At 34.1% G+C, this 72089-nt stretch overlaps 2 protein-coding genes across 10 annotated transcripts; both read right to left on the reverse strand.

Annotated features, from left to right (window-relative positions):
- Positions 1-36682: 36682 nt before the first annotated feature.
- On the reverse strand, positions 36683-42553 carry LOC110652867 (methylenetetrahydrofolate reductase (NADH) 2). Its single transcript, XM_058136134.1, has 11 exons — positions 41786-42553; positions 41628-41688; positions 41448-41530; positions 41169-41342; positions 39829-40002; positions 39623-39723; positions 39398-39509; positions 38440-38520; positions 38157-38334; positions 37179-37513; positions 36683-37050 (listed from the first exon to the last, which is right to left on the reverse strand). Exons 1-11 carry the CDS (start codon positions 42233-42235, stop codon positions 36967-36969), a joined length of 1833 nt encoding a protein of 610 aa, XP_057992117.1. The 5' UTR covers positions 42236-42553; the 3' UTR covers positions 36683-36966.
- Positions 42554-45286: 2733 nt separating this feature from the next.
- On the reverse strand, positions 45287-56203 carry LOC110652877 (histone-lysine N-methyltransferase ASHH3). 9 transcript variants are annotated; one of them, XM_058136163.1, is made up of 14 exons: positions 56102-56203; positions 55686-55753; positions 54599-54734; positions 54225-54336; positions 51684-51783; positions 51118-51196; positions 50837-51008; positions 50648-50728; positions 50284-50458; positions 50138-50165; positions 49950-50040; positions 49349-49397; positions 49175-49270; positions 45287-45639 (listed from the first exon to the last, which is right to left on the reverse strand). In XM_058136163.1, exons 2-13 carry the CDS (start codon positions 55713-55715, stop codon positions 49199-49201), a joined length of 1125 nt encoding a protein of 374 aa, XP_057992146.1. In that variant the 5' UTR covers positions 55716-55753; positions 56102-56203; the 3' UTR covers positions 45287-45639; positions 49175-49198. The 9 variants fall into 9 exon arrangements, with proteins under 9 accessions (XP_057992146.1, XP_021664223.2, XP_021664210.2 ...); XM_021808531.2 differs by having other exon boundaries at positions 45287-45658; XM_021808518.2 differs by having other exon boundaries at positions 45287-45658; positions 49168-49270.
- Between the last annotated feature and the right edge of the window lie 15886 nt (positions 56204-72089).

Here is a 72089-nt window from a genome sequence, read left to right on the forward strand (position 1 = left end):
AAAGGGAAGGAAACACTGAGTCCAGACCAGGAGACAAATATTAGAGTTTTGTGCACAATGGCTATTTCTTTTGAATTTTTCAATTGAAATGAATTATGACTATTGTACATTATTGTTTTAAATTGTGATTGTGCACAACTAGTTTTCAACTGATTTTGTTCTGAATAATATTTCATATGATAAATTGTATGTTATTGTTTTAAATTGTGTTTGTGCACAATATTTATTTCTTTTGAATTATTTTCAATTGAAATAAATTATGACTACTTGTATGTTATTGTTTTAAATTGTGGAAATGTACTTGAATGGATATTTATTGCTTGAAAAGCATTATAAATGATTTGAAACTGTGAGAAACCGTTTGAATGGTATTTGATGGATACTTATTGATTGAAAAGCACTGTAAATGGTTTTTGTGGAAATTGAAGTGAATTACGAATTGTGTTGCCATTTTGTGAATGAAATTATAACTTTGGAAATTTATTGGATTCTTCGGATCATTTGAATAAAATGTTTGGAATTGTTTTGATTCACAATTGGCATGACACTGTTACTATGTTCCTCCTCCATTAATGGGGTGAGTGTGATTATTCCTCCCTCTTTGACTTATCGATGCAGGGTGAGTATGATTATGTTCCTCCTCTTTGACTTCCCACCGAGGTGAGTATGGATGAGTACTCATTATTCACCTAGCTTCCTCCCTCATTGATTTCGATTATTGGGGTGAGTGTGTCTTGTCGTGGTGTACAACACGGCATGTGTGGAAAAAATTGTGTCTGGCTTAAATTGTGATATTGATCGGCAACACTGTGTTATTAAGTATTTTGATCAAATTGTGTATGAATTGGCAATACGGTATTCTTAAATTATTTGACTAAATTGTGTTATTATGAATTTTGATAAATTGTGAATTGGAGTTTAAATTCCTTATGACATTCATTGTCTTCAATTTAACTATGGTTTTATGTATCCACTATTTATATAGTTTATGAATTGTGATTTAAAGTTGTATTTGGTTAATGTTGTGCACCACTGAGACATTGTCTCGTGATAGCTTTTATTCTTTGTCGCAGTGAGCAGACAGAGCGTGACTATGCTGCTAGTACCTCCAGCTAGAGATTTTTCAGGTATAACGAGTATATCGCTTTTTGCATTTTGTACTGTAATGTATGACCACTGTATGTACATATTGTTTTGGTTTGAGCAGTTGTAAATTCAAATTGTAACTTGAGGTTGTAAAATAATTATGAGTTATTTTGACTTGTAAAAATTGTATTATATTTCCTATATCTCAGCTTTTGAAAAATTACTGTGGATTTGAGTTGAGAAATATGTTGTATTGAGAAAAATGTTGGAGTTGAGATTTGGAAAATAATTGAAGTGCTTTTTACAGGTTTTACAAGAAGCTGTTTTATCCAAAATACAGATGGCATTACGCAAAATTTTCTGAAATTCCAAATAATTCAAATGTGTTAGTTCTATCACTTCAGATCAAAAAGGTTTTTAACACCTGTAAATAGTGCTCACCACTGTAAAAGAAGTAAGAAAAGTTTTTAAAATCCCTTGTAGTATATTTAATGGGTTATCGATGAAGCGGAGTTGGTAATTCATTAGGTATACTACGGGATCATGTTATGCCTTACAGAGGGGTAGGGTGTGACATGTTTTAGTGGTATCAGAGCAAAGTTTTTAAATTCTGTTTTCACATATTATTTGAATATTCTTTCTTCATAGTACAATTGCTCAATATCATTGTTTGATACATACAGTACATTACAGTATAAATATGCACTAACGGGAGGAAATCTCCGTGTGTTATTTGTTCAGGAGATCTAGAATCCTCGTATTGATTATGGAAGAGGGTGATCGTTCAGTCGATCAATCTATTGAGGCTGAGTTGCAAGGGGATGCCCCAGTCCTACATAATGTCAGTGGTTCAAGAAAGACCACTTGATCTGCATGATTCCTGCTCGATTCGTTCGTGAGATGGTCGCAAAGTTCCAACAAATGGTGGTAATGTGCCTACTCAAGTCCCAATACTGAGACACGATGGTACAACCACGATCTTACGCAAGGCGATATGATAAATTGATGAAATATGGGGCTCTGAGTTCAAGGGGCGATAGATCCTCTAGAAGGTGAGCAGTGGTTAGAGAGGATGGATAGAGTATTCAAGAAACGCATTTCTGAGAGGAGCTCGATTTGAATACTCGGTGTCTTTGTTCTGAGGGGATGCTTATGATTGGTGGAAAACCATTCCCCACGATGCAGTAGAACTGCAGTCTTGACTGGAATGACTTTCTCAGGGAATTCAGACAAAAATATGTCATTGATGCTTATGTAGACTAGAAGCTACAAGAGTTCTTAAGTCTGAAACAGGGGAGTAGATCAGTGGCTGAATATGAAAGGGAATTTTTCCGCCTGAGCCATTATGCAGTAAGTCTACTTTCTACCAGTAGGGAGAGATGTAAGAGGTTTGAAACCGGCTTGAAGCCTAGTATCAGATTACAAGTGGTTGGGTTCAAACATAATAACTTCTTTGAACTTATTTCTCAAGCACTAGAATTAGAAAGAATTGAATCTGAAGTGGCTCCTAAGAAAAAGAAATCAGAGAAGACAGAAAAAGAGGGAAAGTCGGTGAAACGAGTTCTAGTGGTTTCTGGAAGAGGAAAAACTTTGGGGGACACAACAGAGATGGTAAGAAGTCCGGTAGAGATAGATCTTCTAGACAGAAACCACCTCGATCCGATCAGCAAACTCAGCAGAAACCCAGAAATGCGCTGTCAGATCAACTTTGTGAAACTTGTGGTAAACCACATAGTGGGGTATGTTATAGAGCCGTAGGAGCATGTTTTAATTGTGGAGAGACTAGTCATTTTGCTAGGGATTGTGTAAATCCAGGTCGTTCTGGATCATTTACTACACCAAAGGGATCAACCTAAGTTTCTACCCCAAAGAGTTCACCATCAGTTAGTAGAGGTAGAGGTAGAGGTAGGGGCAGTACACTTAGAAGTCAAAGTACTGTGAATCAGCCAGAACAAGGTGATGCTTCAGCTGGAGTATACGCTATACGGCAGAGAGAAGAGGCTTAGACTTTTGGACATTATTGCTGGTACTTTCTCAATTAGTAACTAAGATATATATATGTGTTGTTTGACCTAGAGTTTGCATACTTTTATGTTAGTGTTAGAACTACATGTTCATTGTTATTCCTTCTGAGGAATAAATTTTGATGCAATAGTGATTGGTCCTTTAAGATAAGGATTGTGATAATAAGTGAAATTAGTTTTGAAAGAGTTTATCGGCGAAAAGTATTTTCTAACACACCATAAATTACAAAGCTAATTGGCGAGCCTACTTAATATAAGGCAAGCGGACGTAAAAGTAAGTTGTGGTAGTAGACTTGCTCTAGATGAGGGCAAAGATGTTACAGTTATTAATTGTTAATGGATATTGTAATCATAATAAGTTTCAGATATCAGTGAATTCAAAAAGGATAAAAGATAGGAAAATTTGATCTATTGGGATGTATCGTAGTAACTATGCAATGTTCTTGATGTTTATACTGTAAGCTGCAGATTACAGTACTGACTTGAGATTATTGTATAGAGCTACGTACTACCCGATAGTACACCTAGATAAGAATAGTTGCCAATGGCATCTGTTTTGGTATAGTTATGCCATGACAGAATTTAATTGTTAGAAATAAGTTTGAAAATCCTACTTAGGGATCTAAAACTCAAAAGTTAGAATATCGAAAGGTTATAGTTCAGTACAAAAGGAAGTAAGTTATAGAATATTGACAGATAAAAAGAGTTATGGAAGTAGAGATTTAAACAGTTGATTCATATATAACAAAGAAATATTACGAATGAGGAAGACTATTGACTAGAATGGTCAGAGGACTAATGACTAGATAAATCATTCTAACATGACCTCAAGGGTCATTCAAGAAGGAACATGAACTGAAATATTAGACAGCACAATAGTAAGAGGAGATTGGTGTTATACAAATAAATTAAACGTTGTATTAGATTGTTAAAAGTCTTATACAAATTTGAGGAAAAGAAGATTATACAATCGTATAGAAAGGAGAGAATAAACATATGACTATTGTAAGATGGCTATTGAGTAAAATTTCATGGATGAAATTTATTTTAAGGGGGGGAGAATTGTAACACCCCTAAGTTCGGTAGTGCATTCTCTTATTAGGTTACAGTCTTTGTCCGGACAGCTAGGATGCCTAGAACTACACTTCGATATGTGTGAGGAGACATAAAATAATGAAATACAAGAAAAGAAAATACAAGAAAAACAAAGGAAAAATAATAGTAAAGAAATGTAACCAAGTTAAGCGTAGAAAACCCTAGCGATGGGTGGCATCAGGGAAGTCACGGCGTGTACCGTTGACTAGCTACGATTTGCGGGGAACCACGGAAAATATTTTAGGACTCTAATAAATATTTATTGAAGTATAAATATCATTAGAAATATCAAAGAAAAATTAAATAATTAGTACAAAGAAAAGTGAGAAATCGAAAAACGGACAAAACCCGGTGTTACCGAAAAATAGGGAATGCAACCCGAAAGGGGCATTATGGTCATTTGACATCCCGAAGTGTCTTTTGACCTAAATGGCCATTAAAAATAAATAATATTACACTTAGAAAATAAAATGAAAAATTCATTTGGGGGTACCTAATATAAATAGCCAAAAGTGGAGTGAAAATTGTGTAATTAGCACTTAAATCTTATTAAATCATTTTTCTTAAGTAAGTGGTCCACTAATGAATAAACTAAACATGAAGTGGGGCAGGTGTAAGTCCATAATGCAGCTGAATTCTTCATCTTCTCCAATTCTCTCAACATTGCCGAATTGAAGAAGAAGAAAACCTCCATTAACGTTTTTCATTCAAGCTTGATCCACCCTTCCATTTCACCTTCAATCACTTAGGTTCCTTCATGAAAGTTTGTCTACACATCATAAGGAAGAGCTTGATACCAAATTTAAGAAGTTTAATCAAGGTTTGGCAAGTTCTAACCATAAGGTAAGTTTACATTTTTGAAGATTTCTTTGTTAAACTTTGTGTACATGTTATGGGTGTTGGTTTTGTGAAGGAAATTTTTAAGTTTGAAGAGTTATTGAGATATCCATTTTTGGGCAGCCATGTAGTCATGTATTGATGAAGTATTTGTACATTTATTTGATGAGAATTATGTTGGTTATGGTGATGTAATATCCTAGTAAATTATTCCATATATATATGGTGATTTTTGCATTTGGATGGAAATTGATGAATTGTGGAATACTTTGGTGTTGAGGAAGTTTGCGGTAGCCTTGAGATTCTTGAATAAATGTATATGTTCATGAAAGTATTGGCAGAATATTGACCTTGAGAATTGATGGAGATGTGTATAGATTGATTGTGTAAGTATATGTAAAAATTTGTAATGTTTAGGTGTATATGTGATTGTACTTAGAACTTGTAAATGTGAGTTTTAATTGGTGTATTGAGGATAATTGCAATCTGCCCAAAGTGAAATTTAAGTGAAATGGAATATGGTTTTAATAATGAACCAAAACAGAAATGGTAAGGGGAAGTGGACATGTAGTAATGTAAGTATGTAATTGATGTGTGTTAAGCAAGGCAACTAAGGGCAGTGTACATTTTAGCCTATAACTTTAAATGTGTAACCTCAATTGGTATGAGACCAATTGGAGGTGGAACTAGGCACAAAATGTGCCAACTTTCATTGAGAAAGCATACCAAAATTCTGCTTGCAAGGTGACCCAAGAAAATGACCAATTCGGATTAGGTACAATTAGGACCTGAAAAATGACCAATTGGGCAGCAGTGAGTGTTTAGGCCATAATTCACTCAAAACAGGTCCAATTGACCTAAAATTTTAACCATGAATAGTTAAGACCCATACCTACAAGTCTTATGAAGATACCAAAACCCAGAAATGACCATAAGCAAGTCAAACAACTTGCACACGTTTGGGTCCAAAAACTGGCTAAACCAGAGTTGACCAAATTGACCAAAAATTGACCTAATTTGATACCATTTGACCAGCAATAGTATAATGACCATAACTCGGTCTACTTAACTCTGAATGACCTGAAATTTTGCACCGCGGTCCATAAGACATAGATCTACAAGTTTGTAGTTTTGACTGAAGCCCGAAAACCGAGGGAACTAGGCCGTCCGGCTAGGTCAAACTAGTATCCCGGAATCCAGCAAGTTGCATTAAAATGCACTAAACGAGGAAATGAGTTTGGTAAAACGTACCAACCTAAAACCCTATCGAATGTGACATATTAATGACACTAAAACCTAATTTACCTAGAACGCATCGAGGGTCGGTATATTAGGTGATTAAGCAAATAATAGCTTTCAGTGAATTACTTATCGAACATTATCGTTAGAGACAAATTAATTTAGCACTTAAACACTTCAAATTGTGTTTCTCAGTTACCAAAGACTCAGGAAAAAGGGAAGGAAACACTGAGTCCAGACCAGGAGACAAATATTAGAGGTTTGTGCACAACGGCTATTTCTTTTGAATTTTTCAATTGAAATGAATTATGACTACTGTACATTATTGTTTTAAATTGTGATTGTGCACAACTAGTTTTCAACTGATTTTGTTCTGAATAATATTTCATATGATAAATTGTATGTTATTGTTTTAAATTGTGTTTGTGCACAATATTTATTTCTTTTGAATTATTTTCAATTGAAATAAATTATGACTACTTGTATGTTATTGTTTTAAATTGTGGAAATGTACTTGAATGGATATTTATTGCTTGAAAAGCATTATAAATGATTTGAAACTGTGAGAAACCGTTTGAATGGTATTTGATGGATACTTATTGATTGAAAAGCACTGTAAATGGTTTTTGTGGAAATTGAAGTGAATTACGAATTGTGTTGCCATTTTGTGAATGAAATTATAACTTTGGAAATTTTTTGGATTCTTCGGATCATTTGAATAAAATGTTTGAAATTGTTTTGATTCACAATTGGCATGACACTGTTACTATGTTCCTCCTCCATTAATGGGGTGAGTGTGATTATTCCTCCCTCTTTGACTTATCAGTCTGGGGTGAGTATGATTATGTTCCTCCCTCTTTGACTTCCCAGTCTGAGGTGAGTATGGATGAGTACTCATTATTCAGCTAGCTTCCTCCCTCATTGATTTCGATTATTGGGGTGAGTGTGTCTTGTCGTGGTGTACAACACGGCATGTGTGGAAAAATTGTGTCCTGGCTTAAATTGTGATATTGATCGGCAACACTGTGTTATTAAGTATTTTGATCAAATTGTGTATGAATTGGCAATACGGTATTCTTAAATTATTTGACTAAATTGTGTTATTATGAATTTTGATAAATTGTGAATTGGAGTTTAAATTCCTTATGACATTCATTGTCTTCAATTTAACTATGGTTTTATGTATCCACTATTTATATAGTTTATGAATTGTGATTTAAAGTTGTATTTGGTTAATGTTGTGCACCACTGAGACATTGTCTCAGCGATAGCTTTATTCTTTGTCGCAGTAGGCAGACAGAACAGACTAGGCTGCTAGTACCTCCAGCTAGAGATTTTTCGGGTATAACGAGTATATCGCTTTTTGCATTTTGTACTGTAATGTATGACCATTGTATGTACATATTGTTTTGGTTTGAGCAGTTGTAAATTCAAATTGTAACTTGAGGTTGTAAAATAATTATGAGTTATTTTGACTTGTAAAAATTGTATTATATTTCCTATATCTCAGCTTTTGAAAAATTACTGTGGATTTGAGTTGAGAAATATGTTGTATTGAGAAAAATGTTGGAGTTGAGATTTGGAAAATAATTGAAGTGCTTTTACTGAGTTTTCAAGAACTGTTTTATCCAAAATACAGATGGCATTCTGCCAAAATTTTTACAGAAATTCCAAATAATTCAAATGTGTTAGTTCTATCACTTCAGATCAAAAAGGTTTTTAACACCTGTAAATAGTGCTCACCACTGTAAAAGAAGTAAGAAAAGTTTTTTTAAAATCCCTTGTAGTATATTTAATGGGTTATCAGTAGACGGAGTTGGTAATTCATTAGGTATACTACGGGATCATGTTATGCCTTACAGAGGGGTAACCTTTACAACGTCTTTGCTTCCCACAAAAGACCACAAGCTTCACAAGGTGCTTGAAAACCTCCCACAAGCTTCACAAGGTGCTTGAAAACCTTCCACAAGTGTGTCCTCACACTTACATAACCTTAAATAGGTTTTGGTGTAGAAGAAATCACTCTCAATAACTCTCAGATATAGAATTTAATGCTAGAAGATTGAGAGAGAAGATTTGCCACTTAAGCTCAAGAGTAATTGAATGAAAGCTTTAAAAATACCACAATAAATTCACTATGAATAAGAGCACTTTCATTAGTTAGAATTGTAGTAAATGATGCCTTTTATAAGTGCTTTTCATTGCCAAAAACGTCTGCTAAAGAGTCTGTCTAATGGCTCTTTAATTTTCAAAAAACTAGCCATTACTACTTAGAAAGTTGTGCAGCAGAGTTGAGTCAGGTCAGATCATAAAAATAGTTAACTAAAATTTTCACCGGTTAACTAGCTTTGTAAGACAGAGAATTTTAGACATCAAAACTAGTTAACTAATTTTTGCAACGGGTTATGTGACACCCCTTACCCGTGTACAGTATACCCGAGTAAGTAATGCCACACGGTGTACCGGCACACTCTATATACCTTAATTAATTTATATCATGCTTTGAATATAATTTATGAAACATACTTTATTTAAGTCATTTATCAACAATATTATTTATTTGAGGTTCCGAAAATTTTAAAGAAAATCCGGCGGAGTACCGGCTAAAAAGGGAGAAAACAGTTCTTCGGAACCTGTGAAAAACACTTCCAGTAAACAAATTCATTCATTCTCAACTCCAATATCATCACAAAACTCAATATCAAGATCTCAACATTTCAATTTCAATTCTCAATCATTCATCACATGTGATGATCACATATAAATCATAAATAACCATTTACTTTTCCATTCACAAATACGATTTTCATAATTTACATAAACCTCAATATACATTACACAAGTTTAATTACATATGAGAAAATCAAAATTAAGTTACAAAATGGCAAAATGACACCTAGTGTCCTACTAATGCACTGCAGAAGTTGAGGTGACACGGACACTGTGCAGAGCTAAAGGATGGACTCATCCAGTCTGTGGTCTACTGGGCTCACGATCTGTATCTCCAGTACCTACACGTGGCAAAAGCAATGCGCTAAGCAATAATGCTTAGTGGTGCAATAATATAATAAAAGAAAATAGCAAGAATTTAAATGTGTAGTGAATGTATATGTTGTATTTGTTTGGTATTTGTATATCATTTACTTTGTCCACTTTTATTCATTTGGTTGCCCCAAGTAACCTACACTAGACGACTGGACTGGATAACGGGTAAACTGGCACTGGGTATCTAGTACCTCGGGCCGTCACACCATCGGTCACATATGCATCTCCCGGTGTGCATGAGCGACAACCAAGCTGTAAATAATCTCAGGCACAAGGCCAAATCTCAATGCAAGGTCAGAATGGCTAAAAGCCATGAAATCACAGAATGGCATATTGCCATGTGCAGTACTGCTAACTGAACCCTATTGGCATGCCAAACTATCCAAACCAATCATGATAGGTACACTAGGGCATTTGAAACTTTTAAATTCTTCAATTTGTGCATTTCAAGTTTTGGTGTCACTATTCATCTCTTTGGTCAATAAAAATGTTGAATTTTGGATAGAAAATATGTACATTGACTTTGGCACTCCCAACATACCACATTTTACATTTAAAACTTGTTAGAATTGGTCACCATTACCATTTTTAACTTAAAACCAAGAGGGCTGAAAATTTCAGTTTTTGAAGCATATGTTTACTGTTCCATTAAGCACTGTTGCAGTGAGAATTTGAAGAAATGACAAACATGAAAGTTGTTCCTTATTTTGTCTAGTTGAATTTACTTTTTTGAATCACTCCATTTGGAGTTTTGTAGCTCTAGAAATGGTCCAAAAACCACAGCTGGCCGGATTGCCAATCTGCAGAATTGACCATATCTACAGTAACATGAACAGTAACTGCCACTGCCATTTGGGTTAGGTTCTGGCCATAATTTGGGGTAGGTTTCTTCTTGAAAGTTGTTTTTCTATGTCTTAACTTGTTTCTGTAAAAATTTCAGGTCAATTGACCAAATCTACAGTGAGTTATGGCCAAATGAACAGTTACTGTTCATTTAGTCATTCTACAAAATCAGTTGCAGGGTATTCGGATTGGGGCCAAGTTTTGGTCCTCTTGCTTTGGTCTTTTGGGCATGGTTTCTTCAGAAAAAAATGTGCCATTATAAGCCTAGTTTCATGTCCAATTGGCCAAACACCAATTGAACAAACACAGCCCAAGTTATGGCAGTGCAAGTGGACTGAATTTTCAGTCCCTCTGTTGCTGTCCTAGGGCAGCCTGCAACTTCACTTTGCAATCCTATTTTTCAGTCCATTTTATGGTCAAATTACCTAAAATGGTCACTAATTGACCATTAAAATGTTCTCTAATAATTTCCTAAACCAAGTTTACATTTTGCTCACAAAACCCTAATTCAAATTCATGTTTTATACAATTTACCTTAGTTAGCTTTTAATTCATTATTCTTGTGTTTATAAACTTCCAACATGATTCTAGTTCACTTCAAACTCATCAAAAACACTCCCTCCTATTCCATAGCTAGGGCAGCCGAAATTCATGTACTCATATACATGAGTTTTTGTTCATTTAAATTACAATTCTTACTAAGTTTCAAGTCCCAAATCATGAAAATAAAGAGTTTTGGGGATATAGATGCACTAACCTCTTGTAGGCAGATTTTTCCCAAGTTAAATCTTCACTTTCCTTCACTTTCTAGGCTGCCAAACACTTCCCCAAGAGGTGTGGTTAAGTTTTAATGAAGGGGTTTAGGGTTTAGTGGTGGAAACAAAGGAGAAAGGAAGCTTTTGGTTGCACATCAATGAAGGGAGAAGAAGAAGAAATTTCGGCTGGAATGGGAAGAGGTGGCTGCTGGTTTTTCTTTTATTTTTTTAGTCTCAATTATCTCTTTTATTTGTTAGTCAAATGGTTACTTAATTGTGATTGGTCATAGTGTTCTTAATGACATCTCCATGATGTCATAAATAAGCTTTTTCCTCACTTTCTTTTCTTTCCTCCACTACTCATCTTCAATTTAATTTCTAGTAATGTTTATTCATATTTTATGTCATATTAATTATTTACTTAACTGGACAAGTCGGGCAAAAATCACCTCTGAAGGCGAAATGACCAAAATGCCCTCCGTTTGGCTTAACGGGTCAAAATTGTCTGTACCGATTGAAAAATTTTTCTAAATATTTTCTTGGAATTCTAATGCCATAGGAACCTCAATGACCCTTCTCTGGAGTCCCAAAAATTATTTTATGAATTTTTCCCCTGGTCTAGGGCTCCTCGTTGCGAGAACCGCAACTTCCCTTTGGTTACCCATCGCTTGGGCACCGGCTCATTTGACTTGGTTGTATTTTATTTCTAAAATTTTTACTAAATTTTTCTTATTAATATTTGAGTTAATTATGGTTTCTGATTTTAGTTTAAATATTTTTCCGGACGTTCTGTTGTCAGGACCGACCGATCACGGAACAGTAGAATGTACGGAGTTGCTACCGGGAGGGTGTTACAACTCTTCCCCTCTAATTTAAATTTCTTCCTCGAAATTTACCTGATGCAAACAGTTGAGGGAACTGTTGCCTCATCGTTTCTTCACTTTCCCAAGTTGCCTCCTCGGTGTTGTGGTGCCTCCAAAGCACTTTCACCAGTGGAATCTGCTTGTTCCTCAACTCTTTTACTTCCCGATCTAGGATTCGTAGAGGTCCTTCTTCATATGTCAAATCCGGTTGTATTTCAATTTCTTCTCTGGAGATGACATGTGAAGGGTCTGAGCGGTATCTTCTGAGCATGGATACGTGGAACACATTGTGGATCTTGTCCAGCTCTGGTGGTAAAGCTAGCCTATAGGCCACTGGACCCACACTTTCAATGACTTCATATGGGCCAATGAACCTAGGGCTTAACTTACCTTTCCTTCCAAACCTCAATACTTTCTTCCATGGTGACACCTTGAGGAACACCTTGTCGCCAACCACATATTCTATTTCTTTTCTCTTCAGGTCGGCATAGGATTTACATGCATGCGAGGCAACCTTGAGATTTGCTTTGATTAGTTTTACCTTTTCCTTAGTCTGTTTCACCAGGTCTGGCCCCACCAATTTGTCTTCGCCCAATTCAGTCCAGCACACTGGAGTTCTACATTTTCTCCCATACAGCGCTTCATACGGGACCATTTGGATACTAGCTTGGTAGCTATTGTTGTATGCAAATTCTGCTAGTGGGAGGTATCTATCCCAACTTCCCTCAAACTCAATGACACAACTCCTCAGCATATCCTCAAGGACCTGACAAGTATTTCACGTTATTGTTATCATTTCAATTCAATATTTGTATCAATTTCATTGGTTTCAATTATTTACCTGGATTACTCTTTCAGATTGCCCATCCGTCTGAGGATGGAAAGCTGTGCTGAAATGGAGTTGTGTACCCAAGGATTCATGCAACTTCTTCCAGAATCTCGATGTAAACCTTGGGTCTCGATCAGATATGATGGAAAGTGGAATTCCATGCAGTCTAACTATCTCATTGATATACAATTCTGCTAACCTCTCTAGTGAGTAGTCAGTCCTAACTGGCAGAAAGAGTGCTGACTTTGTCAATCTATCAACTATCACCCATGCTGCATCATGTCTCTTCTGGGTGAGAGGTAGACCACTTACAAAATCCATGGTGACCCGATCCCATTTCCATTTAGGTATGCGTATAGGCTGTAGCAACCCTAATGGAACTTGATGTTCTGCTTTGACTTGCTGACATGTCAAGCATTTAGTCACATAGTCAGCTATGTCCTTCTTCATACCAGGCCACCAATACTGAAGCTTCAGATCATGATACATCTTTGTACTTCCTGGGTGCATAGCATATACACTGGTGTGTGCCTCTTTTAGAATACTGGTCTTCAATTCCCCATCATCTGGTACACATAGTCTTCCTTTGTAGTACAGGCACCCATCTGCTTTCATCCCATAATCAGTTGCTTTTCCCCCTGAGGTCTTGCTCATAATGGCCATTAACTTTTCATTTGCCTTTTGCCCATCTAAAATCTGTTGTAGCAGGTTTGGCCTCACTTGCAACTCAGCCAAAATAGCTCCATCTCGAACCAAAGATAGACGGGCATTCAATGATCTCAAAGCTGTCATGGATTTTCTGCTCAAAGCATCAGCAACAACATTTGCCTTCCCAGGATGGTAGTCAATTACACAGTCATAATCCTTCAGGAACTCAATCCATCGCCTCTGTCTAAGGTTGAGCTCCTTCTGGGTTGGCAAGTATTTCAGGCTCTTGTGGTCTGTGTAAATATAGCACTTTTCACCATACAAGTAATGCCTCCATATCTTCAGTGCGAAGATAATTGCTGCAAGCTCTAGATCATGGGTAGGGTAGTTCTGTTCATGTGGCCTTAGCTGTCTGGAAGCATAGGCGATCACTTTCCCCTCTTGCATCAATACACACCCTAACCCATTATGAGAGGCATCACTGTAGACCACAAAGTCCTTTCCTGACACTGGCTGTGTTAACACTGGTGCCTCTGTCAACATAGCTTTCAACTTCTCAAAACTGGTCTGACACTTGTCATTCCAGTCAAATCTGACATTCTTGTGTAACAACTTGGTCATTGGAGCAGCTATTAAGGAAAATCCCTTCACAAATCTTACAGTAATACCCAGCTAGCCCCAAGAAGCTTGACCTCGGTTGTATTCTGGGAGGCTTCCATTCCATCATCGCTTCTATTTTCTTGGGATCCACCTAATCCCATCACCGACACTATGTGTCCAAGGAATGCAATCTCATTCACCAAAAGTCACACTTGGACAACTTAGCATACGCCTTCTTTTCTCTCGTGGTTTGCGGAAAAATCCTCAAATGCTCATCATGTTCTTCCCTGGTCTTGGAATACACCAAAATATCATCAATAAAGACCACTACGAACCGATCTAAGTGTGGATGGAAGATACGGTTCATAAGGTCCATGAATGCTGCTGGTGCATTTGTTAGGCCAAAGGGCATCACTAGGAACTCATAATGCCCATACCGGGTCTGAATGCGATCTTTAGCACATCCGCATCCTTCACCTCAATCGATGATACCGATCCGAGATCAATCTTGGAAAACACTCTGCTTCCCTTCAACTGATCAAACAGATCATCAATTCTAGGCAACGGATATTTGTTCTTCACAGTCACTTTATTCAACTGCCGGTAATCAATGCATAGTCTCAAAGTCCCATCCTTCTTTTTCACAAACAGCACTGGAGCTCCCCATGGTGACACACTGGGGCATATGAACCCCTTATCAAGCAACTCTTGCAACTGAGTTTTCAACTCCCTCAATTCAGTGGGTGCCATCCTATAAGGAGCAATGGAAATGGGTGCTGTACCCGGCAGTGTCTCAATAGCAAATTCAACTTCCCTTTCTGGTGGCAAACTAGGCAATTCTTCAGGAAATACCTCTGGGAAGTCTCTTACTGTGGGTATGTCACTCAGGTTTGGCTTAGCCTGCCTAGTATCCACCACATGTGCTAGGTAGGCTTCACAGCCTTTTCTCATCATTCTTCTTGCAACTGTGGCTGAGATAACATTGGACAAGAAATCTGTCCTTTCCCCCACAACTGTAATTTCATTACCCTCAGGAGTTTTCAAAGAAATCCTCTTCAGTTTGCAATCAACTATTGCCTGATGACGTGACAACCAGTCCATTCCCAAAATCACGTCAAACTCGTGGAAGGGCAACTCAATCAAGTCTGCCAAGAATTCATACCCCTGAATCCTTAAAGGGCAACCCTTGTACACTTTGTTCACTACCACACTGTGACCCAATGGATTAGTGACCAGAATGTCTTGGTCACTTTCCCCTACTAGTATCCCCCTTTCTACGGGTAGGTTGATGCAGATGTATGAGTGAGTGGATCTTGGATCCACCAAGGCATGCACAGGAGTATTGTAGAGAGAGAACGTACCCCTGATGACGTCCGGGGCATCTTGCTCCTCCTGAGCTCTTAGGGCATAATTTCTGGCAGGTGGTCTGTTATCTGGCCTCTGTGATGGTCCAACAGCCTCAGATTTACCAGATTTTCTACCTCTCTGTGGTGCAGAGTGTCATCGCTTGTGTTGGAGCAAATTGTAGTAGTTCTGCGTGGGAGTTTCTCGGTGATGCTCTGTCGACCCACATCTTAGCGAGCACCGTTATTCTCTAACATTCCCCTTGTGCCATTTCGTGCAATGCGGACATGCAGAAGATGTTGGGGCTGGTCCTCGAACCCCATCCTCGGAGAGCTGCCCACCGATGGTGTGGACCGACTCTCCTAGGGGTGAATCGTGGCCTGACCCCGAGACCGACTCGACTGTGGTTGACCCGAACTCTGTGCAGGAGGACCCTTGAACTTCTTCCCAAATGCAAGAGCTGAACTAGACTGACCCGGGCCCCTCTTCTGCTGTCTATCCCTTCTGGTCTGCTCACTGATTCTTACTTTTTCCACCTTTATTGTAGCTTCCACTAACTTGGTAAATTCTGTGATTCCCAAGGCAGTGAGCTGGATCTTGATGTTGTCATTTAGTCCCTCTTCAAATCTCTTGCACCTTTCAGCTTCATTAGGGACTATCTCCCTTCCATAGCGGCTCAATCTTACGAATTCCTTCTCATATTCGGCCCGACGGTATCTGCCTCGAGTTAATAAACTCTCTTCTTCTCTCTTCCGTATACAAGACCACATATTTCTTCTTGAATTCAGAGAGGAAGAAATCCCAAGTTACAGCTTCTGGCTGCACTTCACTGGACACAGTGTCCCACCACTCATAAGCATCATCTTGCAACAAAGATATGGCAGCTTCTAGGTTTTGCTATGGAGTGCAGTGGAGTTGTTTTAGTACTCTGCCTGTTCTGTTCAACCAATTCTACCGCAATGCAGTCATCTTCTCTCTTGCCATAGAAGTCCACACTCCAAACTTTCTTAGCCTTTTCAGTGTGATTTACTGGAGCCGGTGGTGGTGGTGGTAGTCTTGGCATTACCCGGCCATTTGTCTAAAGAAATTGGCCATTTGTCAAACATGGCTGTGGAGGCCGAGCAGCTCGCTGAGCTGTGAGTAGATTCTCTCATGCCCCCAGTCTCAGCTGCTGCAGGTGGAGCATGACTCTCCACTTCCTCCTCAACGGCTCTCTGAGATGAAGGGTCCATATCCTATTCAAAATAAGAAAGATAAACAGATCTGCGTTAGTGTTACCTCGACTCTTACAAATGCAATGCATGGCATGGACTCAATCTAGGCCCAGAAACGCCTAAACCGTGCTCTGATACCACTAAATGTGACACTCCTTACCCGTGTACAGTATACCCGAGTAAGTAATGCCACACGGTGTACCGGCACACTCTATATACCTTAATTAATTTATATCATGCTTTGAATATAATTTATGAAACATACTTTATTTAAGTCATTTATCAACAATATTATTTATTTGAGGTTCCAAAAATTTTAAAGAAAATCCGGCAGAGTACCGGCTAAAAATGGAGAAAACAGTTCTTCGGAACCTGTGAAAAACACTTCCAATAAACAAATTCATTCATTCTCAACTCCAATATCATCACAAAACTCAATATCAAGATCTCAACATTTCAATTTCAATTCTCAATCATTCATCACATGTGATGATCACATATAAATCATAAATAACCATTTACTTTTCCATTCACAAATACGATTTTCATAATTTACATAAACCTCAATATACATTACACAAGTTTAATTACATATGAGAAAATCAAAATTAAGTTACAAAATGGCAAAATGACACCTAGTGTCCTACCAATGCACTGCAAAAGTTGAGGTGACACGGACACTGTGCAGAGCTGAAGGATGGACTCACCCAGTCTGTGGTCTACTGGGCTCACGATCTGTATCTCCAGTACCTACGCGTGGCAAAAGCAACGCGCTAGGCAATAATGCTTAGTGGTGCAATAATATAATAAAAGAAAATAGCAAGAATTTAAATGTGTAGTGAATGTATATGTTGTATTTGTTTGGTATTTGTATATCATTTACTTTGTCCACTTTTATTCATTTGGTTGCCCCAAGTAACCTACACTAGACAACTGGACTGGATAACGGGTAAACTGGCACTGGGTATCTAGTACCTCGGGCCATCACACCATCGGTCACATATGCATCTCCAGTGCAAATGCAGCACTACCAAGTCAGAATAATCTCAGGCACAAGGCCAAATCTCAATGCAAGGTCAGAATGGCTATGAAATCACAGAATGGCATATTGCCATGTGCAGTACTGCTAACTGAACCCTATTGGCATGCCAAACTATCCAAACCAATCATGATAGGTATACTAGGGCATTTGAAACTTTTAAATTCTTCAATTTGTGCATTTCAAGTTTTGGTGTCACTATTCATCTCTTTGGTCAACAAAAATGTTGACTTTTGGATAGAAAATATGTACATTGACTTTGGCACTCCCAACATACCACATTTTTCATTTAAAACTTGTTAGAATTGGTCACCATTACCATTTCTAACTTAAAACCAAGAGGGCTGAAAATTTCAGTTTTTGAAACATATGTTTACTGTTCCATTAAGCACTGTTACAGTGAGAATTTGAAGAAATGACAAACATGAAAGTTGTTCCTTATTTTGTCTAGTTGAATTTACTTTTTTGAATCACTCCATTTGGAGTTTTGTAGCTCTAGAAATGGTCCAAAAACCACAGCTGGCCGGATTGCCAATCTACAGAATTGACCATATCTACAGTAACATGAACAGTAACTGCCACTGCCATTTGGGTTAGGTTCTGGCCATAATTTGGGGTAGGTTTCTTCATGAAATTTGTTTTTCTATGTCTTAACTTGTTTCTGTAAAAATTTCAGGTCAATTGACCAAATCTACAGTGAGTTATGGCCAAATGAACAGTTACTGTTCATTTGGTCATTCTGCAGAATCAGTTGCAGGGTATCCGGATTGGGGCCAAGTTTTGGTCCTCTTGCTTTGGTCTTTTGGGCATGGTTTCTTCAGTAAAAATGTGCCATTATAAGCCTAGTTTCATGTCCAATTGGCCAAACACCAATTGAACCAACACAGGCCAAGTTATGGCAGTGCAAGTGGACTGAATTTTCAGTCCCTCTGCTGCTGTCCTAGGGCAGCCTGCAACTTCACTTTGCAATCCTATTTTTCAGTCCATTTTATGGTCAACTTACCTAAAATGGTCACTAATTGACCATTAAAATGTTCTCTAATAATTTCCTAAACCAAGTTTACATTTTGCTCACAAAACCCTAATTCAAATTCATGTTTTATACAATTTACCTTAGTTAGCTTTTAATTCATTATTCTTGTGTTTATAAACTTCCAACATGATTCTAGTTCACTTCAAACTCATCAAAAACACTCCCTCCTATTCCATAGCTAGGGCAGCCGAAATTCATGTACTCATATACATGAGTTTTTGTTCATTTAAATTACAATTCTTACTAAGTTTCAAGTCCCAAATCATGAAAATAAAGAGTTTTGGGGATATAGATGCACTAACCTCTTGTAGGCAGATTTTTCCCAAGTTAAATCTTCACTTTCCTTCACTTTCTAGGCTGCCAAACACTTCCCCAAGAGGTGTGGTTAAGTTTTAATGAAGGGGTTTAGGGTTTAGTGGTGGAAACAAAGGAGAAAGGAAGCTTTTGGTTGCACATCAATGGAGGGAGAAGAAGAAGAAATTTCGGCTGGAATGGGAAGAGGTGGCTGCTGGTTTTTCTTTTATTTTTTTAGTCTCAATTATCTCTTTTATTTGTTAGTCAAATGGTTACTTAATTGTGATTGGTCATAGTGTTCTTAATGACATCTCCATGATGTCATAAATAAGCTTTTTCCTCACTTTCTTTTCTTTCCTCCACTACTCATCTTCAATTTAATTTCTTGTAATGTTTATTCATATTTTATGTCATATTAATTATTTACTTAACTGGACAAATCGGCCAAAAATCACCTCTGAAGGCGAAATGACCAAAATGCCCTCCGTTTGGCTTAACGGGTCAAAATTGTCTGTACCGATTGAAAAATTTTTCTAAATATTTTCTTGGCATTCTAATGCCATAGGAACCTCAATGACCCTTCTCTGGAGTCCCAAAAATTATTTTATGAATTTTTCCCCGGGTCTAGGGCTCCCCGTTGCGAGAACTGCAACTTCCCTCTGGTTACCCATCGCTTGGGCACCGGCTCATTTGACTTGGTTGTATTTTATTTCTAAAATTTTTACTAAATTTTTCTTATTAATATTTGAGTTAATTATGGTTTCTGACTTTAGTTTAAATATTTTTCCGGATGTTCTAGCTGTCCGGACCGACACCAGTCACCGGAACAGTAGAATGTACGGAGTTGCTACCGGGAGGTGTTACGGGTTAACTAATTTCGCTACTGTCTGACTTAAAATTTGAAATTTTGAGTTTTTGAAGAAAGGTTGTAAAAATTATTTTGACCATTCAAAAACCTTAGAAATGATATAAAAACACTTTCTAAACTCTTGAATCTAAAAACAAAATTGATTTTAGGTCTTAAATGGCATAAATTCTCCAATCTTGTACAATGGACCTAAGAACTTAATTTCTATCCTATTTCTTCATGGACTTTGATTTGTCTTGTGTTATACAAGGTGATAAACTCCTTTTATATTAGCCATGTCAATAGAATAGTCCTTCCATCAATGTCTTTGCATATCATGACCTATAAAATCACTTCAAATACTTATGCACAAAGGGTTAATGTATATTTCATTAAGTTTTGTTATCATCAAAATCAAGCTCATTATAGCTTACAGGGCCTACAATCTCCCCCTTTTTGATGATGTCAAAACTTAATGAATCTATGAAGATCATAAAAATTCAATTGTATAACTATCTACATATGTCATGTATGCAAGAACTTGCTTTTAGACAAGCTCCCCCTATATGTATGCACACAATCATTCAAAATGCAAGAATGTTGAGAAGCTACAAAATAGCTCCCCCTAAATCTGATATTCAAAGCATTTTAAAGATAATAATATAAGTAACATGTTAAGCAATTTTCAAGATTAATTCAACCAAGATCAATTCAATCATCATACATAGGATATATCAACCATAAGTCAATCATAAAGGATCACCATCATTCTTCAATAACTTTCCAAAAGAAGTCCAAAATATCTACATCAAAATATGAACCATATAACCACTGAACAAAATTAGTTAACTAAAAATGTACCCAGTTAACTAAAAATATTCTGTCAGTGAGAATATTTTCCTATCTTCTCCTGATTTCTCCCCTTTTTTGACATCAACAAAAGGATAGGCTTTCTCGTATTTTCTCCTATTTTCGCCCCTGTTTAAAAAAGAAAAACAAAAAGACACAAGTTTGAAAGTCATAAAGCATATTTCAAAAATCTCAAGATTTTTCTTTGCTGCTAAGAATTCTACCACTTCTCCTAAGGTGAGTGGGATCAACAAGTTTGGCTTGTTTCTTCTTCTTTGGGGGTTCTTTTTCAGGTATGGTGTAACATCCTCATTTTCGTAGTCCGTACATTCTACTGTTCCGACAGCTAATGTCTGCCCCGGAAAGTCGGAATGTCTGGAACTACACTTCGGTGATAGTGAACAGACATATAATGATGAAATAAATAAAAAGAAAATATAAGAAAAATCAAAGAAAAATAAAAGAGAGAAAATGAAGCTAAGTTAAACGAACCGACACCGCAGCGATGGGTGACCGCACTGGGAAGGCCGTTGCCGACCCTAGGACCGCGGGGAACCCTCAGAATTTAATTCCGGGATGTAAGTAAAGGTCTATTGAAATATAATTGACAATAGAATTATTAAAGAAAAATTAATAAATTAGTACAAAGAAAAATGAAAAATCGAGAAATAGACAATAATCGGTGTTACCGAAAAATCGAAAATATAACCCGAAGTGGGCTATTTTGATCAATTGACAACTAGAGTTGACTTTTGACTTAAATGTCCATGAAAAATAAGTGGTGTCATATTTTGAAAATTTAATGAAAAATGAAATTCAAGATAACATGTAATTTAAGGGAATTGGAGGGCATAATTGCAATTAAAGGAAATCTTAAATTAATCTAATTTTTAATTGTGATTAGTGGGGCATTAGTGGAGTATATAAGGACCACTAGGACAGATTTTTCCACTATTCATCTTCTTCTTCATTATTCTTTGCCGAATTGAAATTTCTCCAAGCTTCATCCATGGCCGCCCCATATACAAGCCTTCATCTACCCATCTTCAAGCCTTGATTTTCATAAGTTCCTTCATTAAACTTAGTCTATACATCATGGGCAGTATATTGGAAGCAAAAAGAAGAGGATTTGATGAAGTTTTGGTCAAGCTCAAAAAAGGTAGTTTTTCATCCCTTGCTTCATTAAAGTTTGTATTAAGGTTGAGATGAGTTGGATGGTGAAGAAATTTGAAGGATTCGATGAGTTATTGATATATTCAATTTTGGACAGCCATGAAAGTTTATTGTAGTTGAGTTTTTCTTACCTATAATGGATGAAAATTAAGGTTGAATAACTTAAATGGAGGAAGTAGTAAGTCAAAATCTAAGTATATGCATGTAGTGCTTGAATTAAGGGTGTGTAATGGAACCTTAATGCTTTGGGCAAACTGCCATGTTTGGTAGCCTATTAAACCATGAATTTGTGTGTGAACATGTAGTTATTAATGAAATATGCTAATGTTAAATTGTGGGCAGCAAGTGTAAGTGATATTGAAGTATGATTATGTTGAAGTGTATGTGTAATATTGACATTGAGATATGTTGAATTTTGGTGGAAGTGAATGTTGAACTTATTGGTGAATTGTGTGCATTGAGCACTTGAATATTCTGTCCAAAAGTGTTGCTGGAATTGTGTACAATATATATATGGAAGTGTTATTGATTGAATATTGAAGTAATGAGGAGGAGAAAGAATATCAAATTGGAAGTGTATATGCTTTATGCAGGTTGTGTATTGAAGGCAGTACCTAAATTAGGCCATAAGTGCCAAACTATGAACCCAATTGGTATGAGGGCAATATGGGGTGAAACTAGACACCAAATAGGCCAACTTTCATGCAGAAATGTTGCCAAAATTCTGCGTAGAAACTGACCTTTAAAATGACCAAATCCGGATTAGCAACCTTGCAACCCAGATTTTTGACCATATGAACAATAGTCCTTGGGATGACCATAACTCACTCAAACCAGGTCCAATTGACCTGAAATTTTTACCATGGTTAGTTTAGAGATAGAGCTACAATTCTTATGAAGACACCAAAACCCATAAATGGCCAGAACTAACTCAAATAGCTTGCACAAATTCAGGTACCAAAACTGCCAGAACTAAAACTGACCAAATTTTGCACTAAAGGTGCAATCTGTCCAGCTTTAGTAAATTACCATATCTTGGTCTATACAAGTTAGAATGACCTGAAATTTTACCCCGAGTGCAATAAGACATAGAGCTACAATTCTTATGAAGACACCAAAACCCAGAAATGGCCAGAACCAAGTCAAATGGCTTGCACAAATTCAGGTACCAAAACTGCCAGAACTAAAACTGACCAAATTTTGCACTAAAGGTGCAATCTGTCCAGCTTTAGTAAATTTACCATATCTTGGTCTATACAACTTAGAATGACCTGAAATTTTGCCCCGAGTGCAATAAGACATAGAGCCACAATTCTTACGAAGACACCAAAACCCAGAAATGGCCAGAACCAAGTCAAATGGCTTGTACAAATTCGGGTACAAAAACTGCCGAACCAAAAGTGACCTAAAATTGACCAAATTTTGAAGTAAAGGTGCAATCTGTCCAGCATTGGTCAATTGACCATATCTTGGTCTACACAACTTAGAATGACCTAAAATTTTGCCCCGCGTGCAATAAGACATAGACCTATAAGTTTGTAATTTGGACCGAAACCCAAAAACTGAGGAAACTAGGTTGTCCTGCTAGATCAAAATAGTACACCGAAATCCGGTAAATTGCAATAAAATGCAATACACTTGAAAATGAAATTGATAACATACACCAACACTAAAGGGCTATAAAATGTGACATATTGGTAACATTAGAATTGACTCACGTAGAGTGCATCAAGGGTCAATATTATAGGTTGACTAATGAAATGAATTGAAGGGAATAGTACCAAGAGAAATAGGACTTTAAGCTAGACAAATCTAGCGCACAAAAATTTAGAAAATGACCAAATTTTGCACCAAAGGTGCAATCTGTCCAGCTTTAGTAAATTGACCATATCTTGGTCTATACAACTCATAATGACCTGAAATTTTGTCCCGCGTGTAATAAGACATAAAGCTACAATTTTGCTTCTTTGACCAGAAGCTAAAAACCAAGGAAAATAGGACTTTAAGCTAGACCAATCTAGCACACTAAAATTGAAAATTAGTTATTACATAAAATGATGCTTGAAGTGATTTGGCAATGAATGCCAACTTGTGAAAAGGGTAAATTGCATTATATTGACAACATATTGAATTGTAAATTGTGACATGTTGATGCTAGAATCAACCTATCCATGATGCATAAAAAGGTCAATAAGTTTATTGACCAGTGAAAGGCATAAAGATGTATAAACCCTATGAAAAAAAAAAATTAAATATGTAACATTGTAATATGCCCTAATTTGCCTAGTTGACTAGTTTGGATAGGTTGGCATGCCAATAGGATTCTGACAGCTATTCTATAAATGACTTTACGTCATACTGTGTTTTATGGCTTATTATGCCATACTATGATTTTAATAGCCTATGGCTATACAGTTTGTGTTATTGTGCTTGGCTTAATGCCTGATTGATTATATGGCTTTTTAGCCACACTGTTTGCACACCAGGAGATACTTTGTGACCGATGGTGTGACGGCCCGAGGTACTAGGTACCCAGTGCTAGTATATCCGTTTATCCAGTCTGGTCAGTGTATAGGCTATATGGGCAGTCATTTAAAACATTATTCAATTCGGAAAGCTAAGTTAAGTTAAGTATAATGAAATTTTAGTACAATTAAATTAAGCATAGAATGAATGAGTAAAAGAAATTAGCAAAAGAAACATAACAAAAATATAAATTGCAGAACAGTAGAGACTTGAAATACAATATAGTGAGAATAATTTGTATACTGGGTAGTATTACTGAAAAGTTATAAACTAAGCACTTCCAAAGAGGAACAAACTAGTATATAAGATCGTTGATACTAGAAATACCATACCAAATTAAATTGATTCTTGAGTATCTGAATTATGATTTATTTCTTTCTTTATTTGTATATATTATTTCTTGTTATACTATTGCACCACTAAGCAGAAATGCTTAGCGCGATGGAGTTGCTTCCTCGTGCAAGTACTGAAGGTAAAACCAGTTGACTGTCGACTGAGATTTTTGGAGTTTAGATCTGTAGAAGTGTCAGAAGAGTTCAAGATTGTGACCTCCTTAGCAATGCATGTAGATAGGGCTCATAATTATACATGTTATGTATTTTGTTCATTCTAAGTATATTGTAATTTCATCTGTATATCCTGTACTTGACAAATTTATGTATTTAATTGGAAAATTATATAAGTTAATGAAATGTAAGAATTCTGATGTCTGAATTGATTGTCTAATCATAATGATTCTGATTGAGATTGAGTATGAGAAATTTTGAGACTGATTCTGAGTTGTGAATTTGAATATGTTGTGAATTGTCTTTAGCAGGTTCAGAAGAACTGTTAGTCCAAATTACAGCCGACACTTTGTCAGATTATCGTTAAAATTTTTAAAATTTCCAAATTAGTTAGATTTTGATAAAAGTAAAAATAACATAAACCTTAAATAAAGTTTTTGAATAAATAAATCAAGAACTGTAATGAAATCAGATAAGATTAGGTGCTCCGGCACTCCGTGTGACACGCCTTGCTCGGCTACACTGTAGACGGGTGAGGGGTATTAGATTTAGTGGTATCAGAGCACGGTTTAGGCGTTCTTAGGCAAAGATAAGTGGAAAGATAATGTGCATACATGCATTGCATTCATAAGAGTCGAGGTGACACTAATGCAGATCTGTTTACTTTTGATTATTCAAAGTTAAGATGTGGACTTAGAGTCGCAGAGGGCATTAGAAAAAGAAGTAGAAAACCTAGTTCATGAGGTTATAACATAGTGGCTATGTAATATTCTCGATGTTTGTATTGTAAGCTGTAGATTACAGTACCGATATGGGATTATTGTGTAGAGCTACGTGCTTCCTCGTGGTACAATAAACTAAGAATATTTGTAAGTAATCTATAATTTGATACAGTTACGCCCGAATAGAGTACTATTACGGGAAATAAATGTGAAAATTCTAGTCAGAAATTTAAAACTTCAGAACTAGCCTATCGAAAGACTACACTTCTAAGGTAGCTAGAGTCAGTGACTTGGTTACACTAATGTGGACTACCATTACCACAAAAATTGCTATGAGCTTAGAGAATTCAGTATGGCTATAAATTAGAAAGAACACTTGGAGGATGAAGATATCTGGACATCGATATGGAGTCTTATCAGTATTTTAATATTTTTTACGGGAAGGAATGATGTAGGTATTTGAGAATACATTTATAAATTGTATTGATGCTCTCTCCGGAAGCAAGAATAGATACCTTCCATTGATGGAGTTTGTGTATAGTGATATTTATTAAATAAGCATGAAGATACCAAGGTATAAGGTCTTGTATGAGATAAATGCAGAATACCTAGACAAAGGGTAATTTAACAGAGTTGGAATTGGTAAAAGAGACAGAAGGAGTGGTAAAGAATCCTAGTATGAGAGATCAAGAAACTAATGAATAATAGAATTTCATGAGTAGGAATACTAAAGGCAAAGGAAAACAATGATGGAAAAGTGAATAAAATTATGAGATAATGATAAGCTCAGTTGTTTAAATTCGATGAATTTCGAGGACGAAATTCCTTTTTAGAGGGGAAGAGTTGTAAATCCTCATTTTCGTAGTCCGTACATTCTACTGTTCCAACAGCTAATGTCTGCCCCGGAAAGTCGGAATGTCTGGAACTACACTTCGGTGATAGTGAACAGACATATAATGATGAAATAAATAAAAAAAATACAAGAAAAATCAAAGAAAAATAAAAGAGAGAAAATGAAGCTAAGTTAAACGAGCCGACATGATGGGTGACCGTGACTGGAAGGCCGTTGCTGACCCCAAGATCATGGGAACCCTCAGAATTTAATTCTGGGATGTAAGTAAGGGTCTATTGAAATATAATTGACACTAGAATTATTAAAGAAAAATTAATAAATTAGTACAAAGAAAAATGAAAAATCGAGAAATAGACAAAAATCGGTGTTACCGAAAAATCGGGAATATAACCCGAAGTGGGGTATTTTGGTTAATTGACACCTAGAGTTGACTTTTGACTTAAATGTCCATGAAAAATAAGTGGTATTATATTTTGAAAATTTAATGACAAATGAAATTCAAGATAACATGTAATTTAAGGGAATTGGAGGGCATAATTGCAATTAAAGGAAAGCTTGAATTAATCTAATTTTTAATTGTGATTAGTGGGGCATTAGTAGAGTATATAAGGACCACTAGGATAGATTTTTCCACTATTCATCTTCTTCTTCATTATTCTTTGCCGAATTGAAATTTCTCCAAGCTTCATCCATGGCCGCCCCATATACAAGCCTTCATCTACCCATCTTCAAGCCTTGATTTTCATAAGTTCCTTCATTAAACTTAGTCTATACATCATGTCCAGTATATTGGAAGCAAAAATGAAGAGGATTTGATGAAGTTTTGGTCAAGCTCAAAAAAGGTTAGTGCTAGTTTTTCATCCCTTACTTCATTAAAGTTTGTATTAAGGTTGAGATGAGTTGGATGGTGAAGAAATTTGAAGGATTCGATGAGTTATTGATATATTCAATTTTGGACAGCCATGAAAGTTTATTGTAGTTGAGTTTTTCTTACCTATAATGGATGAAAATTAAGGTTGAATAACTTAAATGGAGGAAGTAGTAAGTTAAAATCTAAGTATGTGCATGTAGTGCTTGAATTAAGGGTGTGTAATGGAACCTAAATACTTTGGGCAAACTACCATGTTTGGCAGCCTATTAAACCATGAATTTGTGTGTGAACATGTAGTTATTAATGAAATATGCTAATGTTAAATTGTGGGCAGCAAGTGTAAGTGATATTGAAGTATGATTATGTTGAAGTGTATGTGTAATATTGACATTGAGATATGTTGAATTTTGGTGGAAGTGAATGTTGAACTTAATGGTGAATTGTGTGTATTGAGCACTTGCATATTCTGTCCAAAAGTGTTGCTGGAATTGTGTACAACATATATATGGAAGTGTTATTGATTGAATATTGAAGTAATGAGGAGGAGAAGGAATATCAAATTGGAAGTGTATATGCTTTGTGCAGGTTGTGTATTGAAGGCAGTACCTAAATTAGGCCATAAGTGCCAAACTATGAACCCAATTGGTATGAGGCCAATATGGGGTGAAACTAGACACCAAATAGGCCAACTTTCATGTAGAAATGTTGCCAAAATTCTGCCTAGAAACTGACCTTTAATATGACCAAATCCGGATTAGCAAACTTGCAACCCAGATTTTTGACCATATGAACAGTAGTCCTTGAGATGACCATAACTCACTCAAAAAAGGTCCAATTGACCTGATATTTTTACCATGGTTAGTTTAGACATAGAGCTACAATTCTTATGAAGACACCAAAACCCAGAAATGGCCAGAACCAAGTCAAATGGCTTGCACAAGTTCAGGTACCAAAACTGACCAAATTTTGCACTAAAGGTGCAATCTGTCCAGCTTTAGGAAATTGACCATATCTTGGTCTATACAACTTAGAATGACCTGAAATTTTGCCCCGAGTGCAATAAGACATAGAGCCACAATTCTTACGAAGACACCAAAAGCCAGAAATGGCCAGAACCAAGTCAAATGGCTTGCACAAATTCGGGTACAAAAACTGCCGAACCAAAAGTGACCTAAAATTGACCAAATTTTGAAGTAAAGGTGCAATCTGTCCAGCATTGGTAAATTGACCATATCTTGGTCTACACAACTCAGAATGACCTGAAATTTTGCCCCGCGTGCAATAAGACATAGACCTACAAGTTTGTAGTTTGGACCGAAACCCAAAAACCTAGGGAACTAGGTTGTCTGGCTAGATCAAAATAGTACATCGAAATCCGATAAATTGCAATAAAATGCAATACACTTGGAAATGAAATTGGTAACATATACCAACACTAAAGGGCTATAAAATGTGACATATTGGTAACATTAGAATTGACTTACGTAGAGTTTATCAGGGGTCAACATTATAGGTTGACTAATGAAATGAATTGAAGGGAATAGTACCAAGAGAAATAGAACTTTAAACTAGACAAATCTAGCACACAAAAATTTAGAAATTGACCAAATTTTGCACCAAAGGTGCAATCTGTCCAGCTTTAGTAAATTGATCATATCTTGGTCTATACAACTCATAATGACCTGAAATTTTGCCCCGCGTGCAATAAGACATAAAGCTACAATTTTTCTTCTTTGACCAGAAGCTAAAAACCAAGGGAAATAGGACTTTAAGCTAGACCAATCTAGCACACTAAAATTGAAAATTGGTTATTACATAAAATGATGCTTGAAGTGATTTGGCAATGAATGCCAACTTGTGAAAAGGGTAAATTGCATTATATTGACAACATATTGAATTGTAAATTGTGACATGTTGATGCTAGAATCAACCTATCCATGATGCATAAAAAGGTCAATAAGTTTATTGACCAGTGAAAGGCATAAAGATGTATAAACCCTATGAAAAAAAAAAATAAATATGTAACATTGTAATATGCCCTAATTTGCCTAGTTGACTAGTTTGGATAGGTTGGCATGCCAATAGGAATTTGACAGCTGTTCTGTAAATGACTTTACGTCATACTGTGTTTTATGGCTTATTATGCCATACTATGATTTTAATAGCCTATGGCTATACAGTTTGTGTTATTGTACTTGGCTTAATGCCTGATTGATTATATGGCTTTTTAGCCACACTGTTTGCACACCGGGAGATACTTTATGACCGATGGTGTGACGGCCCGAGGTACTAGGTACCCAGTGCTAGTATATCCGTTTATCCAGTCTGGTTAGTGTATAGGCTATATGGGCAGTCATTTAAAACATTATTCAATTCGGGAAGCTAAGTTAAGTTAAGTATAATGAAATTTTAGTACAATTAAATTAAGTATAGAATGAATGAGTAAAAGAAATTAGCAAAAGAAACATAACAAAAATATAAATTGCAGAACCGTAGAGACTTGAAATACAATACAGTGAGAATAATTTGTATACTGGGTAGTATTACTGAAAAGTTATAAACTAAGCACTTTCAAAGAGGAACAAACTAGTATATAAGATCGTTGATACTAGAAATACCATACCAAATTAAATTGATTCTTGAGTATCTGAATTATGATTTATTTCTTTCTTTATTTGTATATTTTATTTCTTGTTATACTATTACACCACTAAGCAGAAATGCTTAGCGCAATGGAATTGCTTCCTCGCGCAGGTACTGAAGGTAAAACCAATTGACTGTAAACTGAGATCTTTGGAGTTCAGATCTGCAGAAGTGTCAGAAGAGTTCAAGATTGTCACCTCCTCAGCAATGCATGTAGATAGGGCTCATAATTATACATGTTATGTATTTTGTTCATTCTAAGTATATTGTAATTTCATTTGTATATCCTGTACTTGATAAATTTATGTACTTAATTGGAAAATTATATAAGTTAATGAAATGTAAGAATTCTGATGTCTGAATTGATTGTCTAATCATAATGATTCTGATTGAGATTGAGTATGAAAAATTTTGAGACTGATTCTGAGTTGTGAATTTGAATATGTTGTGAATTGTCTTTGACAGGTTCAGAAGAACTGTTAGTCCAAATTACGGCCGACACTTTATCGGATTATCGTTAAAATTTTTGAAATTTCCAAATTAGTTAGATTTTGATAAAAGTAAAAATAGCCTAAACCTTAAATAAAGTTTTTGAATAAATAAATCAAGAACTGTAATGAAATCAGATAAGATCAGGTGCTCCGGCACTCCGTGTGACACGCCTTGCTGGGCTACACTGTAGACGGGTGAGGGGTGTTACATATGGTTACTTGGATTTTTGGAGGAATGGGTAGAACTGATTTTCTGGCTTGTGCTTTAGTTCTTCTAGGTCCATATTGCATGGGTAAAGAGATGGTTGATTCAGGTACTTGTTAAGAGGCAGTAGGAACAATGTTTGGTTGTTCAGAGGATGGGTCTTGTGACTGCTCTTCCTTCTCCTCTTCTTGTCTTGAACCATTTTTGCCTTCACTTTTTCCATTGTCACTGTTCTGTTGCTTTTAGTATGAGATGAGGAGGATTCTCTTGATTTTTCTTTGTCAGGTTCTTGTTCTGCTTTTGATGCCTCTTCTGTAGATTTTTCCTTCTCATCATTTTTCTCTACTTCTTCAACCTCAGCTATCTTACTTTCTTTTTGTACCTTTTTAGCAGCTTTTACATGCTCCTCTTCTTCTTCTTCCACTTTAGAAATTGTCACACCTCACCCCTCTGTAAGGTATGACATGATCCCATAAAATACCTAATGAACTACCGAACTTCACCTACCGATAACTCATTAAGTATCCTACAAGGGATTTTAAAACCATTTTCTTACATTTTGGAAGTGGTGAGCATTTTGGTAGGAATTAAAATCATTTATTCAAAGCTTAAAAACTAGTAAAAATTTTGTCCATTTTTATTTTTCCGCAAATTTTATAAAAATTTCGGCAGAGTGCCGTCTGTATTTTGAGAAAACAGTTCTTCAAATACCTGAGAAAAACACTTCCAATAAATTTTCCTCAATTCCCAACCTCCAAATAATCTCAAGTCAACACAATTCAATTCATTCCACAATTCAACCAAAAATTTATCAACTTAAAATATTTCATAACTTCATTCACAGTGCATATAGTACGAAATTCATAAATACAAATCTTAATTTACAAAAAAAAAATCCAAAAATAATATTATTACAATTTATTATACAACTGCTCAACTTTACATTGATACATAAAACATTACAATATTTACATCAATTAACTATAAGGGCATAAATAAATACCCGTACAAAAGATCAACGGAAGATTTTCCAGTTCAGCAGCTCACTCTGCTGCTTTTTCCTTGCTCCTATCTGTGACAGCAAAATAAGCTATGGCTGAGTATAAAAATACTCAGTGGTGCACAATAAAAATTTGAAATACAATACATAAAATATTCATTGACAAAACACAACTTAAATATTACACAATTACATTTCACAAATTATCAAAACTCATTGCAGCACAATTTTGGTCAAACAATTTAATAAACATAGTGTTGCCAATTCATACACAACTTAAGCCATGACACAAAATTTCCGATCAATGCCGTGTTGTACACCACGATAAAGCAATCTACAACCCCACTAATCGAAATCAATGAGGGAGGTGGCTAGCTAGCTAATGAGTACTCATCCGATGTACAACCTCAACTGGTAAACCAGAGAGAGAAGAAAATAATCGATCTCAACCCAATAAATGGAGGAGGAATAATAAGGCACTGTCATGCTAAGTGTGAATCAGAAATCACTTTCAAACATTTTATTCAAATAATTCATCAGAATTCAATAAATTTCCAAAGTCATAGTTTTCATTCACAAAGTGGCAACACAATTCATGATTAACACCAATTTTCCATAAATCATAATAAATTTTTCAATGATAAAATGCTCAAATAAGGTTTATTGTGCACAAACCTGACGTGAGTCGCCTCTAGGCCTTAACTCAACCTTTTATCCCTTGCAGGTCTTTTTCAGCTGAAACACAAAATTTATAGTGTCTCAGTATCTTTGCTTCATAATAATTCCAATAATTAATTCCAACATGCTTAAACGTACATTCTTGCAAATTTTCATGTTGTGATTACTATTTATGGTACTATTCAAGTCAAAATATTGACTTTCTTATACTTAAAAGGTATGGGAACTCCAACTATACTCACATACCACATTTTGATCACCAATTTTGTTGGTTTTGGTTATTTTCTCAAGACTTAGGTCTTTCAAGCAAAATTACAAATTTTTAGTTTTGGTGTCCTGTTTTGTACTGTTCCATTGGTCATGTTACTGTCAAAATTTGGCTAAGTTTTCTTCATAGAAATTGTTCCTTAATGTCTTAACTTTATTATCCTTTTTTAATCACTCCATTTGGAGTTTTTTAGCTCAAGTTATAGCCATTTGAATCATGGCTACCGGATTGGACTTAACCCAGATTTCTGGGCACCAAACTGGTTCTGGCAGTTTTAGGTCACCAACTTTAGGTGGCCAAATGACTTGGTTAAAGGCATAATTTGGGTTTGTATTCTTCATGAAAGTTTTAGGACTATATCTCAGCTTTCCACTGGTAAAAGTTCAGGTCATTTAGACTTGCCTAGCCCAAGTTATGGCTAAATGAACAAACACTATTCATTTGGTCATTTTTGTACAGGTCAGATTGCCTAATCCGGATTTGGTCAATTTGTTCACTAAGTTTTGGTCACTTTTTGGGCATGATTCCTAAATGAAAAATGTTCCATTTTGTGTCTATTTTCATTCCCAAGTGGCCTCACACCAATTGGACTTGTAAATTTTCAGTTTTGGTCCCTGAAAGGGACCTTGGTCCTGCTGCCTGTAGGCTGCCCACAACCAATCTGAATTCAAGCCTAATTCTAACACTTCTAACATACCTCAACTGGTCACAAATGACCATTTTTCATCTCAAACAATGTTAAACACACCATTTGACCATTTCTCAAAATTTTTGTCTCCAAACCCTAGGTGCTATGAACCCTAATTATACAATTCATCATAATTCATACAATTAAAATGTTCTAATCATCTTTACATGCTTAATCAAGCTTACATACATAATTAATTGAACTAAAACACTTCAACATCTCCTAATTCCATGGCTGCCAAATTCTCACTCCCATTATTCAAGCATAGTTTTCTTTATTTCTAATGAAATTTCATCACATTTAAACTTAAATTCATGCATTTGATAAAAATCTAAGCTTAAAGTTACACTTACCTCAATTTGTGAATTCCCTAATTCTTCAATTCTCCACTTTCCTCTTCCTTTTTGTTCACAAGATGCTTGTCAAGGTCCAAGAACAAGATTTACTTAAAGGAGTTAGGGAGTTTATAAAATAAAATCAAGCTTTTGAAAGCTTGAGATGGATATTAATGGTGGAAAGGAAATGAGAGAAATGAGAGAGAAAGGGGTGACGGAAAATGGAAGGAGAAGTAATTAAATTTTTTTTTTCTTTTTGTCATTTTATGCTCTTTTAATAGATAGTTATCCCACAATTTTCAATTTCTTAAATTAGTAAGTTTATTGCATCATGCATGATGTCATGCATGATGTAATCAACCTTTTTCAACTTTTTCTTTTTCTTCTTTTTTTTATTTATTTTTCTATTAGTTCTTTAATTTATCGATTCTGAATTTTTCTTTTCTCCGATTTTATTTGATAGTTAGGTCAGGAGTCAGCTCTCGGGGTCAATTGACCAAATTGCTCCTCGCCGGTTCGACCCAGTTTGCAAATAATTTAATATTTCTTCCAGATCCCTGACCTAATTATTTGACTGGCTTAACAATTCTTTTTCATGATTTTTTCTTTTCCATTGTTAGTATCCTGTTTCTTGATTTACCTGCACTTAACATAGTTTTTATTTGTCCTTGCTTTCGTGTTTTTGCCTCTTTTCACTGCTATAATCGTTTTTCTTTAATCACCTCTGGTGTAGGTTGCAAATATTGTTTCCTCAAGCATACAGCCACTTCAGAATCAGCCTATGCTAGTGAGTTTCCAATTGGGATTATTGCAACTAATTAGCTCAATTAAGAGGATGTATTGCATCCAATTCTACAAGGTACAACTAATCAGCCCAATTGGGATTATCTGTGTTTTTTCTGAGGTCTTTCTTCTTGCTGAATTTTGTAGAGGACAAAGTTGGTCCTGATGAGAAACTTGCTTGGGCTCAATATTACATAGGCAAAGGCTTTGCACGTAAGATCTACTAGGCCACAGCTGAACATTTCCATCTATTCAAAGCTTTTAAATAATAAAGATTGCTGTAAATTTTAAACAGTTTAGTTGTTGATAAAAATTTTGAAAAAGAAAATCTCATTATCAAAGAAGAGATAAATTGCTTTCTAATTCATAGGTTGGCATAACTTATTAGATTTACAATCGATTAACTTTTCTGGCATGCGAAACTGTTTCTGTGACTTCCAATTATCTAAAAGCAAAAACATAAGCTACCTTAAGTTACTGTCTTAACACAAATATCCATCTAAGCATCATCATCTTATCAAACTGTTAATTGGACTACTTGTACGATACTGGCAGACAGACAACAGATACATAATTTCAACTGAACACATGAGAAATGTCTCAAAATATTGGTTTATGGTACGCATTGATTCAAATCTACACCATGAATCATCAGTCGTAGATTTATCATTGGTAGACCACATTGAGAACATTCTGTTACAAGGTGAATTCTAAAATGATTTTAATAAATCTTTAATAACTAATCTGATTTGACAGTGCAATGCGCATGTCCACTGAGCATTTCTTAATTGTTAAGTCATGAAGAGAAGAGCTCATATGGATTATTGGATAACCTTAAGTTTTTATTGTTTTTGAGAAGCTCAGGGCAGGTGCATACTTTGTTGCTTAATCAGTTGATCATTTTCTTAGCTTTTTCAATAATAAAACTAAATGGTGTTAATATCCTATGCAAGTCAATAAAGAAGGCCTATGAAATTTTTGTTATTTTGCATCTAATTCAGCTTTCAAAGAATTCTGCTATTAACAACTGATTGTTTGTGCTTCCTTATCAGAATTTGGGTTTGATTGCTGCTCATGCCTGTCTCAGCATTTGAGAAGCTGCTGAAAGATCATGCTGGAAGGTATGCAACTAGAGATGAAGTTTTGCTGGTTTTTTTTTTTTTTTTTTGTTGCTGTTTATGCCTCTGTCTTTCTAATAGAATTTATGCAACTAGAGATGAATTTTTTTGTTGCTGGTTTATACAGAATTTTTCTGCGTGCACTTCTACAAAGAAGGGATATAAAGGGTTCTGCTAATATATCATAATTTTATGGAATGGGAAAATATATCCTACCCACATCTTTTCTGCGAGAGAATTGTAATGTGGACTTGTTATTTTTGTTACATCATCTGTAGATAGAAAAGGAAAGGTACACAACTCTATGCACAAGTAGAAAGTGATATTTGTCTAGTCAAAAGCTAAAATTTACTGGTACATTTTATGCAACGGAAGGATTTGTTTGATTAGCACATGCACCAGTGAGAATTACTGATTAGCTAATGGACATATTGGTCTAAAAAGGAACAATAATAAACTCATATCTACTATGGAACGACTATTTGTGTTAAATTATTTGGTGATTTGACTTTGAGCTACTAATTTTTGCTGTAAATATCATTGGGGCTTTATCTGTTTTTTGTCACACTCATCTCTTTTGTAAGTTTTTTACAACTCATAGCAACCTTTGGACTCCCTATCTAATTGTTCTCTTAGTTTTATTTTCCCTATTATATGTCATGGTTCTGAAGAGTTTCTTCTTCCTCGATTATTTATGCAGACTCAGTTCCCTCTTCTACTGAGGCTGTATGCAGCATACAATGAGATACCATCATTCCACAATGCTATGCTAGAGAAGCAGCCAGATACCGCTCCATCCAGCAACAAATAAATCAATTGTAGATTATGAAGTTAAAGGTACAAAGAAGAATAGTAGAAGCATAATGAGTAATATGTAGCTGAAAATGGAGTTTCTAGTTTATTTTCTTTTCCGTTGTGTAATGTGCTTGCAGCAGAATTTTATTGATCAGGTGGGAGGCAATAGATGACTTTGTTTCTATTTGAACATTCATGTCCTGCAGTTCAAAGATCAATGACCAAACGTGCACTGATTCCACTTTGTGGGCTATCAATTGTCGAGAATTGAAAGAGATTCTAAGGTAAAATTTTTAACTGTTTCTTAAATTATGAATAACATGTCATAAATCTATTATAGCCACATGATAAACTTTTAAATTTAGTGCTAATCCCTGCAATCTTTGATCAAGAGACTTAACTACTAGGAACTAAGAGACAAACTAGTAATTCAATCATACCCTCAAAAATTTCCAAAATACAAAAAAGTTAAAAAGAAAAATAAAAGAAACAGAGAAAAGGTTGTATCGGGAGCTAGAAGAGCTAACACCCAGGAGGCCAGGATTATCGAAGGGTAAACTCTATAGCTTCAGCTTTATGACAACTCAATAAAGAATGGTAATAACACATATGCTTTAGGCCAGTAATTTTGCCGCCACTTGAAAGGGCTTTTGTACCATAACCCAGCGGGAGGTACCAAAATCCCAATGAATTATTATTACATATCATGAAGAATTCAAAAACACCAAAATGAAACACAGCTATCATTAGTCTTATAATAAATACACCATTTTGAGTGGCTCTAATGGGATCTTAGAAAATGGAGGAGCTGCGCGCAGCAGCTAGCCTCATAAATCTGCAAATACTGCAAAAATATCACCATGTATGTAATCATTATCTACCAAGCTGACCAAAAAGTAGCCGCTCTGCACCTGCAAAAATTTAACATTGTATGGTTAATAAAAATTGAATCCTTGCCAAAAGATTAAGTGTTCATGGGGCCGGCATGCAATTTTTGAAGCAAGCTGAAATGTGTGTACTCAAAATTGTAACAAGATACCTCTTCAAGCAATTTTCTAGATGGATCATCCTCTGGGTACAAGGAAGCCCAACCTCTAGACCAGATTTCAAAAGCCTCATCCTTCCACACATTGAAGCTGGCGGGATCAACAACAGTTGGTTGGATAATCTGTTTTGCTGGGAAGACTCCCCAGGTTACCACATTCACATCATTTGTACCGACATTGGATACCAAAGTCCCTCCTTTGTTCACCGCCATATAAGTTATTAGAGGGAAGGACTTGCACTTGTCAACAAGAACTTGTAGCTTGTCAGTGGAGCAGAAGAACTCCAAATAAGCTTTCTGATAAACATATCCTCCTGATCCTCCCCAACCTGCAGACATATAGCAAAGGTGGATAAATGAGAGATGTCCTATGTAGCTTCTCGCCCAATTAAAATCTAAATCTTATTTTCAGAAATATAAAACTTTAAAGCCAGTTCCAGTTTTCCACCAGCAAATCTGAATCTCAAACTGAGAAACAAGGTTTGCACCAGAAGAAATTCTAGACAAGAGCACAGATACCTTCTCTTAATCAGTAGCATTTAACTTACAAGATGGGCTAACAGAACCAAAAAAGAAAAGGGTGACCCAATGGAGTAACTTTATTGTTACACCAAAGCCACCCTCTCATTACAGAACCAAAAACCAAACAAAATTTAAAACACAGCTCAAATCCTAATCATTTTATCTGTAGCAGCATCCCTAATGTGATGATTATATTCTTTATTAAGAATCCTTCATTACCTATTGCAATTCAAAATTAAGCAACCCTATATCAATGGGAGGAAAATTTGTGCTACAAAACCCAAAAAAAGCAGTTCCAAAATTTTACAATCATCAAAGTTCAAGTAATATAATGGCCTATATGTACTTTTGGTTTGTCACGTTCTTTGTACATGTCTTGTAAATTTTTGAAACATGATTCTTGTGGTGTATTAGAGGACATAAAACAAACAAGCATGCCTTCTTACTTACCAACAGATGGAGAATCAGATCTTTCCCCATTGACTGCTGGTTGACTATTGATAGTCAAGAATCCCTTCAAATTGATCTTGCCAAGTTGTTCATTAATGATCTTTGTCTCTGGTTGAAGGCCATCCAATTCTGACCAAGGGCTACTTTTCAACTTCCCAAGGCAGTGTTTTTTAAATTTCTGATATGCAAAAATTGCAAATGACATGAGTATGTGTTGTTATAATCAATTGGCCTAAAAGAAGAGGAGAGCACAGCTGATAACTTATATGAGTGGACACTGTACCTCAAGGATATCTTCAATACTATTCAATGGAGTTGCCCATTCATCGTGAAGTTTCTTGTCACGGGCACGTGCTCGCATGAACTGCACAAAAAATTAATGGCTTGGGTTATATAAAGGAGGAAAAATCACACAGCTAATACTTGAGGAATATTGCCACTGGAATTAATCAAAGAAACTCCTAGTCCTATGACACGTATCTGTTTAGGGTTGCAGTTGGGTGGTTAGAAAAAGCATTTTTTGAAAAAGCATCATTCTAGCTGCTTTTGAGAAAAACCGTTTAGTTGTTTTGGTGTTCTTATGACTTAAACATGTCAAATTTAATTTTAAACTAATTTTAATACACTAACTAATACGTTTCAGGAGGCGATTTTCTCAACAGTAACTCCAACAACTATGCCAAAGAAATCAATCTGTTAAAATCTACTTGCCCTATCTAGTGACATTACTCACTAGGTAATTGAGTCAGCAACTTCAACTTGAATTGCAAATTATTCAAATTTGACTCGAGAATATTTGGACTTGAACTCAACACCTTTCAAGGTTGGTTTATCTTTGGTGGATGACTCCGAGAGAGAATACCGACTACTGATATGCCAAAATAGGGAGAAAAAAAGAATTCTGATCAATTTCTAAATACTGGTCCAACATTTGCTTTTGTGCTGTGTTTGGACTATGATGTTGCAGAAGCTCACATATTAAAACGATGGAGATTTGTTAGTAAGCCTCTTCGTAGCTATATATTATACACGAAAAGAAAAAGCCCAAATATGCATCACTATATTTTGCTATATCAATTTCTGTGCCAGAAATGATGTCATAGCAACTCTCCTGTCAATGAACAAACTAGATCACAAGAATTACACCACATAGATGAAAGACGCTATTAAGATAAAATTAATTGTATAAAAAATTTATCAAAAGATTCACAATCAATGAATAAAGTATAGTAATTGTGCACCTGATAGTCAGTTAAAGCACCATAGGATGGATTGCAAGAATCCTCCCATCGGCCATGTGGGTACTGCTCCCAGCTCAAGGTTCTTGATATGTAGCTCTTGGGACGATTAGCCCTATGATCATTGGCTAGAAATATTAGACATTTTAAAACAGGTTTTTTCTATACCAGCCTTCATTAAGTGACAAATCCTGACCCAAAATACAATATTTCATGTGAATTGCATACCAAAATATTGGACGAACATCTTCCTTTGCACGGAAAACATTTGTAGGGCGTCGCCATGGTAATGACCTTGTTATCTTGGACTCATCAATCAAACCAAGATTCTGACATTGAAAATCCCTAGTTAGACATAAAAACAGGCAACTATCCTGAAGATGATATTATGAACATTTCGAGCCTGAATAATGAATTGGATGTAAGAAAGAAACCATTAATATAGCCAGTGCTGATTTCTCCATGTTTAGAGTATAAAGATGCAATGTCTTAATGCCATGAACAAAAATCTTCTTGCACATTTCTGTTCCAAGGTGAATTCCATAGGCTCTGACTGCTTCCTCATTGTCCTTAATAGGCTCCAATGCAGCAGCAACCTCAGCTGGTATCTACAATATGAAATTAAATGTAATCAATATTTATGTGGCAGAGCAACCAAAATTAATTTTGCATATGTAAAGCATTTTCTCCACAAACACAATCATCGTCGTTGAAGCCTATGGTACAGAAAATAAAAGCATGCACCCAGATGAAATAAACACACTTTTCCAGATGACAATGCAAAACTACTCTTAGGAGAAATATACAATAGAAAAAACAATCCAAATAGGAAAGTAAATGGCATAAACATTTAGCCTAGAAAATGGCATAAACATTTAGCCTATTAAAAAAAATTATTTGACCACTGTGCAATGACAACGAGATTGTAAGCACAGCCCAAGAGGACCATTCATATTTCATAAAAGTTCAAATGTAAACATCTTAAATTTATTGTTAATCAGTGGATATGCAACACTAATTGAACCCTACAATATGACAATACATGGAGGATGTTTAGTTAGGCTACTTTTAACTTTTGACTTAAAATATATTTTTTTAATTTATACGTCAAATTAAAAAATAAGTATTGTTTGGTAAAATTACTTTAAAATAACTTTTAGATAGTCTAAGTGTCTAGTTAAAAGGTGCTTCAAAGTAATTTAATTAATTAAAATTACCAAAAAGGATATGTTATTAAGTGTTATAGCTGTTAAAATGAGGATAATATTAATATTTTTAAAAAATATTAGGATAATATAATATTTTACTTAGTCCAGTCAGAGAGTAATTTTAAAATAATTAAATAAACTATAAGTAAGGTATCTTTATTTATGACTCTTGACTTATTTTAAATAGTTTTTTTACTTATAACTCAAACCAAACACTAAACTACATATAACTTTATACTTATAAGTAGATTTGACTTATAAGTCAAACCAAACACTCTCATTATTATTGCTATAGGCTTTACAAATTACAAACTATTTTTTCCACTCCTAGCAAAATGCATCAAATTGCAAGAGAAAAATACATTATGACTATCTTGTTTAATGATATTTAATCTCCAAGAAAAAGGGGCATTACTGAAAGAAATATGTGCATTAGATGCATCTATCCAACAATTGGCCAAGGTTCAAAGACAATTGCTTGTCACTTAAATTTGTAATTGACAATGTACTTATATATCTTAGATGAGACTAGCATGAAAAAAATACCTGTATGGGGGAATGCATACCTTGGTTTTGCAAAAGCCAGTCATTCGTAAGAAGCCTTTGTAGTTATTAATGGGCATAATTCCAGGAACAATAGGACAATTAATCCCTATTTGGCGGCAGTCATTCACAAATTTGAGAAAAATATCAGTGTCATAGAACAGTTGAGTGATAATTAGATCAGCTCCAGCATCAACCTGTAAAAAACAAGCATGCCCAACAGCACAAAACAAAATATTTCCGAAATAAGATCCATGACCATGAAGATCATTTACTTACTAAAACTAGAAGTAAAAACACACCTTTCGCTTCAAATACTCGAGATCTTTCTGGTAATTCTCAGATGTAGCCACCCCATCGCTTCCGATCATATCCGGATGAGCCTCTGAGCGGAAAATAACAGAAGAGCACAAGGATATAATCTTTTGCGGGTAATGTAACAGTATAGGGTAAAGTAAGAAACCAAGGATAGCTTTCAGAACCTGGATAACCAGCGACAGTAATGCCAAAGTAGTCGCCATATTTGGATCTGATATGTTTCACCTACAGAGACACAGCATCATCACTTCTAATCCCAACCAAAACAACAACAAAAGCCCAATTTAGAAGACCAAAACACAAGCCCAGAACTCCAATTTACCAGATCGAGAGCGCAAGCGAAGCCACCTTCAACCTGAACGAACTTATCCTGGCCATGAGGAGGGTCACCGCGAAGGGCAAGAACGTTCTGGATGCCATTAGATTTGATAGTTTGGAGAGCATGGTCGATCTTCTCAACAGGCATATTAGTACAGGTAAGGTGCATCATCGTCTCCACGCAGATCATGTTCTGCATCTTATTAGCGATGTCAAGAGTTAGATCTGCAGTGGAGCCACCAGCACCCCAGGTGATGTCGCAGAAAGATGGGTTGTGAGAGACCATTCGGTCCATCCTCTCAAAGAGGTTGTCGACACCATCCTCGGTCTTGGGAGGGAAGAATTCGAAGGAGAAAACGACCCTGTTGTTGTTGGGGTCTCCTCCGCCATTTGCATTAACCTCTGGTAGTCCAGCTCCTCCAATGGCTGCATTTATCTTGTCAATTACCTTCATTTTTGGAAACCCAATAAAGGAAAGAAGCAGCAACTACGGAGGAAGAAGTAGAATTGCCCAACAGCAAGTGGAGACGAGAGAATTACAGTAAATTTTTAGAGAGATCTCACAAGAGAGAGATAGAGAGAGAAAGAAGCGCAAATCTGACACTCGTGGGAGCCATTTCCCATTTTATATACACAGAGACCAAAAAAGTTGGTGTGCTTCACCAACTCCGCGATCCAGGAGCCGAGGAATTCATCTCCTCGTTTATTTTCTCGGCTCCCAAAGAATTGTAATTTTCGCAGGCTTAAAATCTTGTGATATCTAAACTCATTTTTAAGCCCTCAAACTTTACAATTTTTTATTATTGAACCATTAATAAATTATGATTTTTTAATTAAGCCCTTTAAGTTTTCTTTATATTATGTCCTGTTTTAACATATTTAATAGAAAAAATTAAAAATACTAATTTCCTTGTTAAGAAATTATCAGCACTTGAATTTAGCTCCATAGTTCAACAACAGTGAATTGAAATTTGTTTCGCTTTCTCTCCTTTGCTAGGCTTCAGAATTTGAAAAGATTCATGCTTGAAGAACCAAAGGAAAATGAGAAATATGAAATGAGTAGTATTTGATCGAGAAGAAGGCGAGGGCAGACGATGTTGGGAGACTGAGGCATCACATATTGAAAAGAGAAGCTTGAGGAAAACAATGGAAAAAAAATTAAATGAGTCCTTATATTTTCAATTAAGGAATAAATAAATCAAAAATAAGTTTTGAGTTAAATAAGTCAGTAAACTTTTTAATTAAAGTCAAATAAGTATATATTTAATAAAATATTATTTTTCTAATAAAATATTGTTTTTTAATTTTTTGAATAATAAAATATTAAAAATAATAATTTTAATATTAAATAAAATTTATTCACCATGCTTTTTAATTTCTTTTTTAAAAATTTATTTTAATTAAAATTAATAAATAATTTTAATATTTAAAATTAGAAAATTAATAAAAAAATTAATATTTTATTATATGTGAACTTATTTGGTCTTATTAAAAAATATATAGGATTATTTGACCAAAAACTTAATTTTTAATTTATTTAACCCTCTACTAAAAATATACAGATTTATTTGATCTTTTATTCGAAAAACAATGGTTGGTGGCCGTGTGACTTGCAGTTGTTATCAGGACTAGGGGTGAGTAGATTTTGATTCAAATCGAAAAATATAATCGAACCGAATCAATTCAGTTCAATCGATTTGATTTTAAAATTCAATCGGTTCAGTTTGATTTTATATTATAAAAATTTAAATTATTTCAGTTTGATTCAGTTTTGAAGAAAAAAAAAATGGTTAAACCGAACCGAATCGAATAGTAATTTTATATATTCAAATCGAATCGAATTGATTTTTGAATTGATTTATTTTTATGGAGAATTTATGAATTATATTTAATTATATATATATATATATATATATATATATATATATATATATATATATATATATATAAATTGTTTAATTTCATTGATTAATGGTTATTAGATTCAAACCAAAGTCAAAATTAGATCAAATAACTTGAAAATCAAGTCTAAATTAAAAAATTAATCAAAAATTAAAACTGATCGATTTGAACCGAAATGAACTGAAATAGAGTGATTCGGTTCAATTCGATTTTCATCCATTTCGGTTTGGTTCAGTTTCTAACATATATAATTTGATTTTCATAATTTAATTCAATTTGGTTCGGTTTGGTTCGATTTGAACCGAATGCTCACCCCTAATCAGGACTATGAAATTTTAGGGAGGACAATTGTTTTCTGAGCCTAACTTGTCTCACTCTTTCCCAACTCAACATTTTAAGGTTCATGGACTTGGGTTTGGTCTATCATGGGTGAAACCCAAGTCCTTTTTCTTTATCTCCCATTCACGCATGATGAAATAGCTCTCTCTTCAGTTTCTATAACGCTTTCATACTTTATAAATAAGTTATGTGATCAATGCATGCTTCAGAGCTCGTTGTTGTATACCCTTTAGGTTAACATAGGATATTGAGCCATAGAATTTAGAATAGATTCAATATTAAATACTCTAAATCATTTATCACATTTAAATATCTCTTAATTTCTTTTATTGTATCCAATGTTCATAATTATATTTTATTGTAAAGATAAACCTACTTGACTAGTCGATGAACACATTTATGTGACAATTATAATGATCTTCCTCTTTTCACAATTCTCCCAATCTAAATTTAATTTGTTTTTTTTAGGAATCCCCTACTAGACCGAATCTCTAATGATCCTCAATCAATACTATAAAATAACAAAATATTAAACTAAGACTTAAGTAATTGATCAGAGTTATGTGAATACATGGTAAAAATTATTTCTATTTTTTAGGTCTCACACAATAATATGATATCAATTGTATTTCCCTCATTGGACACTAGTATATGTGATATGAATCTTATATTATAATAATTTCTTATTTTTCATTATGTTTTTATTAAAATAGATACTATACATATGATGATTCAGACACTTTTTTATTATTAATTTTTCTAAATCTCTTTTCACAATCAAATAGATTTACCTCTAATAATTTTTTGAAGACAAATTATCTCATCTTCCTCCATATCACTAATTACTAATAACAATACATTTATTTATCTTTAATTTATTTAAATATAATTTTAAATTTTGATTTATATTTATTGGTATACCACTAATTTTAATATAGACAATTATATAATTAAAAATAAAACATCATAGCACAAAACCATTTAATAATATCACTTGAACCATTATCCATGGATTTTCATATAAATTATTAACTACCTCTACTCATAATATGCTAGTGGTGCATATGACCAAAGCATGCCAAAGAACACAAATAACTACCCAAATACTGTACTTTGAATCCAATAAACTAACCATTTGCATTAAGATCTATTTTCAACTTATTACCTTCACTTTAAGTTTAAATACTTTTACATACTGCAGGCCCCTTTTCCTTTTATGTGATCATGTAGAATATACCTTAATATTGATGACAACACAATGAAATTAAAAACAAGTCCCAACATGTAGAATATACCTTAATTAAGAGCACTTGCATTGCCCTACCATCCCTTATTTTTCAATTTAAGTTGCTGCTTTGGTTTTAGACAAAATAGTCTGATTATAAAAAATAAAATTTTGTAGCAGAAAATTAGTTTATTGCATAGATAAATGTTTACCAAATTGTCACCATCCAACCCTACTTTAATTAGTCCCCACTACACTACCAATTGCCAAGAGCACCCACTGGCCAGAGACCATTGAAAAGCTTCAGCTTGGAGTTGGGGGTTGGTTTCAGGTAGGTGGGTAGGGGTGGGACCATCCACACCTACCCCATCCCCTTCCTCGCCATTTACTCGCTGCGCAGAGACAAAATGCCTATCACCATTGAAGCACAACCACTTTTTAGATCAAATATGAAACTCATATATAGGCACACGTTCTCATATTGAAGCCACACCAAAAATATTCTACTCCTTCAAAGCATCCAAGCACAATAATATTATTATAAATACAGCCCAAAAAATGTTAAGGAATATGGTCAGGAGTATTATATCCTTCTACCAGAGTCCCTCAGACAAGCATCATAGAAAATAAGTAAGTCCCATCAAATTATTCCAATGAAAACCTGACAAAATTTTAAAAGTAATAATAATAATAATAATAATAAATTACAAGAATAGGAAAATATTGTTCCCTAGTAACTTCCGATTTCTAAGCATGCAATTCTGATGATGCTTCAAGTTTTCTTGCAAATGGCACAATCAACAAGAGCCATAGCATTCGAATATATGACAGACCATTGTTAGACCACTGGATCAACTGTTGGACCCACTAGCTGTATTTTCAGAAACCCTCTTTCAACCCTGCCACTAGAAGTCCACTGCTCTGTTAGGCACTAAGTTCTAGGATAAAAAAAGTCACTTTCAGAAAAGTATTATTTTTTAAATGTTACTGACAAAAACAATTAAAAAAAAAGTTTTGTTATTTCAATATTATTATGGCTAAAATAAATTAAATTTATTTTTTAATTAATTTTTTATATTTTTTTATTAATATATTTAAAAAAATGCTTTCTTTCGATAGTTATAACAGAAATGCCAAAATAGACCTTACACTGGTAGTAGCTCCTCCAACCTACCTACTATTTCCCAGGTGATAACTACAGTTTAAAATCCTTATTTTATCAAGACAAAGCATATGATATAAAACATTCTTGCAAACCATGTGCAAGACCAATCTTGTTTTATGTGGGCGCAGAACAGGGTTGTAAAATCATATTACAACATCCACAACATTTGTCAATGATAAGTCATGTCACCTGTAATATAACAAAAGATACGGTGAAATGAAAAATTAAAAATAAAAAATGTCACAGTATTACAGTAAGAAATTATCCAATAAAAGAAAAGCTCATTTTATAGTTGTCAATTACTAGAACTTCACGACCTTGCATTGGGGGCGTACTGTGTATATGAGTCAATCTACTTGAGTTCGACACCAAAAATACTCAAAATCTACTTGAATAAAATCCATTCAAGTTCTAATAGCTTGGCAAGTACAGTTCAAGTCATTAAATAAAGGCAAAAAAAAAAAATTGTGATGGGTAATGGCCGTTACTAATTGTTACTTAACGGGTAAAAGCTGTTACCCACAAGGATAGATAAGAGATTCTTTTCATTTGTGGAGCAAAGAAGCAAAGTGCTTATTTTGTTTCTAGTTTCTACACTTCTCTATCTGTTTTTCTTCAATTTCCCATCTCAAAATTTTCATTTCACAAATCTTCATTTCTTGAGATAAAATTATCTAATAGTGAAAGTTTATTTGAAGTGAAGAGAGCAATTAATCTACACTTCTGCATCAATATTCTTCCAATCCATTCAGGATCTTACTAAAATGAGCCACACTTCATATGCCCATTCAGGATCCTAGCCGTATTAGCTTTAAATTGATTAATGCTAATGATGTCTAAGAATAATTGATTTAACATCTTTATTTAATATATTTATGCTTATTATTTAATGGTGTATCTTAGTTTTAATTATATTTTTGTATATCCATTCATTTTATAAGCTTTACAAATTTTCAAAAAAATTTGCATAGGGATAGACCATTAATATTACTTTATGGCCATTACAAACTTTTTCTGTTACTCGCGACTATGATTGCAACTGTAGTGCAAATTAAATCCATGGTTCAAGTACCATATTACTCAACTCGAGCAGCTCACAAGCCCAATCGAGCTTGTCTAAGATTACACTTTTACCCATATATATAAATATCATAAGGATCCATGTCATGAGAAATGACTAAGTTTTATACTAAGTTTTACCCGTGTATAATATATAATAAAAAAAATGTTAATCTCTAATTCAAGCTTATTCAAGTTTATTTAAGCTTATATTTGAGATTCTAAACTTCTAGTTATAGTTATCTAACCGAGCTCGACTATCTCAAGTATCTCATCAAGTAGGGTTCAAGCTCTAAAAAATATAGCTTGACTAAGCCAGGTTGAATTTCAAGTTTCGAGTTTTAGAATTGAGTGAAGGTCAAGCTTGGCACTAAACTGACTCAATTCGGCTCAAACACACACCTAACTTTCACTCAAAAAACATGTTACGAAACTTACAATTGCTCATCACTTGGATTAGACAAAAATTTTAGCAATCAACTCAATTTGAAACAATTCAGTTCACCAAAAAACTTTTCCAAATCCTTTTATGAAGTATCAATTTTAGTAAAATCTTTTAATTTTATCAATTTGTATCTCAAATTTTCAGATTTTTATCAGTTTTATTTGACAAAATTAAATAGTTAAATAAAAAAAATTCACTGGAAAAAAAAAAAATTAAACAAGGATACTTGTTAACCATCCCACCCCACTATTGCCATTCCTACAAATTTATAGCATCAAAGTACTTAAAATTTGATGGGAGTATCTATTTTAAAACCAATAAAATAATGCACTCAAACCACTTAAAGTGGTATGCAGTCCAAATAAACCATAAATGTGTGTATGTGTATGTGTTATACAAGGTTTTTAAAATCGGCCTGTTCATTGAACTAGTGAAAACAAAAAGTTAAAGTTTTAAGGTTCATCTGGGATCAAACTGGAGTTTAACCAAGATACTATTAGATAAATATTAATTATACATTACAATTAATAATCTCTTATAAAAACAACAATAACAATACATTGTTACAATTATTAATTTAATATATTTTATAAATAACTACTAAAATAAAATTAATTATATTTTAAAATGTAATTTCTAAAATTTTAATTAAATTTTAGATTTAAATAATAATACTTTATATTAAAATTTAATAATTTAAATTAATATATTTATAAAATAAATTATTAATATAATTAGTTATTTCGTCACAATTTGATAAAATAAATAAATTTTATTTTTTTATAATTATTATATGAGAATATTTATTAATTATTTTATATATATATATATATATATATATATATATATATATATATATATGAGGAGAAGAATGTTCACTATTTGATGTGTAGACCAAATGGCAATCAATGTATGAAATTGCCCTCAGTCTAGGGTTGCCTTCTGTTTTTTTCTTTTTTTTTTTCTTTTTTTTAAAAGACAAGCAATCCACCCATTTAAGCCCAACCGGGTTAACCAGTGCATGGTTCAACTCCAGTTCTTAAGATGAGAGGGTTTAAGCTTCAACCAGTTATTGGTCTCATTCCTAGTTAAACCGGTCCGACTAGCCAATCCAGTTCTGTTCTAACAACAGTGGTGTTATATTCAACATAGACTGCTCGTGGATCAATGCCTATAAAATTCACGACTACCAGACCATTTGTCATTTGTGTGTGTAATTGGTAAAAGCAAAAAGGGGGGGAAAGTGAGCACCATGTACCAAAATGATTGCCCTGGAGCTAGATCACAAAGTTACGAATTCCCAATCTTCTTTTGACATGTCTAGAAATTCGACAGCACCGTCTTCAAACATTATCTGAAATAAAATTAATTCATTTGGATGTGATAACGATAGTCATTTGTATCACAGTAACAGGAAATGAACTATTCCTACCGCATGTTTTCTTGAATACTTATCAAATCGCTTGATCATCCCAAAAGATCTGGAATAATGAATCATGGGAAAAAAATTTAACAAATGTAAAATAAGACATTAGCATGGAAAATAACTGCAGATTCAAAAATTCAGAACTCAATACTCTTTAATCAAACTTAAATTGATGAACAACTCCAGAAACACAAAAGGACCATGAAGATGATAAGCATTAGCTCATGTAAGAAGAAAATGCTCTTTAAAAGACAAAAGCAACTTCAGTCACTCCCAAATTCTATTGTCCAGCAAAAATCAGGACTTCTAAAAGGTTCAAGAAAACAAAAGCATAATTCAGATACAAACTCTCAAGACATTGATGACTTAAGTGAGATTATAAATTAGAATGATAGCAATTTAAGATTCATGGATATTGGATTTTGAAGTTTCCATTAAACTCTTGAAATCTTAAAAAAGTTTTTTCATCATCACCCTTACACCTGACCCTTCCGATCTTGAAGTTTTAGTTACATTATTGACCAAAACAATTCATTTCTTCATAGATTATCAGTTCAAACAAATTCAGATTGATTAGCAAAGGGAATGAAATAACATTCTTAAGTACCTATCATTGTATGGACGAAATATCTGAATCACTTCCCCAATGCAATTATGAGAACATTTCTGTTGTTTACTGTGAGCATGTTGTGAACTCCCTGAAATAGAAGATAAATGCATAACGATAAAAAGAAGAGTGTTACTTACCAATGTAGCATTATTCCAGCAGATAATTACTAGAGGACTATTGCTTACCTGTATGCAAGCCTCCATTCTGATAAACCTTCACAAAAATTCCAGAATCAGTCTAGCTTCATCTGAATATATGCATAATATGCAGACAAAACAGTAGAGGTTGCAGTGGCATTATATGGGATGCATAAATAACCTCCTATACATACATCTTTTCCAGATAAAATTGCTTTCAATTTGGAAGAGGACACTGCCACCTGGCATGCTACTAATTTTAATGCAGCATCTGAAGACATCTTAGGCTTGCTGGGTTTAACCCCTAGTTTTCTCCTGCAGTCGACAGCACCACAATGGCAGTCCTGATCTGCACCAAATTGAACAAACCTGCTAAATTTATTAGATAGGACTAGGAAATACGAATCTAAAAGAAAATAAATAAATAGGGGTCATAATTAAGCATACAAAAATTTCGTCATACAGAAAACAAATTTCAATATGCATGATCAATTCAGAAGCAAGCAAAGAGCACTCATTAAATATATAATGAAATAGAGGTGATGAAAGTTGTCTTACTGATAATCATAGGTCAGATGCTCGCCCTTTTTAATATCCCGAGTTGCAAATATGCCAATTCTTGTCTCACCGTCAATTATCCTTAATGAAAAAAAAATGAAATAATAAAAAGGAGTAAGTAGTGTAACCAAGTAAGACCACCCCACTAACTATTTAAATTGAGAATAGGAATAAGGTCAGTTATAGAACCATTTCTGCATCTCGGTATTAGGAGAACAACTGTGATTTATGTATCTTGACTTGTTTCCCTTGTATGTGGCATCAATTACCATATCTCGATTAATTTCACACAAGTAAAAATTTGTCTCTCCACGGTGTTTCATATTCCAAAGCCTTTCCTCACAGGTCTTATCATCTATGACTGCAATATAAAGATTAAACACCGAGTCACATATTCTAAAATTAATGCAACAGTAAAATGTGAAGATATACCATCAATGGTGATAACATGCAATTCTTAGAAACATCACCTTCTCCAACATACTCTATTACAAACTCCCCCTGTGCAATATCTTCATCAATCACAATACCAGCTCCACATTTCTCTGTCTACAAGCAATAGCTTACTTAATTTCATATTTTGAGCGTACATTTAGGAAACAACTATTCATGCAAAGCAAATGATATAAAGAAAATGCGAGGCACTAAACATGCAGATAAAAATTGGAAGAGAATATTGTGAATAAAATTAGTTAAAAAATGGTAAGGGATTATCTTCCAGTCTACAACCTGAAAACGATGTGTGTGTGTGTGTGTGTGTGTGTCACCACACGTTTGTGAAAGACAAACAATGAGTGCATATACACCTGTAGGAAAAAATGGAAATAATATAATTTATTTATGTTTGTTATTTCCTTAGTGATAGCAAAATTATATTGTGTTCCTCCCGTAGTTTCTTTTGTTCTCATGTCGAGCATTGCTTTTATCCCTCTTCATAAGTCTTTCTCATTATTAATAGAATCCTCCTCTACATGTTACTCAAGAACTACCAAAAGAAGTTCTTTATCCTTTTTAAATAAATATGTGAGTCCCATACCTGCACTAGTTTCATTTTCTTCACAGGTCGGTGTTGAAAGGGTTTGTTGAGGCACGAACTCCCACATTTGCATCCTGTGGAGCAGCTCGACAGTAGCATCCTTGGGGGAAAGGAAGCAATTAAATTGCTTTTTATTATTGAGAAAGAAGATTGCATATATATGAAGGCCATTTGCAAGAATAACTATACACAAGACATTCACATAAAGCCACAAAGCATTCATGAAGACCAGTAATGGATGACTACAAACATGAAAACAGTGATGCTTGTTGTTATAGTTTGACATCTTTTTCTCTCAATAGGTGCTGGTAACTATGAATCCAAGACAGCTTTTTTTAGCCTTATCAATAAAGGTGGCATCATCATAAAAGAAATCCACTAAGATTCAAATGGCAACACCCAAACTGCTATCATGTTTATATTTGGAGAGAACCTGACATTTATTGCAGACAATCATATTGAAACATATTCCAGCATAGATTTAAACCAGAGTTGCAGCCACAAACACAGTGTGATGACAACAAGGCCATGGCAGCTATGGCATGACAGTCAGAGCTTGTTGCAATGCAATTTTTTTTTTTTTTTTTGTAAAGATTGTAAAATATATTAAACTAGTTATTAACCCATGTTTAATAGTTTTTAAAAGTTTAATAAAAATTAGTAATTATATATTTAAATAAAAAATTTTAATTATCACATAATTTTCCTGTATAAAAACATAGGTAATTAATTTTTTACAACTTTTTAAATTAGGTTATTAATATAAGCCATGGCATAGTTTATTTAGAAATTTAGGGGCATGTTTACTTGTAGAAAACAGTTTCCTGTTTTACATTTTCTAAGAAAACTCTAGTTTTCATCTTTTATGGATAATAAAGGAAAACATGGAAAACACATTCACCTATCAATAATAAAAAAAAAAAAAGTTTTTTAATTAAAAAAATAAAAAATTATAATTTCATAATTAAAAAAATATTATAAAATATAATTAAAAACTTATTTTACAATTAAAATTTTATAATATGTATTATTTATAATAATTTATTTTAATTAATAAATAAAATTTTACTTTTACCATGAATTTTAATCCTACTCAATTATGACTACTTTATTCAATTAAAAATTTGCATTGTCTAATTATGAAATTCTATTTGTTATTGAATTTTATTAAAGAAATTAATTTAATAGTAAAAAAGTCAAAATCCAATATTATATTTTTCAGAGAAAAAATGATGGTTTGCATGTGAATTCTATCAAAAAAATATTTTAAATTAATATTTATAAAATCATATTGCTTATATTTTAATTAAAATATTTTTAATATATAATATATAACTAAAGTAAAGAAAGTTTGTGTATTGATAGAATTCTATTTAGTTTAAAATATATTAAAATTATATTTTCAATTAAATTGTAAATAATAAAAGAACTTGATTCAACACATAGTATGTTCAATGCATATGATCCACATGTGTACATAACAATTAATTGACAGGCTCTAATATAATGTCATGAAGCATTTTATCAATATGTGAATATTTAATACAAATCCACAACAATAACATAAGTGTTATGCAAAGAACATATACAGAAATTACCCACATAAATTAATTTTACTTCATAAAATTAAATTTGAAAAATAAAAATAAAAACTTTGTACAATAATTGCTTTACAACAAATTGTCATGGTACTCTTCCCTTCATCAGTAGTGGTACTAAACTAAAAAATATTCACTACTCAGAAAGAACATCCCCAGGGCAATATATCATTGACTAGTGACAGCTTTGCCACAAGAAGTTAGGCATAAATAATGGACCAATGGTTCTGAGTTCTTACTAATCTAATATCAGTTTTTCAGATAAGGAGATCATGAGAGAAGGGGAATCCATTGTAAAAGAAGTGAATCCCAAATGCATTTATGATGTAACATGTCATGAACAGGGACAACGCATTGAAAAACAGCTTATAAATTAAGAATCAGTAACCTAAAAGGCAAGAACAGAATGGCATTCTTAAAGTATAAGACATGAGAACATAGAATAATGTTTCTCACTCTCTCTCTCAAAAACAAAAAAAAAAAGGAAAAAAGAATATATTGGACAAGGGAAGAAGAGGATAATTAGGGACAAGGATGACACATCCTCCAATCAATAGAAAGAATGAACAAGGAAAGATAGAATTGGCACTCTAATTGAATGTCCACAAAGACAAAGACAACAGGTAAAAATTTACAAAAGCAGCATACCATAAATAAGTCAAGAAGACACTTATTCTTAAAAGACCAAGCATTCTATCCCAAAATAATTGCAGAGGTAACTATTGCCTCTTAGAAAAACAAGCATTCCTCTCTAACCAAAGATAACCTATCATAGAAAGCTTGAAAGTTGAAATTGATCATAAAGACTTGAAAAATAAATTAAAATCCAATAGCACCAGATGAAAAGAATACATCAGACAAAAGATCAGTAGAAACTCTTTTTAGCCCTTAAACATGCCATATATAAGTCACAACAACCATAATAGACCAAGACTACTCTTACCCACAATGACAATCTCTACCACAGACACCAGAAGAACCTGGTGATAAACTGCAGGAACAGAATATGCCATCATCCTCCAGCCGCCTTTTACTTTTCTTGGTGAGATATATATCTACAATTGTCAATATCAACAAAAAAGAATAATGAACAAAGAAAGAGATACTTCAATGCTTATAGGAAATTAGGAATATAAGATAGGATAAAAAACAAAATCTGTGAACTGACAAAATACAGAGTTCAAAAGAAATCAAAGATATATATTAAAAAAAAAAAAAAAACACTACATTCATGTTCTTCAGAAGAAAACAAAGACCATATAGTATAGTAACCGCAATATAATTGCAAAAGAAAAGTGATATATTTTGAGTGGATACTGCGCTTTATGGAAGTGTAGGATGTAGGCTTCCATTTATTAAACCATTCTGGAAGCTCAAACTCAACTGGATTGCCTATCTGCTTCATCAATTTGTTGAATGCAAGGTTGATGCAATTGTGATCACAATCAAAATTCTGATGAACAGAAGAATGCCAAAAACAATATCTCAATCACAATAGAATTTTTCTTCTTTTTTAATGGAAACATGATGTCTTGATATGTATTGAATACAACGTATTAACCAGCTTCAAATTGGTTCAATCTATAACTTCATCTTGAAAAATCAAAGACAGGAAAATAAGCAAAAAGTTTAGGTGAAAAGGGAAAATTTTCGCAATGTATTTGAAACCCTATAAAGTAATTCACAACTGGTTCTCAATAACTAAAAATTATGAAAATTTCTCAGAAAATTTTCCCCCAGACATATTATTATTTGGCCTAATAAGCTAAAAAAAATTCCTAAACTTTTGAACCTTTTCTCAAATCAATCGTATTCTTAATTTTATCAATCTCAGTTTAAACTATAACAATGATAACAATTTTATCCAACTTAACAAGAGGAAACCAAAATTTATCCATAAACACTTTAAAACTATATCAATCAGCAAAATAAATTATCTGCTTTACTTGTTTGTAATGCTAATAAACATTAAAAAAAAAAGAAAAATTCTTTCAATAAATAATTATACTAATTTTTCCTAGTAGTTGATAAATAAAATATATTTATTTTTTATGATGGAAAGAATTTTAAGACAATAACGTTTGCTACCATAAGTATCGGAAACTAAAAGAAATTACACTTATTAAGGTAGTTTGTAGGTTTTATACTACATTTCAATTCTAATTTATAAATATTATATTTTAGACTCAAATAAAAAGAATAAGATAAAATTGAAAAAATGTGCAAAGTTAAGATTCTTCTATCATTTCTTTGCTTTCTACTAAACAAATAGGAGCCTGAAATATTTCAAGTAATGCAACTAATACCAAACAGACAACCCACATCTTAAGAAATTCTAGAATTTCAACTAACATATGAATTCATTAAAAAAAAAAAAAGAGGCCAGTAGGAACTTAAAAATAACCTCTTTTGTTGCAGGCATGAACTCAAGCATCAAAGCCAAACCAGAATGTGGATCATGAATGTAATTACCTACACAGCATTAACATCCCATAGAAAGTCAATATCCTTATCAAAATAACCCTTGAAGAATTTCTGTAAAATCCCAACAGGAAAATTCAAAGAAGCAATTAGCATAATTTTTTTTCCTTTCTTTCCTGTGCTTGTTTTAGAAAACAATTAAGGAATTGCCCATGTCAAAATGTTACAATCCAATTAGGAAAAACCAAGTAATCTGGCACAGGCTGCCCAATACTAGGACAAGATTAACAAAGAAACACAGCGTGTAAGGTAAGAGTAGGGTGACTGAAAGAAGAAGGAGGAGGAGAAGGAGAGAGAGAGTATAGAGGAGAAGGGAAGAGATTGAGCTAGGAATTTCACCAGGAGCAGGTCCAAGCGACTGAGCGAGAGAGCAGATCGGGGGAGAGCGAGAGAGCGAGTAAAATAAATGTAACCCAACTCCCTAGAGGTTAATTTAAAAATGTTAAAAATCAAACTTTTATTAATAATATAATATTAAAAATAATAATTTTAATATTAAATAATTTTTAGTATTTTAAATTAGAGATAGTATTTTTATGATTAAATTAATATTTTATTAAATAAATTTATGAAAAGTATAAAAATTTATTTAGTCTAATTTTAATTTTGAATTTGACTCTTCACTAAAAATATATGAATTTATTTAATTTTTTTAATAAAAATATTTATTGCTTTTACTTATCATTAATTTTGAAGGACACGAGTTATATGTTTATCAAATTAATAATAATCCATAATTATTTTTATTTATATTATTTTTTAGTACTCGTTTTAAATACTTGTTATTTAATCTTTCTTTATACATAATCTTTAATTACTTTTTTTCAATAATGTGAGATTATCATTTAATTGATAAGTAAAGAATTCATTAAATACATAGATTTCTAAAATTATAATATTTTGAAATAATAAATTTTATAATCAGTATAGAGTGAAATTAATCATTATAGAATGAAAATATTTTAAGTTTTTAACCATTTTGGATAAAGCAAGAATAAAAAGGTAAAAAAAAAAAGTAATTCATGAACAATAAATATTTTTATTTTTTAAGAATGATGATTGCTTATTAAATAAGGCAACTTGAAAATATTAGAAATTTAAAAATTTTATTTTAAAATACCTTTTATCAATTTAAAATATTGTTTATATTAAATTAGGATAAGATTGTACAATATTTTTTTCTAATTTCTTCTTAAATATGTAATTAAGTTGTTTTTTTTTTTGCTTAATTAATATTTTTAATAATTTAAAATTTTAATTATTTGAAAGATATTTAATTGTAAACTTTAAATTGTATATTTTTGTCATATTTATAATACTTAATATAAGTTAATTAAAGAAATTTTAAGAAGGTTAGATTCAACACATAAAATAAAAATTCAAAATTTGAAAAAAAAAATTATATAAATTAAGAATATGACTTATTGATATTTTTAAAAATAATATATGCTTCATGCATTAATATTATGTTATGGCATTTTTTTTTTCTTTATGAGAATAAGATACAATTCATTAAGGCCCTATTTAGTTAAGCAAAAATTGATATAAGAATGAGAATGAATGGAATCACTATTCCCCTTTTCAACCTAAGAATCAAACTATAAGAATGGTAATGATTATCTTATTAAAAGTTAAATGCTCAATTTTATCAATGGAATGTTTAAATTTTTATATTTTCATATTATTAATTAAAATAAAAATATAAAATAATATTTTTATATTTCAAATAATTAATTCAAAATAAAAATTATAATTACAATTATAATAATTAAAATAATTATAATTATAATAATAATTAAAATAATGTTAATAATTAAAATAAAAAAATAAAATGATTATAACAATAATTAAAATATAAAACTATTATTTTTACAGTTTCATATAAATAATTAAAATTATACATTATAATTATAATTAATTATACCTAACTAGAATGAGGCACAATAAAAATATAATTTTTATATTTTCATGTAATTGATTAAAATAAAAATTTTGAATATAATTAACTTTAATTATTTAAAGCAAAAGGATAAAATATATTATTTTTATTTTTACTTAGAATTAAATAAAATAGAAATATTATAATTATAATCAATTCAAATTAAAAAGTATATAAAAAATTATTTTTTATATTTTTTATAATAAATAAAATTAAAAAATAAAAATATAAAAAAATCATTTTAAGTTGATTTTCATTAAGTAAAAAATAAGTTTGATTATGATTTGGCAGTTTATATAGGCAAATCAAATATCTTAGAAAGAAATCTGATTTTGATTCTATAGTGAACTAAATATAAATGAAAATTTATTATTTTATTTTCTATTCTGGTTGATTCCAATTCCAATATGTGAACAAAATGAGTCCTAAGTTTACATTATATTATATTTAATTTAAATTTAATTGTATTAAAGAAATATTTGTTAAATAAGTTTCTATAAATGCTAAATAAAATTATATATTTTTTGTTAAATAGGTTTCGGTAAATGCTAAAAAAAATTTTATATTTTTATTTAAAAGTTTTACTTTATATATATATATATAAATTAAATGAGAAATTTTTGCCTAGATCCGGTCCACCATAGACTTATGATACAAACATATAGGACTTATGTATTTAATAAGCAGATCTCACCATATATCTTATATCTTAGGTCCATAGTAAACCGGGTCTAAGTAAGAAAAATTCTAAATTATATTTGAATAGAAACCCCAAATAAATATAGAGTATTAAATTTCTATATTATTTGTCATCCATTGTTTGATTTTATGGCTTAGCCACATCTAACGCCTAAGTTGAAAATTTTGTTACACCAGTATCATGTGCCTATTAGTAAGAAGCTTCATAGATGATAAATCATCTTGATTGTAAAATGTGTGTTAAGTAGTCTAGAAAGAGATTGTATTTTTAACTAATGATTTATATCCCATGTGATGTATGTATATTTAAAATCATTAAGAATGTGATTATAGAAAACCGTGTTTCTATTCCGATTCAAGTTAAAAAAAAAATGAAGATTAAGTATATTCATGTAAGATTTTTAGTTAAGGAAAACTAATGACTTTATTACTTTTGAATATGAAATTCAGTGGCTTCACCACTTCTGATATTTAAGTGCAATAAGTTTGCCTAATCTAATAACTCTGTATAGTGGTTTACCTCAATTTTGTAGTGTAAATTAGTGGTTTTGCACTCATGTTAAATGAATCTAGTTGCTCAGCCGCTCTTGAAATGGTAGTTTGGCTATTATTAATTTCCTCAAATCTACCACATGACAAATATGGCACTTATATATGATAAGTAGGCCGAACTAGTGATACTTATAACAAGCACATGGAGTTTACTCTTGTCAATGCAGTGTCATACATCATATCAGTGCATATAATCCCTCGACCTAAGATAACACAGTTATCTTGTATATAGGTGGTTTTCATTTGATACTGCTTTCATACTCGTACTGTGTATGGGTATACGGGCATGCGTTGGCTCCTACTAGTTATATATGGAGATAGGTGTTGATTAAGATAGGATCCATTACTCTAAGTAAATAGAGATAAAATCCTATGTTCATTTAATTATTCTTGATGATTTAAGTTCCTGGCCAAGACAGATAAACTTAGCCAGAAATGAGTTTCTGACAAGAAAGTCTGATTAATCAAGAATTGAAATTAAAAGAGAACATAAGATTTTTAACAAATGGAGTTTGACATTAACCATGACTCTAGCTAGAATTGGAATTTTATAACGGAGAGATCTCAGTACATGGTAACATATGATTAAAGGTTCATTTAAGGTATTCCTTATTACTGATTGGGTGGCCATGGTATACTATGCTAGGTGTCAACTATGGTCTATGAGATTCCCAAAGTGATTTAGAGAAATCATTTATGATAAGAAAGAGTTCTAATGATATTAAGAGTTAATATCATTTCTCATTACCAATTAGTAATAAGCCTAGTAAGTCACATACCTACACAAGTTATTCACCAAGTAAAGTATGATTTAATTGATTAATTAAAGAGTTTAATTAATTAATTAATTAGATTTATTTTATAATAAGATTGCAAAGTCCCTAGTATTACTTGAAACCAAATCTAGGTTGTTGGATGTATAATATAAACAAAATGATAAAATTAATTAATTGAGATTAATTAATTAATTAATTTATATGTGATATAAATTATTTTGAGAGAGAAATTATAATTTTGGAATGAGAACTCAAAATTGTAAGCAAAGGCAAAATAGTAATTTTGCACATGGTGACACATGGCACCATGAGATGGTGACACGTGGCACCATGAGATGGTGACACGTGGCACTAATTAAGGTATGCCATTTGTTTTCATGTGATGGAAGATGAAACATGATGATTTATTCTTGGCTTGACACTTATCTTAATGAGATTGATGTCACACCTTACCCCTCTGTAAGGCATAACATGATCCCGTAGAATACCTAATGAACTACCGAACTTCACCTACCGATAACTCATTAAGTACCCTACAAGAGATTTTAAAACAATTTTCTTATCTTTGACAAGTGGTGAGCATTTCAAATAAGTATTTAAAACATTTAGTTGAAATTAAAACTAATTAATATTTTTGGCCATTTTAGTTTTCCGCAAATTTTATAAAAATTTTGACAGAGTTTCCTCTGTATTTTGAGAAAACCGTTCTTCGAATACCTGTAAAAAGCACTTCTAAAAGTTTTTCTCAACCACTACTTCAATTTCAAACTCAATCTCAAACAATTTCTCAAATTCACAAGTTCAATAATTTCTTCAAAATACTGTCCATCAATATCATTTATTCATATTCCATTCAAGATAAACAATTTATATATTCATCATACTAAAATTTACATTCAGGAAGTCCAAACTAAAATTTATTACAACTTTTATACAAACTTTGTACAAGTTGCTCAAGACCCATGTACATGTCCATACATTTATGTGCAATATATACATCAAAAGAAATATTTACAGTTAGGGTATAAATTATACCCAAGACTTCAAGTGATGACTTCACACACCTCGTGACTCGATCTGCGCTCCTCTAATTTCTCAGATCTGCGGCAAATAAAGCTATCATTGAGTACTAAGACTCATGGTGCACAATATACTAAAATAATCTTTATGCAAAACTTAAAGCACATTCATTCAAAAATTTGACTAAACATGAAAATTAAATACAATCATGCATTGTAAGATTTTACATGTAAACCAAGTTTATTTCAAAGTATCAAAACACATTTCATAAAACCCACAGTTAAATCATGCCATTCGAAACAAATAGAATCTCAATAGCCAGAGGCTAAGAGAAATCACATGAATCTCGATAGCCAGAGGCTAAAGAGAAATCATGTCACAAGGCTAGCTAGCTCAAATATATGGATATCCATTCACATCCTCTTCTCCTGGCACACCTCAACACTTCTCATGAGAAGGAATCAAAATTCGAAACTAATTACCCCACAAGTCGTGCTAGTGAGGTGTTCAAACATATGGTCATGATACTGTGGTTTTAAAACTTATCTTAACAATTTGCTAAACATTGTCATTTCAAATATACACAATAAATTTCACAATTTGAATCAAAACATCATAAGTAAGGTCACAATACTTTCAACAATTCAAAGCAACAATAAAATGCATATTTCATTCATTTAATCAATGAATTTTTTTAAAGCATAGTAATATTGTGCACAAACCTCAAACGAGTCGTCCTTTAGCCTCGACTCGGTTCCTCGGGTTCCTTCCCGATATTCTTTTCAACTGAAACACACAATTTTACAATGTTTCAGTACTAGAACTTAAAATAAATTCAAAATAAACTTAGCTTCACATTTACCTAACTCTAACGTGTTAAATTCGACGTTCTCGAAATTTTGTGTTTCGAGTTACTATTCACTGCACTATTCAAGTCAAATTATTGACTTTCTAAGGCTTAATAGGTATGGGAACTCCAACTTCACCCACATACCACATTTTGGTCACCAAACTTGTTGGTTTTGGTCATTTGTTTAAAGCTTAGGTCATTTTGGCAAAATTGCCAATTTTCGGTTTTGGTTTTCCGAAGTTGCACTATTCCATTGGTCAATCTACTGTTGGAATTTGACAAAACTTCCTTCATAGAAAATGTTCCTTATTGTCTTAAGTGTATTCTCATTTTTGGATCACCTCAATCGGAGTTTTGTAGCTCAAGTTATGGCCAAAATAAGTTTACTGTTTACGTGCTCATTCATCGCAATTTAGGTGCTGGCAGGTTTTTGGTCCAACTTTGGTCAATTATTTGATCAAGTTAAGTTCATAATTTGGTCTCACTTTCTTCATATGAAATGTTGTACTATGTCTTAGATTTCCATCGGTTCAAGAATCGCCTAAATCCGAGTTTTCTAGAGAGAGTTATAGCTATCCAAACTTTGCTGCTCAACTAAAAATCTGTAGAATTTCAGTGCAGAAATTTTAACTTTGCTCAATGATTTGAATGAGTTAATGGCCTAATTTGGGTTGGTGTTCTTCATGAAAGTTTTAGGTCTATATCATATCTAATTGCTGGTAAAATTTCAGGTCAATTTGACCTACCTAGCTCGAGTTATGACCAAATGAACAGTTACTGTTCATTTGGTCAGTTAATCTTTAGTGGCAGCCTGCTATCAACTCACTTTGGTCAATTGTTTCACCAAGTTTTGGTCAGTTTTTGGCAATGGTTCCTTAATGAAAATTGTGCTCTTTTATGTCTATTTTCATCTCCAATTGGTGGCATATCCATTAGGCTTGTAAAATTTGAGTTTTGGTCCTTCAAAGTAGGTTTGGTCATGCTGCCAGCAGCATGACCATTGACCTACGACCTTAGCTAAATTTTCCACCATTCCCACACAATTCATTTGGTCATTATTGACCATTTTTCAGTCCACAATTGGTCAAAAATATCATTTATGCATTTCTCAAAATTTTTGGTTTACAAACCCTAATATTCAAACCCTACTACACTAAAATGTTGCATTTACTCCCATTTATGCATTTCCAACTTACTACCATTCTCATGCAAGCTTACTAACACATTTAATTCATTCAAAATACATCAAACTCTCCCACATCCATGGCTGGCTGAAATTCTAGTTTGTCCTTCCCCCATATTTTTATTTCATTTCCTTAATCCTAAGTTCATTTCAACCATTAATCATGCATTTAAGTGAAGAAATAAGAAGTTTAACATACTAACCTTAACTTTAAATGCCAATTCTTCACTTTCTCTCTTCCTTTCCTCTTTCTTTCTTGTTCCTAGGTTGAGATTGCAAGGTCTAATGAAGTTTCTAGGGGAGTGATGTTGATTGGATGAAGAAATTCAAGCTTAAAGTAAGCTTAAATGAAGAACCATTCATGGAGGATTTTGGGGAAAATGGGATGGCAAAGAGAGAGGTGAAGAAGAAGAAAACCCTAAATTTTTTTCCTTTGTTTTCCTTTTACACGTTTTTTTTCTGCTTATGGAAGACCCCTAAATCCAAATTAATTAATTCAATTTATTAATTTAGTTATGACATCATGCATGATGTCATAACTTTTGACTTTTCCAACCTCTTTCCTTTTCTCTTTTTTTTTTTTTATTTTTCTATTAGTTCTTTAATTTAATTCTCGATTCCGAAATTTTCTTTTCTCTGATTTTATTCGACAGTTAGGTCAGGAGTCAGCTCTCGGGGTCAATTGACCAAATTGCCCCTCGTCGGTTCATCCCGGTTTGCAAATAATCCAATAGTTCTTCCGCTCACGACCTAATTATTTGACCGACTTAATGTTCTTTTTCATGATTTTCTCTTTTCCATTGTGTTCATAAGGGTCCTAAGGACCGCAGCGTCACTTTTTACGGTTCGAAATTTGAGTTTAAAACGACTTCGCAGTCGTTCCCGAGGAGGTCACTCATCGCTGTGACTCTCGGCTCGTTTAACCTCTTATGTTCTGTTTTTCTTATTTGTAGTTAACTAATTAAACATTACTAATTATTTATGTTTATGGCTTCTCAAGTTGTCTTAGGTGTGACTCTAATCTCTTTATTTGTCCGGACCGACACCGGTCACCGGAACAGTGAAATATACCAGGCTATACAACGGGGGTGTTACAATTCTCCCCCCCTTAAATAAATTTCGTCTCGAAATTTTACCTGGTATCAATCTCTGAATAGCTGTGGGTGTTGTCTCCTCATGTCCTCCTCTCGTTCCCAAGTAGCTTCTTGGCCTGAATGATGGTTCCACAGCACTTTTACCAACGGTATCTGCTTATTCCGTAGCTGCTTCACCTCATAAGCCAGAATCTTTATGGGTTCTTCTTCATATGTGAGGTCTGGATTTACTTCAATTTCCTCTACTGGTAGTACATGAGATGGGTCTGATCGATACCTCCTCAACATAGACACATGGAAGACATTATGTATCTTCTCCAACTCTGGAGGTAGTGCCAACCGATATGCCAAAGGACCCACTCTCTCCAGAACCTCATATGGCCCAATGAAACGAGGACTTAGTTTCCCCTTTCTGCCGAATCTCATAATTCTCTTCCAAGGAGAAACTTTGAGGAAAACTTTCTCACCCACTGCATACTCAATATCCCTTCTCTTCAAATCAATGTAGGACTTCTGACGATCTGATGCAGCTTTAAGTCGATCTCTAATCACCCGGATTTTCTCTTCAGTCTGTTGAACAATTTCGGGTCCAATCATCTTTCTTTCACCCACGTCATCCCAACACAACGGGGTTCTACATTTTCTGCCATACAAAGCTTCATATGGAGGCATCCCAATGCTTGATTGGTAGCTATTGTTGTAAGCAAACTCAATCAAAGGCAAGTGTGTGTCCCAACTGACCTCAAACTCAATCACACAAGCCTGTAGCATATCCTCCAAGATCTGAATTACCCTCTCAGTTGGCCATGCATGCGTGGGTGGAATGTCTTGAAGTTCAATCTAGTTCCTAGGGCTCTCTGAAGACTACCCCGGAATCTAGAAGTGAACCTAGGATCTGCATACGTCACGATGAATACCGGCACTCCATGCAATCTCACAATCTCATCGATGTATAACTTGGCCAATCTTTCTAAGCGTAGTCCATCGGATGGCGAGAAAATGAGCGATTTAGTCAATCTCATCAATAATGACCCATCTTGCATCATGACTCTTACGTGTCCTCGGAAGTCCCATCACAAAATCCATCGTTATTCTCTCCCATTTCCACTGCAGTCTGGTAGTGGATGTAACAACCCAGCGGGTACTTGATGCTCTGCCTTCACTTGCTGACAAGTTAGGCATTTGGATACAAATTCCGCCACATCTCTCTTCATACCCATCCACTAGTAATGCTCCTTTAGCCCTCTATACATTTTTGTACCACCAGGGTGCATGGTAAAAGGAGACTCATGTGCTTCCTTTAAAATGATCCTCCTCAATTCAACATCATTAGGAACACACATTACGCCTGGTGTAGCAATAGACCATCATCTCCGAGTGAGAATTCGGTTTCTTGCCTGTTGGACTTCCTCCATCAACCGATACTTCGATCATTACGGCGACCATTCTAATCGATCAATCAACACCGGTTTGTACATGCCATGCAACCGTATCGCCCATCATCGTTAATCTCTAGTGGCATGCAATGATCTCAACTCATGTACCAAAGACAAAGGAGTAACGTAGACTTGCCATAGTCTTGCGACTTAAGGCATCACCACAACATTAGCCTTCACTGGTGATAGTCTATCGACAATCATAGTCTTTTATCAACTCTAACCATCTCCTCTGTCTCAAATTCAGCTCTTTCGGGTGCCCAAATACTTTAAACTCTTATGATGCGTGTAGATGTAGCACTTCTCCCCATACAAATAATGTCTCGGATCTTAAGAGCAAACACAATGGCTGCAAGCTCCAAATCATGTGTCGGATAATTCCTCTCATGCGGTTTTAGCTGGCGTGATGCATAGGCAATAACATTTCGATCTTGCATCAACACACAACCTAACCCATTGTGAGAAGCATCGCTATAAGCTGTACTCTTTACGGAGTAGGTAAAGTTAGGACTGGAGCTTCAGTCAAACATCTCTTCAATTCATCAAAACTCTGCTGGCATTTATCCGTCCACTGAAATTTTACATCTTTTCTAAGCAGCTTGGTCAATGGAGATGCCAACATGGAAAATCCCTTCACAAATCTACGGTAGTATCGGCTAAACCAGAAAACTACGAATCTACGTGACATTTACGGGTGGCCTCCAGTGGGACGACTTCAATCTTACTTGGATCTACCTTAATGCCCTCTTACGATACTACATGCCCCAAAAGATATTTCTTTCAGCCAAAATTCACACTTCGACAATTTGGCATATAGCTGTTTCTCTCTCAAAGTCTGCGGTACAATCCGCATATGTCTATCATGTTCTTCTGCATTCCTCGAATAAACCAATATATCATCTATGAATACCACAACAAACTGGTCGAGGTATGGTCTGAAAATAGTGTTCATCAGATCCATAAAAGCGGTGGAGCATTAGTTAACCCGAATGGCATGACTAAGAACTCATAATGGCCATAGCGGGTTCAAGGCGATTTAGAAATACTTTGCTCTTGTACTTTCGGTGATAATAACTCGATCTCGGTCAATTTTGGAGAACAATTTGCACCCCTCAACCGATCAAACAAGTCATCAATGCGGGGTAATGGATATCTATTCTTTATTGTCACCTTATTCAGCTGCAGATAATCAATGCATAGCAGGAGAGTGCCATCCTTCTTCTTTACAAACAATCTGGCGCTCCCAAGGTGACACACTAGGGCGGATAAAGCCCTTGTCAAGCAACTCTTGCAATCGCACTTTCAACTCTTTCAGTGCGGGTGCCATTCTATATGGCGTTATGGAGATTGGGTCCACACCGAGCATAACATCAATTTCAAATCGCACCTCTCTTTACGGAGGTAATCACGGCAATTCATCGGAAATACATCAGGAAAGTCACATACCGTAGGGATGTCCCTTAGTCTTTGGACTCCCCACCGGGTGTCTATCACATGTGCCAAGTATGCTTCACACCCCTTTTTAATCATCCTTACGCTAGTGCGCCGAAATGATGTTTGATGGCGATAAATGCCTCTCCCGTGTATTACCACATCACCGTACAAAGGGAGACCAAAAGTAGTATCTTGATCTCTGATCAATCATAGCATGATGCAGCTAACCAATCCATGCCCAAGATAATATCATACTCTCTGAAGGGCATTTCAATCAAGTCCGACAGAAAACATGTCCTTGGATCACCAAAGGACGATCTCTATAGATTCTGTTGACCGGACCTCTTGTCCTAACGGACTAGTTACTAGCACTTCAAAACCCATTTGCACACATGGAGCGACAAGTGAACAAACTATGCTAGCACTAACATATGAATGGGTTGAACCGGATCAAACAATACAAATACTTCTTGATCGAGAGATAGAGAATGTACCGGCTACCACATCGAAGTCTCGGCCTCTTCTCATTTGTTTCATTGCGTAGATTCTGGTTGAAGCACTTCCTTGTCTGGCCGACCAATTGTGCCACTGCTGAGCGGTGCCTCTACCTCTGCCTCTTCCTCACTTGGCCCATTGTGAACCTGCGGGAGCGGGACTGCGAATAGATCCTCGGCGTAGTAGGAGCTGGACCATATCTCGGAGCGCTAGTGCAGTCTCTTGCTAAATGACCCTTGCCTCATGATTAAAATAGGCTCCGGTGGCCCAATAACACTCCCCATGAATCTTGCCACAAGTCTCACAGGGCGGGTAGGCTGTGAACCCACAGCAGTGCGCGGACCTAGGGGTCTCTGTCAGGAAAATCTGCCTCTACTAAATCTTCCACCTCGACCCCTGCTGGGTCCACTAAACTTCTTTCTCTTTCCAGAGGTAGCACCAGAACTCTGTTCAACTGATTTTTCCCCCTTGTCTTTTTCCGATTTCTCTTGTGAACCCTTCCTCACTGCCCCTTATGATTCTATCATTTCTAATTCCAAGGTTTGTGAGATCAATTGAGAAAAATTCGATGTCTGAAACCCACAATTTGCATTCTCAGACTCTGTCTAAGCCCGGACTCAAACCTCTTGCATCTGTCTCTGGGGGTGGAGACTAAGCTTCCAGCATAGTGGCTTAGCCTTGAGAACTCTCTTTCATACTCTGCTACAGTTCGGTTCCCTTGTTTCAAACTCAAAAATTCTTGCAGTTTTTGATCAACATATGCATCTGGGATGTATTTACATGCGAACTCTCTGATGAAGTCATCCTGTGTCAAGATCGTGGTTCGACCAAGGCGTGGGGATGGTCTTCCACCAATCATACGCATCCTTGCGATGGCGACACGGAATATTCCAACTTCAGCTCATCTTGTGATGAGTTTCTTATACTCTCTTTCCATTCTTTCAATCCATTGCTCTGACTATAAAGGGTACACTGTACCCTTAAATTCTGAATCACCATTATTTTGCAATTTATCAAACTTTCTTGCTTGAGTCTTTGGTTGTGCCACAGGTTTTTGGTTTGGAGCTTGAGCAGACAAACCCCCAGCCATATGTTGAAACATTGCAGCTATCTGCTGTCTGCTGTGCAGAATTTGCGGCATTTGTGGATTTGGTCTTCTTGACCCCGACATTCGGTAAAGTGGGCTTCCTTGTGCCTCGGCTTCAGCAGATCGCTCAATCGAGCGATCCTTCTTCCATTTCAGGTGAAGTTAGGGTATCTCTGAACAAGTAACACAAGGAGATTTCCCTCCGTTAGTTCATATTCATGATGTAATGCCTTTGTATGTAACAAATATGGACATTGAGCAGTTGTACTTAACAAAGAAAAGACACAAATTCACAATTGAAAACATAATTCAAAAACTTGCTCTGATACCACTAAAACATGTCACACCTTACCCCTCTGTAAGGCATAACATGATCCCGTAGAATACCTAATGAACTACCGAACTTCACCTACCGATAACTCATTAAGTACCCTACAAGGGATTTTAAAACAATTTTCTTATCTTTGACAAGTGGTGAGCATTTCAAATAAGTATTTAAAACATTTAGTTGAAATTAAAACTAATTAATATTTTTGGCCATTTTAGTTTTCCATAAATTTTATAAAAATTTTGTGAGTTTCCTCTGTATTTTGAGAAAACCGTTCTTGAATACTGTAAAAAGCACTTCTAAAAGTTTTTCTCAACCACTACTTCAATTTCAAACTCAATCTCAAACAATTTCTCAAATTCACAAGTTTAATAATTTCTTCAAAATACTGTCCATCAATATCATTTATTCATATTCCATTCAAGATAAACAATTTATATATTCATCATACTAAAATTTACATTCAGAAGTCCAAACTAAAATTTATTACAACTTTTATACAAACTTTGTACAAGCTGCTCAAGACCCATGTACATGTCCATACATTTATGTGCAATATATACATCAAAAGAAATATTCTGATTAGGGTATAAATTATACGAAGACTTCAAGATGATGACTTCACAAACCTCGTGCTCGATCTGCTGCTCCTCTAATTTCTGTATCTGCGGCAATGATAAAGCTATCGCTGAGTACTAAGACTCAGTGGTGCACAATATACTAAAATAATCTTTATGCAAAACTTAAAGCATATTCATTCAAAAATTTGACTAAACATGAAAATTAAATACAATCATGCATTGTAAGATTTTACATATAAACCAAGTTTATTTCAAAGTATCAAAACACATTTCATAAAACCCACAGTTAAATCATGCCATTCGAAACAAATAGAATCTCAATAGCCAGAGGCTAAGAGAAATCACATGAATCTCGATAGCCAGAGGCTAAAGAGAAATCATGTCACAAGGCTAGCTAGCTCAATTCTATGGATCTCCATTCACATCCTCTTCTCTTGGCACACCTCAACACTTCTCCGGAGAAGGAATCAAAATTGAAACTAATTACCCCCACAAGTCGTGCTAGTGAGGTGTTCAAACATATGGTCATGATACTGTGATTTTAAAACTTATCTTAACAATTTGCTAAACATTGTCATTTCAAATATACACAATAAATTTCACAATTTGAATCAAAACATCATAAGTAAGGTCACAATATTTTCAACAATTCAAAGCAACAATAAAATGCATATTTCATTCATTTAATCAATGAATTTTTTTAAAGCATAGTAATATTGTGCACAAACCTCAAGCAGTCGTCCTTTAGCCTCGACTCGGTTCCTCGGGTTCCTTCCCGATATTCTTTTCAACTGAAATACACAATTTTACAATGTTTCAGTACTAGAACTTAAAATAAATTCAAAATAAACTTAGCTTCACATTTACCTAACTCTAACGTGTTAAATTCGACGTTCTCGAAATTTTGTGTTTTGAGTTACTATTCACTGCACTATTCAAGTCAAATTATTGACTTTCTAAGGCTTAATAGGTATGGGAACTCCAACTTCACCCACATACCACATTTTGGTCACCAAACTTGTTGGTTTTGGTCATTTGTTTAAAGCTTAGGTCATTTTGGCAAAATTGCCAATTTTCGGTTTTGGTTTTCCGAAGTTGCACTATTCCATTGGTCGATCTACTGTTGGAATTTGATAAAACTTCCTTCATAGAAAATGTTCCTTATTGTCTTAAGTGTATTCTCATTTTTGGATCACCTCAATCGGAGTTTTGTAGCTCAAGTTATGGCCAAAATAAGTTTACTGTTTACGTAATCGCTCATACTGCAATTTAGGTGCTGGTAGGTTTTTGGTCCAACTTTGGTCAATTATTTGATCAAGTTAAGTTCATAATTTGGTCTCACTTTCTTCATATGAAATGTTGTACTATGTCTTAGGTTTCCATCGGTTCAAGAATCGCCTAAATCCGAGTTTTCTAGAGAGAGTTATAGCTATCCAAACTTTGCTGCTCAACTAAAAATCTGCAGAATTTCAGTGCAGAAATTTTAACTTTGCTCAATGATTTGAATGAGTTAATGGCCTAATTTGGGTTGGTGTTCTTCATGAAAGTTTTAGGTCTATATCATATCTAATTGCTGGTAAAATTTCAGGTCAATTTGACCTACCTAGCTCGAGTTATGACCAAATGAACAGTTACTGTTCATTTGGTCAGTTTAGTGCAGTGGCAGCCTGCTATCAACTCACTTTGGTCAATTGTTTCACCAAGTTTTGGTCAGTTTTTGGCAATGGTTCCTTAATGAAAATTGTGCTCTTTTATGTCTATTTTCATCTCCAATTGGTGGCATATCCATTAGGCTTGTAAAATTTGAGTTTTGGTCCTTCAAAGTAGGTTTGGTCATGCTGCCAGCAGCATGACCATTGACCTACGAATTTAGCTAAATTTTCCACCATTCCCACACAATTCATTTGGTCATTATTGACCATTTTTCAGTCCACAATTGGTCAAAAATATCATTTATGCATTTCTCAAAATTTTTGGTTTACAAACCCTAATATTCAAACCCTAACTACACTAAAATGTTGCATTTACTCCCATTTATGCATTTCCAACTTACTACCATTCTCATGAAAGCTTACTAACACATTTAATTCATTCAAAATACATCAAACTCTCCCACATCCATGGCTGGCTGAAATTCTAGTTTGTCCTTCCCCCATATTTTTATTTCATTTCCTTAATCCTAAGTTCATTTCAACCATTAATCATGCATTTAAGTGAAGAAATAAGAAGTTTAACATACTAACCTTAACTTTAAATGCCAATTCTTCACTTTCTCTCTTCCTTTCCTCTTTCTTTCTTGTTCCTAGGTTGAGATTGCAAGGTCTAATGAAGTTTCTAGGGGAGTGATGTTGATTGGATGAAGAAATTCAAGCTTAAAGTAAGCTTAAATGAAGAACCATTCATGGAGGATTTTGGGGAAAATGGGATGGCAAAGAGAGAGGTGAAGAAGAAGAAAACCTAAATTTTTTCCTTTGTTGTCCATTTACACGTTTTTTTGCTTATGGAAGACCCCTAAATCCAAATTAATTAATTCAATTTATTAATTTAGTTATGACATCATGCATGATGTCATAACTTTTGACTTTTCCAACCTCTTTCCTTTTCTCTTTTTTTTTTTTTATTTTTCTATTAGTTCTTTAATTTAATTCTCGATTCCGAAATTTTCTTTTCTCTGATTTTATTCGACAGTTAGGTCAGGAGTCAGCTCTCGGGGTCAATTGACCAAATTGCCCCTCGCCGGTTCATCCCGGTTTGCAAATAATCCAATATTTCTTCCGGCTCCCTGACCTAATTATTTGACTGACTTAACAGTTCTTTTTCATGATTTTCTCTTTTCCACTGTGTTCATAAGGG

The sequence above is a fragment of the Hevea brasiliensis genome, chromosome 2 (genome assembly GCF_030052815.1).
Source record: "Hevea brasiliensis isolate MT/VB/25A 57/8 chromosome 2, ASM3005281v1, whole genome shotgun sequence".
NCBI lineage: Eukaryota > Viridiplantae > Streptophyta > Magnoliopsida > Malpighiales > Euphorbiaceae > Hevea > Hevea brasiliensis.

Excerpts from the sequence above, each read along its gene's own strand:
- LOC110652867 (XM_058136134.1), bottom strand. The coding sequence starts at position 42,235 with ATGAAGGTAATTGACAAGATAAATGCAGCCATTGGAGGAGCTGGACTA. Across the intron at positions 41,689-41,785 it reads TCGCTTGCGCTCTCGATCTG|GTGAAACATATCAGATCCAA; the intron begins GTAAATTGGAGT and ends GTGTCTCTGTAG. Across the intron at positions 38,335-38,439 it reads GTATTGAAGATATCCTTGAG|AAATTTAAAAAACACTGCCT; the intron begins GTACAGTGTCCA and ends TTTGCATATCAG.
- LOC110652877 (XM_058136163.1), bottom strand. The coding sequence starts at position 55,715 with ATGCTTGAGTTCATGCCTGCAACAAAAGAG. Across the intron at positions 51,197-51,683 it reads AGAAAATGAAACTAGTGCAG|ACAGAGAAATGTGGAGCTGG; the intron begins GTATGGGACTCA and ends TATTGCTTGTAG. Across the intron at positions 50,041-50,137 it reads GAATGGAGGCTTGCATACAG|GGAGTTCACAACATGCTCAC; the intron begins GTAAGCAATAGT and ends CTTCTATTTCAG.